General features: G+C 44.9%; 4 protein-coding genes and 1 long non-coding RNA gene across 10 annotated transcripts; 2 read left to right on the top strand and 3 right to left on the bottom strand.

The window, feature by feature from the left end:
* Positions 1 to 5065: 5065 nt before the first annotated feature.
* On the top strand, positions 5066 to 7339 carry LOC124488604 (E3 ubiquitin-protein ligase TRIM39-like). The gene is made up of 2 exons (XM_047051304.1): positions 5066 to 5182; positions 5506 to 7339. Exon 2 carries the CDS (start codon positions 5508 to 5510, stop codon positions 7203 to 7205), a length of 1698 nt encoding a protein of 565 aa, XP_046907260.1. The 5' UTR covers positions 5066 to 5182; positions 5506 to 5507; the 3' UTR covers positions 7206 to 7339.
* Positions 7340 to 13879: 6540 nt separating this feature from the next.
* Positions 13880 to 32620, top strand: LOC124488606 (neural Wiskott-Aldrich syndrome protein-like). 2 transcript variants are annotated; one of them, XM_047051306.1, is made up of 11 exons: positions 13880 to 14517; positions 20930 to 21064; positions 21208 to 21294; positions 21724 to 21820; positions 22794 to 22817; positions 26511 to 26694; positions 27122 to 27164; positions 28426 to 28579; positions 30356 to 30912; positions 31105 to 31213; positions 31306 to 32620. In XM_047051306.1, the coding sequence occupies exons 1-11, from the start codon at positions 14413 to 14415 to the stop codon at positions 31365 to 31367; spliced, it is 1557 nt and encodes a 518-aa protein (XP_046907262.1). In that variant the 5' UTR covers positions 13880 to 14412; the 3' UTR covers positions 31368 to 32620. The 2 variants fall into 2 exon arrangements, with proteins under 2 accessions (XP_046907262.1, XP_046907264.1); XM_047051308.1 differs by lacking the exon at positions 22794 to 22817.
* A 1483-nt stretch (positions 32621 to 34103) lies between these two features.
* Positions 34104 to 38796, bottom strand: LOC124488615 (leiomodin-2-like). The gene is made up of 4 exons (XM_047051314.1): positions 37924 to 38796; positions 36740 to 37447; positions 35848 to 36489; positions 34104 to 34415 (listed from the first exon to the last, which is right to left on the bottom strand). The coding sequence occupies exons 1-4, from the start codon at positions 38197 to 38199 to the stop codon at positions 34389 to 34391; spliced, it is 1653 nt and encodes a 550-aa protein (XP_046907270.1). The 5' UTR covers positions 38200 to 38796; the 3' UTR covers positions 34104 to 34388.
* Positions 38797 to 45755: 6959 nt separating this feature from the next.
* LOC124488588 (carcinoembryonic antigen-related cell adhesion molecule 5-like) lies at positions 45756 to 50282 on the bottom strand. Of its 5 annotated transcripts, none has more exons than XM_047051287.1 (8): positions 50077 to 50282; positions 49205 to 49552; positions 48654 to 48908; positions 48285 to 48399; positions 46779 to 46807; positions 46616 to 46698; positions 46480 to 46508; positions 45756 to 46303 (listed from the first exon to the last, which is right to left on the bottom strand). In XM_047051287.1, exons 1-7 carry the CDS (start codon positions 50123 to 50125, stop codon positions 46497 to 46499), a joined length of 891 nt encoding a protein of 296 aa, XP_046907243.1. In that variant the 5' UTR covers positions 50126 to 50282; the 3' UTR covers positions 45756 to 46303; positions 46480 to 46496. The 5 variants fall into 5 exon arrangements, 4 of the variants coding, with proteins under 4 accessions (XP_046907243.1, XP_046907244.1, XP_046907242.1 ...); XM_047051288.1 differs by having other exon boundaries at positions 46645 to 46698; XR_006958719.1 differs by having other exon boundaries at positions 46480 to 46698.
* A 39-nt stretch (positions 50283 to 50321) lies between these two features.
* LOC124488589 lies at positions 50322 to 51710 on the bottom strand. The gene is made up of 3 exons (XR_006958720.1): positions 51267 to 51710; positions 51131 to 51159; positions 50322 to 50965 (listed from the first exon to the last, which is right to left on the bottom strand). It is a non-coding gene; the product is annotated as an uncharacterized LOC124488589 (long non-coding RNA).
* Between the last annotated feature and the right edge of the window lie 4430 nt (positions 51711 to 56140).

Genomic DNA, 56140 nt, shown 5'->3' with positions numbered 1-56140 from the left:
TGTCTTGTCACAGGGGCTAACTGTAGTTCGCCTGCCAATCTGGAGCAGTCGAATCACCACAAGACCAACCAGGAGCCCCCTAGGAGTCCTTGTAAAGGAAGAATTCGAGTGGCACTGTGTCGATCTGAATAGTCAAGGGATATGGTTTTAATACAATTTATTAGACTATACAATTACATATGATTTAAACAAAGTACTTTGTGATCCGTCTTGGCGAAGGGTGTGATAGCCACAAATCGTTCGCAAGAGTGATGATCAGCCAGCACTCATGCACTGCCTTATATAAACTTAAGATCAAATGGCATTCTATATGGTCAATCAATCAATGAAACAAACTCTGTGATTGGCCAACTCAACTTGGTGACAGTTTGAAACAATACATCTCCCTAGCGATTGTTTCACTGTTCTTTGATGTCACAGCTCTCCCCAGAGCAGTAGATAATAAAGCCACAGGGGTTGACCAGTCAAATGGTCAACTGTCCTTTGTGTGACCATCTTCAAACAATACTTTTAATTAACACAAACAATGAAACAGGACACAGTCCTTCTAGCCAAAGTTCAGAGCAACTGTCTCATTGACCCCTTACAGTAACCAGAGGACAGAAGGCCATATAAAATGCTTCACCCATCCCCCAGGGCAAGCTGCCCACAGAGCCATCAGCACCTCACATTCCTTTGAACTCAACTTAATTACCTTCCCTTCCTGTCTCTTACCAATGAACATAGAAGATTATAGATTTCATACACATACATCTATGCATATGACCAACATTTCCACTACAGTCCTCTACACGTAAGAATGTTCCATGCGCTTCAAAAGTCCATCGCCTAGTCATTGAAGATGTCTGGGAGCCAGTTGGACGGCCAACTGATAAGTTTAAGGAGAGTGAGCTTCCATTTCCTTTCCCTTTCTGCATACTTTCCTTCCAATGGTTTGAGTTTCTGTCAGAAGATAATGAGTGCTCCTCGGGGTCAAATGACTGGGACAAGACTCGTCTAAGTCCAGACTCAGAGGTACAAACCTGGAGGTCTGGTGTGTCTGTGCCTCAGAGACTGGAAGGCTGGCTCCAGCTCTGACCACACCATTTTCTCTGGACTAACTGTTTTGGTGAGGTCCATCAGCAGAGCCGCTACAGAGGAAAACAAAGAGTTGAACCTTTGATGAAAGCCTGTGTAGCTAGCCTGCATACCTTGCCTGTTTTGATGAGCCCCATAATTACTGGCCAAACCGGCAAAACTTTGTAACATCGGACTTGGTTGTGGGGCAAGGCCAATTCTCCCCGACTTCTACTTTCTTACTCTGGGGCTTGGGGGGCCCATGGCCCGCAAAAAAGCCTAGGTATTGTACCCTTACTTTGACCACACAGCATTTCCTTGGATTTTCTACCAGGAAGCCTTCACACACACACTCATCCATCCTAAGGCGCCTGCCCATCCAGCAGCAACTTGGGGTCCCGTGTCTTGCTCAAGGACACATGGCCTGGAGGAGTTGGGAATCAAACTCTCTCTCTACCCTCCGAGTCACAGCCGCCCGTCCCGGCACCCGAAGCGCTTTACATTATGCCTCTTCTTCACCCGTTCACACACACTGTGGCAACCAAGGGGCGTAGCCAGGAGCGAACAGTACAGCACTACTCAGACCCAAACAAAACCCCCAAATTGTGTAAACTTAGATTCTTTCTCAGTCGAGGGAACGGTCTGGACTGGTCTTGTCTGGACCTCCCACTCCTCACTGAAAAAGCACACAGTAGGAGTTGGTTAGATCACGGTCGTATGTACTACGTGGTAGAGTCCAGTTCCTACTCACTTCTAGCGATCCCCCCTGCGGCAGGGCTGGCCCACCTTTTATGGTGTGGCCATCCTCCATTCCACTCATCAGCCCCACCTGTGTAGCTCGTTGTCTCCTGTGGGGGCGCACCCGGACTTACCTGACCCTGAGCTCACCTGACCCCGGGCTTGCCGGTGCCGCTGCCCAAGGTGCTGATCAGAGTGCCTGTGGTGTGGTTTCCTGCCTCTCTGTTCTTCTCCCCTGCAGGTCTCCTGGCCCACTTTCTCCCGGACAACATAAGGACGGTTGCCATGGAGCAAGAAATGTACTTTCAGCAGTAAGGACGAGGACTAATAGTTTCTCTTCTGGCTGGAACTTGCTGGGCTGAGTGTGGATATCAAGAGAAGACCATCACAGAGACTCACTACTGCCGGAACACTACTGTATCTGATCATTGTCAATAAACAAGTTATATTGCAGTTGGAGTGTAACGGACCTGTTTGTTTTCCTAACAAAGCTATAGCACAAGTAGGTGCGCATTGACTTAGAAAACGAAGGGTTCTAAGATTCTGAGATAGTTGTGTGTGTTGTGTTGTGGTTGGACACAATACTCTACAAAGGCAAAAGACCTTAACTCACCAGAGTGTAGAACTGTCACGAACGACTCATGTTTGGGATGTTTTTGTGTTGAATGCCAGCTATTAGACTAGGCTAATGCCCAAAAATCATCCTGTGGATTTACCTTCTCAGAGGATGTTGTTTGCAGTGGCTTAAAAAAAATTGTGTGACAAGAAAAGGCAGGCCATCAAGTTAGTTGTTTAGCTGCTGCTCAACAACGTGCAGTGACCTATGCACTTTTGTAAAACTCTTTTGGAAGTCGCTTTGGATAAAAGCATCTGCTAAATGTAAAAATGTAAAATGTATGAGATTTTTTGTTGTTGCTAGGTTACCTAGCAGTTAAAGTGAAACCGTAACTCAATTTGAACGTTCTTGAGTGCTGCAAAACAAAGGCAAAGTGATGTTACGGGATTCTGCCTTGGCTTCTCTAGGGCTTTTAGAAGAGGGCTTTTACAGTGAAGACAGACCCCTATTTTCTCCGAAAAACAACAACATTAATTCAAGACATTTGGCCACATGATAAAGCAAGCCTTAAATGTTCCAAAAATGACAAAAACTAATTTTCGACAAAATTGAAGTTACGGTCTTTTGCCTTTGCACGGCAGTATAGCCAAACGGTAAATTAAAAGACTGATATGCACATTCACCATAAGCAGATAGACACCAGGGTCATCATAGACGCTTTATTTCTTCATCATAATGAAGCTTGTGATAAAGGTACTCTTGAATGTCTGTCTAAGAAATGACTCACAAAAACAAGAAATCCCCTTTCTATTCCAAACAAGATATTCAGTGGGCTTTTCTTTTTCTACATTCCCTCACTTGTCCTCACGTGCAGGGCGATCCTTTCATCAAGAATAGGCCTGTCATAGCATGGTTGACAAATGACTTCGCCGCATTACAGTTTAATACAAAATACAACATGGCTGAAAGGGGTGTATTTATGTAAATGTCAACATTGCCTTAATATGTGTCACTTAATCAAATGTCATTTTGAATGATGGTTTTTCAAACCTAATAGGCTATAAGGTGACACCCCCTGAAGTACCGTGCAAGTTTCACTTTGATATGTGAAATATGACTGGATTACAGCTGTTTGAGTTTGGATCAAATCTGACAATGCTTGCCATAGGAGCAACATCTTATTTCATTATTCAGTTACTGAACATAGCAAAGCCCAGGTCTGGGAATGGCTTAATTGGCTGAGATGTTGTGCTGGTAAGCAAAGGGTTGTTAAGTTGAAAACCAGACAGGCACCTTTTTTAAATTTCTGACAGAACAGTTTCTAGTTTTCTGGTCAATCCTCCGGTTGTTAAACATAGCAATGAGTGTTTATTTGAGGAGGAATCTGCTATTGCTGCTTGCAGCTATATTTTCAAATGCATCAGATCACTCTGCACCATTGATTAACAATGTGAATCAATAACAGAAAAACTGAAGCAGAAAACTTTGCGAACACAACATTCATGTCACTGACAATACTTTTGACTTTGACTGTAAATATGCTGAACCTGTAGTTCTCAAACTTTTTAGACCAAGCACGACCTCATTTAAAACAAATTTGCCAAAGTTAGTGAGTGGACAAGCAGCTCCAGTATCAGGAGAGAGAGGAAGGAACTACACCTGCTGATGTGTCACCTCGTTGTGGTCCTCCATGACAGTCAGTATAGTATCAATGGTGCTGAGGATGACCAGGACCATGACAGTCTTGTCTCTCTTCATACTCCTCACTTTGATGCACACACACACACTAACACGGTGTAGACGTATCTCATATAATTTTTGTATACGAGTTACAGCCAGCACAATAATACCCACTGTCAACAGATACACTATGTACTTAAAATAACAACAGTAAAATGGCACTTGGGGTTGAACATTAGGGACCGCAGTTATACAAACACACACTCTGTCATGTACACACATTCAGTAGAAACATACTGAATGTGTCTTTCCAACTGGTTAGGAGTGTTATCAAAGAGGGTGGAGATGTGTCATGGCCATGGCCGTGCCCCCACTGTTTAGTTCTTGTGTCACTGCCCTCGTGTTCAGTGTCTCCCTGGGTGTGGTACCGGGCCTGGTCTAGTCTGTCTCTCCTGGCTCCCTGCACCTCCTGTGTCTCATGTCAATCACCCAACTGTTGTCAGTTGTCTAATCACCCGCCCTGTATATCTGTTTGCTCCCTGTGTCAGTCTTTGTCGTGTTCTCGTCATGGTGTAGGTACCGCTGTGTTGTCCCTGGTTTAAAATTAAACACCTTCGTTCCTGATCCTGCCTGTATTGGGTCCTACCCATGCACCCACATTGTGACACGTTGGGTAACAAAGAAGACATTCAAGGTTGTATGTTGTAAAGAGCATTAGTATTTGATGGCATGCGCGCTGCAGTGTTTTACCCCATTGGGTTAGCTCAATGAGTGGAATATTGACTATGTTAAAGAATGTCACAGGATCAGTATACACTACAGTACTGTCACAATACTGTATAATTGTCTGCTTAAAGACCTTAATTATTCAGCAGTATTTGTTTGAAGTTAGAGGGACCCGCTGTAATGTTTGATTTTCAGTAGCTTTAAAGTAATAAAACCCTTCCTGGTCAGCTGCTAGATATTATTCAGTGATGAAAAGGTTAACTTTGTTCAGGGCAGGGGACTGGGAGGGGAGGAGGCTCTTATGATCTCACTGAAATGAAACTAAAGAGATTCTAAACTCAGGAAAAACGTGCTACTTTAGTTTAAGTGTTTTGGTTATTTTATACACAAAGATTATAGAAAACAGCACAACATAAGTACCAACAGGTGAGAACAGAATCAATCAGTTGTATCCAATGATGATGTGACTAGTAAATACAGACGGTTGCTTGACTCTGACGTATGAAAGACTGTAGAACTAGGCTCTTCTGATCCTTGATATTCTGCTGTTAACTATTTGTACCTCGCTTTGGATCTGCTAAATGAATGAAATGTAAAATGTACAACAATGTTTCATGCAGTATTTGTACATTGAATTATTTCTGTAGGTTATTCCTTTGTTAAACTACAATTCAATATACCTTTTATACCGTTTTGTACCAGTTCATAGGTTGACAAGATTCACAATTTAACTTCTGGTCTTATTCTAGAAATGGCTTCCTGTAGCAGTCTTATGTCTGAAGAGCAGTTCCTGTGTTCTATCTGTCTGGATGTGTTTACTGATCCTGTCACCACTTCATGTGGACACAACTTCTGCAAGGCCTGTATCACCAAGTACTGGGACAACAGTGACCTGTGTCAATGTCCCATGTGTAAAATGACTTTTGATAAGAGACCAGATCTTTATGTCAATACTTTCATCTCTGAGATGGCTAGTCAGTTCAGGAAGTCAGAGCCACTGAAAGCTACCATCATTCCAGACCTGCGTCCTACTAAATCTGAAGTGTCATGTGACTACTGTACAGGTACCAAGCTCAAGGCCCTGAAGTCCTGTCTGGGGTGTCTGGCCTCTTACTGTGAGACTCACCTGGAGCCTCATCAGAGAGTTGCAGCTTTGAAGAAACACAAACTGATCAATCCTGTGGAGAACCTGGAGGACAGGATGTGTCAGAAGCATGACAAACTGTTAGAACTCTTCTGTAGGAAAGACCAAACGTGTGTTTGTGTCACCTGCATGAGAATAGATCACAAGACCCATGGCTTTATAACTTTAGAAGAGGCATATGAACACAGGAAGTTCAAACTGAGACAGGTTATGGTTGAGATGAAGCAGATGATGGAAGAGGGATTAAGGAAGGTTCAGGAGATCAAACTCTCAGTAGAGACCAGAAAGAGAGATGCAGAGAAAGAGATAACGGACAGTGTTCAGGTCTTTACTGCTCTTGTGCGCTCCATTGAGAGAAGCCAGGCTGAGCTTATTGTGGTCTTGGAGGAGAAGCAGAAAGCAGTAGAGAAACAGGCTGAAGGGTTGATTAAAGACCTGCAGCAGGAGATCACTGAGCTGAAGAGGAGAAGCACTGAGCTGGAGCAGCTCTCACACACTGAGGACCACCTCCACCTGCTCCAGAGCTTCCCATCCCTGAGCACCCCTCCACACACCAAGGACTGGTCAGAGATCAGTGTCCACAGTGGTCTGAGTGTGGCGGCAGTGAGGAGAGCTGTGTCTCAGCTGGAGGAGACACTCAATAAAGAGATGGAGAAGCTGTCTGACACTGAACTGAAGAGGATTCAGCAGTATGCAGTGGATGTGATTCTGGACCCTGATACAGCACATCCCCGTCTGATCCTCTCTGAGGATGGGAAACAAGTGAGCGATGGAAACATAAAGCAGGATCTTCCTGGCAACCCAGAGAGGTTTGATCATTGTTCCTGTGTGCTGGGAAAGCAGGGCTTCTCCTCAGGGAGGTTCTACTATGAGGTGCAGGTTGAGGGGAAGACTAAGTGGGATCTGGGAGTGGTCAGAGAGTCCATCAACAGGAAGGGAAAGATCACAGTGAGTCCTGAGGATGGATACTGGACTGTATGGCTGAGGAATGGAGATTTGTACGAAGCTAATGCTACCCCATTTTTACTTCTCTCCCTGAGACGGAAGCCCCAGAAGGTGGGGGTGTTTGTGGACTATGAGGAGGGTCTGGTCTCCTTTTATGATGTGGAGGCCAGGTCTCATATCTACTCTTTCACTGGTTGCATCTTCACTAAGAAACTATATCCATATTTCAGTCCCTGTGTGAATGATGGAGGTAAAAACTCTGCCCCTCTAATCATCACTGCAGTCACACACGGACAAAAAGCAATACAATTCACTGATTTTTTTAAAGACTATTGCAAGAGTTTAGGATCTCTACAGTGAATGCTATGACTAATGAACAAAAAAAAGAACAAACTTAAAGAAATTACCAAAAATGATAATGGTTATGAACAGATAATGGTCTGTTCACACGGACAAGGTGGTCAAAACGGCCCGTAAGCGCCTCTTCTTCCTGAGGAGACTGAAGAAGTTTGGTATGGACTCAGTCATCCTTACTAACTTTTACAGATGCACTATAGAAAGCATTCTGACTGGTTGTATCACAGTGTGGTATGGGAGCTGCACAGACCGGGACCGCAAGGCCCTACGAAGTGTGGTCCGTTCTGCTGAGTTCATCATCGGCAGGAAGCTCCCAGCCCTACAGGACACCTACCACACACGTTGCCTTAGGAAAGCCAGCAGGATTCTAAGAGACTGTTCCCACCCATCCTTCAGTCTCTTTACCCCGTTGCCTTCTGGCAGGCGTTACCGCAGCATCCGGTCGCGCACACGCAGACTGGACAACAGTTTCTACCCAAGGGTCATCAGGCTTCTCAATGGACACTGATATGGACATTTTTACTGCACACTAGTCACTTATACACTGTCACTTTCAGCTACTGGTTGCTCTTTCAGTAACATTGCACTACTGTACCTCGCCACCAGGCTCCTGTTTGGTCATTGACAAAGTCACTGATCTGTAAATTTGCACTACTGCACTGTACTCCATTTAGGTTAGATTAGTTTATAGGGTTGTAACAGGTTTTTTTTTTTTTTTTTTTTTTTTTGTGTATTAGGGTTAGTATAGCGTACTATTTATTGTTATCTGTAATTTAGGAAGTTTTAGTGTTAGGGTTAGTATAGTCGTTTATTTATTGCTATCTGTATATTTAGGAAGTTCACTTATCTAAGCTCAGCATAGATGTAAATTTGTTCTGTGTACTTATATGTTATGTTATGCCAAGTGCTTGCGTTGTCTTGTCTTAAGAATTTCAGTGCCCAGTCTAACCTTGTGTTGCTCTGTGCACCTGACAAATAAAAGACTTGAACTTGGTTTATATTGTGAATGAATGACAGATTTGTGAATGTTCATCTCTGATTTGGTACAGTAATCAATCATTAGATTACGTTAGTGTTGCCTTTGTACAACTATTTCTCTGCTTGTATAACACACCTCTTAAACTGGAATAGGTGTGTGTTCCCAACATCTGGTGGTGTCCTCCATTCTAGGTTCATGATAAGATCAGGGGTCAGCAAGGTCACTCCTGGCTCTACTGATCGTCCTCCTCTGTCCACCAGAGGGGACACATGTCAGGTGTTTGTTCTCAGTACCTCCATCTGGGTTGTCTCCTCATCTCTTCTTCCTCTTTCTTTTACCGTATACAGTGAAGATCAGAGAGTCTCGATAAGACACTCCTGACTCCTTTTGTTGTCATTCTAATCTTAAAGTCTGAAGTAAATGTTCTCTCCCTTGTTTAGCATTGCTTGTGGGCAGAGAGAGGCCACCCCCAACATGAACTCTAGGAAACACTAGGCTTAGGTAAACAGGAAAATCCTTATCTTATTGAAGCATGTCATTTACTTAGCCTAAGCAGGGTCACTTCAAGACTTAAACATGCACATGCGCGCGAGATCTATGTAAGGGAGACAGCCAATTAAAGAAGAGCCATGTGACAGTTGCATTTCTTTGTATGAATCAATGACTGTTGAGAGCGGAGTTGTCTAAATGGCAACAAACTTTGTACCACCATGGCTTTTTGTAACAGGCTTTTGGCTTTTTGCAGCCGGCCGCAAGTAATAAAACTTCCTTGACTTCAACGAACCTGTGCATTACTTGATAAAGATTCATTTATCTAACACAGACACACACACGCACACACGTCACAAGCTACATTAATATGGTACAATCAACACTTCCCTCCGGTGCTATTGCACAGATATAGCATAAAGCAATAGAATGTACTGTCGTGGCCAAAAGTATTGTAAGTAATTTCATTTGACTAGAACTCGCTGACACTTTCCCATGTGCTGATGATATAATTTATGAATCGTGTTAGCTGGTCATTTTATGCTAGGGCTCAAATAACTGAAATGCAGGTGTTTGTGATACCGATGTGCGTGTCAATGAAACTTTAAATTAAATTTTAAAATGCATCTGATCACTGCCCAACAATCGAGTCATAATGTGATTCAACACAACAACTGAAGCAACAAACTTTGCAAACACAAAACGTATGTCACTGTCAATAATTGGCTGACTGTAAGTATTATGAACCTGTAGTTCTCAAACTTTTCAGACCAAGTACAACTTATTTTCAAACAAAACTGTCCAAGTTTCACCTACAATCTACTCTAAGAAATGGACATTTACTTGGACCGTACTTGTGAGTTCTCATGCAGTCAAACACATCCTCCTCTTCCACCACCTCTCTACCACAAATAAGAAACATCAAGGTCGTTTTTGGGGGCCCTACAAAAACATAAAGATTCCCCTACCAACTTTCTCCAGTAGGTGTCACACTTGAGTTATAAAGATTTTCAGATTTTGTCTGCGTATCATTGCGTTTGCTATCTCAAAGCAATGAACACATGGAGAGTAACACAGGCCTTGGACTCCTTGTGCGATCAATTGCCAAATGGTGGAAACACATCACAAATTATTCCAACAGATGTTTAACGATGTTCACAGTTGATTCGGCCATTGTTTGGTCATCATATCCCCCCATACCTGATTGTCCCTTGATGAGAGTATACAGGGGGGAGGGTGGGTCAGAGGAGAGGATATGAACTGGAATGAGTGTTTCAGAAAGTTCTTCCCGGGATCCTCCTCTCATTATTCCTCAAGTTATTTATATATAATTCTCTGACTCTCCAAATAACATTCCCCTAAAGTGTATTTTGAGAATAGCATGGGGCCTAAATGATCCCTGGGTCCCATTTCCAAATCGTCATGGAGACTAGTTGTAAAGGCCCATTACAGTAAACTAGTATTTGCTGCCACATTGTGACAAGAGGGGGAAAACCGTCAATTGTAAACAATCCAAGAAGACAACTCATGAGCCCATGAATTTGCTGTGCCAGCTTCATGCCACTCTCATCAGCCTACAAAGATCTTCAGAATATTTGTCTGTCACGCAAGGATTGAAATACCTGTCTTTCGAATAGAAGCAAGAGCTTGAGATAGTTTGAGAAAGTGTGCTCATGGTCAGTACAGTCATGGGTGTTGGGCTTTACATGGTGAGCTAGTTATGGACATGAATAGGAATGATGTATTGGGTTTGTCTAGAAAATGCCATGCTCATATTTGTGAGTGGTTGTATCGGACATTTCTCCGAGCTCCCGCACTCTCTCTCTCTCCCTTACACATTCTTTCCCTCCTCCTTGTTTGATATTAGTCGGTTACATAATCAATTATTTCTGTTCTGTGGGCGTGTGAAGAATTGACCACTTTACTGCATTACTTCCCCCTCACTTCCCATCTCTGTATTTCTGTATTGCGTATGGGTATTTGTATGTGTGTATTTCTATATTGTGCACGTGTATTTCTACATAAAATATGTGTTTCTGTATTCTGTGTTGGTTTCTGTATTCTGTGTTGGTTTCTGTATCTGTGTATTTTATATACGTGTATTTGATACGTATGTGTGTGTGTGTGAATGGTCACGTGTCATACAATATGTGCTGTGTATTCCAAAAATGAAAAGTAATTCAATCTACATGATAAAGATGAAAAACGCAAAAATGTTGACATTTCCTTTTGAAAATTCTTTACAAAAAATGGTTGGTGAAACTACAATCATGCTCATTTGAATGTCATTGAAAAAGGATTTGGAGAAACATGTAACAGTGAGACATACCACTGATAACCTTTTCACACCTCCTGATCTAGTGAAATAGTTGCGCAACTTCTATTGAAATCAGTTTTAAGAGGCTTTGATGGCCCCAATTAGTGTTTTAACTCCTGAGTCGTACATCACTCCTACAACCAATTTTAGACTTTAGACAGAACGAGGGTTGTCGGCGAAGAATGAGGACAAGCTAACCTTGGGCAATAAAGGCTATGTGAAGGTTCATAGGTCAGCAAGAGGTCAGGGATTTTAGGAGTAATATGTAGCTTGACAAAAGTAAGATGAAAGGGTCTTTTTGGAATTTTCTGTCTGTCTCTTGCTCTCTCAAGAGTCATCTTTCGCTTTGTCTGTTTCTCAGTGTATATCTCTACTTGTAGCTCTTATAATCTGTATCCATATCTATTGACCTATTTTCTTGTTTCTTCTCTTTTATATAAATACTGCTATAGGTGATTGCTTTCACATCATCCTTAGAGTGTGTAGACAGAGGCAGAAGAATGCAGATCCTCAACTAACAACATGCATTGTGGGATCTCCAAAATACAACATTCAGCAGAGCTGGTGTTGATCACGTGATCAATTATTCATATGCTCACTCAGGGGGATGCCTCTGTCTTCCGGCCCTTTGTTTTGATTTACTCTCTTGAATGAGTTATTATTTAAAACTGGGTAAAAGCACATTGTCCTCATTTAAATGGTTTGAAGTAATGTTATTTCACTGGGGAAAACTTGTGCACACAAACCTGACAAGAGCAGCATTACTGAAGCTAAGCTAATGCTAAGTTAAACCCAAGAAATCACACCTTAGACAGATACTTAACAGTGTCCCACCAGGAGCCACCTGGCTGCCCCCAGACTCCATATGGTCTTCCTAAGTTCCCAAACATCACAAGTGTCAACACTTCTAAGTCTTTTGAGAAACCATTCAGTCCAGCCTAACCTTGGGACAAACAGAGTGAGATCTTAAGGCGTCTTGCCAGAATTCAGTGCTTGACTAATTTGAAAGCTACGGGGTTTGAGAGATGGATGATGTAATGGGGTTTGAGGAACTGGCAGGACACTAGGAACTGTGTGCCATCTGTCCTAACCCTCAGACCAGACAGACTGACAGGGAAACAAACAGCCAAGCAGGGGGCAGCGCTACAAACAGACAGACAGACAGACTGACTGACCAAATAGTGTGAATAGTGTGTAAATGTTCATAACTTCCCCACTCAGACCACCTGACATTGTCCATAATTTGATACAGATGTAATTGGTGAGAGCTACATACCAAGAGGGTGAGTTATTGGTGGGGATGCCAGTAAACACATAACACGTAAACATTACACTGAATGCAGACTTTGTTTTTAGCTCTCAACCCAGTCACAGGATGACATGTAGGCATAGAATTGAGAATGTTCTGGAACCTAAAACAGTAGGTGGTGTTGCATATGATGACTTTTAAACAGGAAAAGCCACCACTATGTTGTGCATTCTGGTTACCATGTCATATTTGTCATCATTATCTTCATCATCGCACCCAATCCTACTTCTTCTTCTTAGGCTCTCCTAACGTACTCTCTCGCCTTTATCTGAACCTTCCATTTCCTCTTCATCCTTCACTTTCCTCACTACTTTCACCTCCTCATCGTCATTAGTAACGTACATAAATGATCACAGAACACTGGTTGCCCTAACACTGTGTTAGTGTGTGATGGAAAGAGAGAAAGAGTGACTGCGGAGGATCGCTGTTTGCTAGTCTGTATTGTTGTTCATGTCCCACAGAAATGCACGAAGCCTGTTAGGTTATATAGCCTACAAGAATGAAAGTAGGTAAACATAAACTGAAATATGATACAAAGTAAAAATGGAAAACAAAGCATTGTAACTGTACTTCCTTTATTGGGAAAGCGCTCTGACAGTCAGAAAAATGTATACGGCCTTTTGTCAGATTGCTTTACCATCTATCAATCAAGGAGGTGTCCAATGTGTGTGTGTGTCTGTCTCTTTGTACGTGTGACTCTTGTGTTATGGTCAGAGGATAAGAATATTATCTTAGTGATACAAGATGGCAATTCACCTGTTAACCTTTAATAGCAACTACTCATGAATGTCAAACCAGTTAGCATGAAATATATACATGCCTCAGATTCAATCAAAAGAAGTATATTTTTAGTCAGCCTGTGAGGCTTTGACAAGTCTTACTGTTCTGAATTAGTCAGTGTTAGTCAGTCTGGCCAAGGCCTAGTGGGGGAGTCAGAAAGAACATATTGGATGCATGTAAACCCCCCCCCCCCCCCCCCCCCCCCCCCCCCCAGGCTTTACGATAAAATATGCAGCAAGGCTACTATCTTCCTACACTTGTTCTGCTGACCCAGGTGGCCGCCCTGGGTGAGGTGTTAGGGACAGTTGTGGTAAACATTGATTTCTTAATTTTTTCCAGAGCTGTATATACAAATTGTGAAATTGTGAGAAGTGACTCGTGTCTGAGCAGTAGTAATTCCAACCACGTCTCATGCACACGCACCATAAGCACCCCAAGGCTATGTGTAGTAACTGGAGCACGTTCAAATTGTAGAATTTTAATTATTTAATAACGGTTTTGCTACAATGAAAGAACACAATTTCAGTGTCACACAACAGATAGTGTGCATGACTTGCTGGAAAATATTACGGTATTTCACTTTTTTTTCAATACCTTGCGGCCATTAATAATTCAAGTGACTACGAATGTCCATATTTATTTCACTATCAGCTGCTGCAATATTGTTTTTTTCAAGTTAATACCTTCATTAACAACTACACCGTTCAAACAAAGCTAATGACACAGCATCATAATCGTAACCTGCGCGTTTTATGCCCTCCCCATTCTACTGTAGCCTCCTCGCTTGTTATGAAAGCTATGGGCGGACAGGACTGTACCATTCCAACGTTGACGTGCTGCTTTATTAGGATTATTAACGAAACACTTAAGTACAATTTATAGTATTTATGTACATCATACGCGCTCTATTACTGTTTATAAATACGATCTTAGTGCTGCTTAATGTTCTTAGTAAGATCTATTCAGAGCATTTTGGAAGTGTCCACTCCCGCTGCAACTAGGTTGGATTCTTCCTTATACAGCCATGTTGGATGGAGCTGCTTATTGACTGAACTCTCTCGCTGGAGTTCCGATGAAAGTTTAGACCTTGCGATTAGTCTTCTAGACGTCGCAAGAATTTTGACCTATTAAACTGTCAATGGAAATGCATTAAGTAGCGTTTCTAAACGACCGTCACGTTTATATACTTTCCAATAATATACCAGAAAGGCACCTGCACCGGTGTGAGGGTTTGGTAGCAGGCCACGGGACAATGATCACTGTTTGACTTTATTTTCTATCCTGGATTGAATAGAACGAGTTAGAATCATAGCACACGTTTTGTTGATTATACACAATGAGCAGTCATCAGCCCCAACGGCGGCCAACAAATGCTGGATCTATCGTGCTCACGCCGCAAGAAAACGATTGCCTTTTCAACTACCTTGGCAGGAAATGTATTGTAAGTTTATCGATTTGTTTCTTTAAAAGAGCGAACATGTTGTCTTCTGCCCTAGAATTTAACGCTTAACGCTATGTTGGTGTTGGGTCTTTACTTGGAGGTTTTCATGGTTGTTGAGAACAAGGGAATGACTCTCCAAGGTATTTTGGCCTTGGAGCAAGAGGGTAGGGAGTGTTTACATCCCGGGACAGTGTTTTACTGGCGGTTGAAACTTTTAGCCAAGCCTCGAGGCCTGGACGGTGCTTGACACACCTGAGAAGGAACGAAACTGGAGTCTTGTCAGACACTACATTACCGCAATGTACGGAGTGAAATGCATCTGTTTAAGCCATTAGCTGTAAAACGACTTGGTTTATGCTGACATTACATAATGTCCTTGGCAGGTTTCAGAACTAAGACTGTTTTCGAACAATGTATCTAACAGACCTGGCCGAGTTTTGTCATGAAAGCGCCTATAATTTAATTGATGCCTGTCTCGTTTTTGGGGGGATTCAGGAAGAAGCCTGTGTGCCGCCAAGTAGTGGTGATGATGCATGACAGAGTAGTTTTGCCAGTGCTACACTGTAGCAAAATGGCATGAGACGTGAATTTCATTTTATCTAAGGGCTTGAAATTGATAGTTAGTTTCGAGTCTGTCATACAAAATATTTCACATCATCATTTTTATGATTTTATGTTTACGTAGTCATGTTGAACATTATCATGTCTCATTTATGACTTGAACCTTCATTGCTGAACTAAAGTGGCGTGGTCTATCTCTCTTTTGTCCTCGAACTTTTAATTGACAATCAGTGTTTTCTAATGGCATTTTCTATCTCATTTAATGTCAGTGTTTGAAAGAATGCACACCAATACCTTTCTTACTCTGGTTAAGACAGATTTCTCAAGAAGTGAGGACATCATATTGAGTGTTTATTCATAGAAGTACAGCCTAATCTGATCACAGGAATATGGGTCAGTCACAGTACCTTGCATAATATATTTTGACTATGTTTGGCTCCTTAGTGATTTTCAAGCCAGGGCAGTCAAGTAATGTAGGCCTACTGCATGGGCCCTTTAATAGTTTCCCTTGAGTTGAGTTAGTTTTTGAGGTTCATGTTGTTTTAATTTGTAACTTGTATAACTGCATGCTCTTATGGGTCTTCCCTTTGGCACTTTTTTCGTTTTTCACAATGTATGCTTCATGTTTTGGCTGCTTGCAATGTTTGGGACTACCTCGTTGTTATGATCAGTGACCTATGCTCTTTTGTAAAGCTCTCTCTTGGAAGTCGCTTTGGATAAAAGCGTCTGCTAAATGCGTAAATGTTACTGTTTCTCCTTAGGAATTACTTTATTTACCACTCCCTGTGCGACTTCCTCATGTGACCTACCTAGTTTTCAACCTTGTCAGGTTATCTATCTCTCCTTCACCGAGGTAAGGTAGAGAAAGTAAAAATGTCACAAAGTTTTTCTTGGTGGGCACACAAGATGAAGCCCCACCTCAGTGTCAATCCTACAGCCTTACCTGTTTCTCCGGAACCACTCAAGGCTGTTCTCCCTCCCCCACACCTGGATAAACCTGTAAAAAACAGCCAATGACATGAGGACTCAGACCTTGCCATGTGACACAGGCATGGTGAGGAACATTCCCTTCATGCGTCTGTGTGCGTACATGTCTGGTTCTTTCACTTGGAGAAAAATTGAACGAGAACGTCCATGAGGGAGTGAGTGCACATTACGTAATGGCCTCATAATTTAAGGAATGGCAGCGATGGCTAAGTAATCATTGTCGCTTTAGTTTCTCCAGCAGCAAAAACTCCCACAACCTACTTTATCTATGTGCCACTACTTGTAAAATTTGAATTCCACTTGTGAAAGGTCTTCTCTGCCAATATCTACCGCAAGTTAGGTCAGGCTACTAACAGCTATAACCTTATCATAGGACAATTACTGATGTACTAGCTGTGTGAAAGCAACCCCCTCTAGCCTCAACCCTGAGCATAATCACACTTCAGTGCACCCCAACCTGCGGGTTTCACTCAGTCAGTCATTGGTATTCACTAGTGGAGTTTTTGCCATCAGCAGCAAGCAGCGACGGGTGAGAGAGATGGAAAGCTGCCCAAATCTCACTGAGTGTGTGTGCGACAGAGTGTGTCAGCATAGCAATGCACGCACGAGCACACACACACACGCCCACGAATGCACACACACACACACACACACACACAGAGACTGCCTGATCAGCAGTCCTCGCCTACAGGAAGTGCAGTGGTCGACCTCCTCCGATGTTTTGTGCTGGGGCTGCGGAACATGCTCCTGTTACCCTCCCTCCCTCCTTCTTTCCCTTTCCCCCCCTTCATCCCTTTTCAGTGTCTTTCCCTCCTTCTCTCCTCCCCCCCTTATCCCTTTTCAGTGGCTCTCCCTCCCTCTCTTTCCCTTCTCCGCCTATCATCCCTTCTCTGTGTCTCCCACCCCCCCCACAATTCTGGACCTCAACTGTCTCTCCACTACATTCCTGTTCCTGTAATGTTAGGAGTGGCACAGTGCTGGCCTCTCTGCCTAAACTGACAGTCGCCAATCCGGATCCTATACCTATTGGAACCCTGCATATTGGTGTTTCACCAACCATTTACCACATTTGATCTCTGCTCTTTGCTGCAAAGTTGTGTTCAGCCTCTGGTCTGCACCTCTCTGTGTCACCGACTGTCTCTGGAGGAGGGGATCCCTAACTGAATCGCTCCTCCCAATGTTTCTTCAAATGTTTTTCTCAAAGATTTTTTTCTGGGAGTTTTCCTTGTCATCCTTGAGGGTTTAGTTTGGTTCATGTGCAGTTCTATGGGCATATGTAAAGCCCTCTGTGGCATTGCCTGTGAAAAGGGCTGCACACGGCCAGTCTTTCTCCCCTCAATCCTGTTTAGCCTACCTCCGCTACTCTTTTCTCCCATCCCTGCCTTCACCCCCCTTTCCAGTGTCTGCCTCTCCTCCTGTTTCAGGTCAACTTCACTTATAGGGGAAGTGGCATTCTCCCTCCAACCTTTTGAACACCCTAACCCCCCCCCCCCCCCCCCCCCCAGACGGTCAGCTCGACCGTCTGGTTGTAGTAGATCTGCTTACATTTTTGAGAGCGGTTAGAGTGAGTGAATAAGTGCCCAGGAGTCTGGAAGCCTAACAACCCTCTATATCAGGGGTGGGCAATACATTTTCCTGAAGGGCCACATGAGAAATTGGGACCGTTGTGGCGGGCCGAACCAACTTCTGCTCAATATAAATGTTCTTAGTCTGGAAGCCTAACAATGTGCAGGATCCCTAGCCTGTCTATAATGTCCCCAGTGGCCTGGCCTCATGGTAACATAGGGGAGGATGCGGCCTCCCGATCAATAAAGCCTTTCCTGTTTGCGCCGACCTTCGTGAATGAGGACAGATGTGCTGACGTGCGTTTGCGCGAGCGTACAAGGCAGGTGCCGCGCTCCGGAACTGAATCGCAACCTCGTCCCGGACCCAGGCTCAGTTTACTTTACACCCGAGTCGCAGCCTCATGAATAATGCCGAGATACAACTGATTGGGGAGCAGTGCTCCCCCCTCCCTACCAGCAAGTCAGCGGCCCCCAGTCATCTGTGTGCAGTTAGGCCTGGCTTGTTCCAGGGGTCCACTTTTTTTTTTTTTTTACTGCTGTCTGCTCCAGCCTTTCATCTGGGACCGTAATGGGTCTGGGGGGGCCCTACGGCAGCCTATAAACCTGGAGAAGGTGTGTGTGTGCGTGCGGGGGATCTGTCCGGTTGGAGCTTCTCGGAAGGACCGCCCCCCCCCCCCTCCCCTCTTGCTGGGGGTCTCTTAGCCTGATGCTTGGTTCCATAGCTCATCATAGCAATGCGGAGGTGCTCACCAGTCCCTTCCTCTCACACTCACAGCTAGCTAGCACAATGGCTTCAGGGAAGAGTCTTTCTCTCAGGTTCCAGAAGAAATTCTTCACATTGCTGCAAGCAGAGTCACTAGGTAACCACCACCCCTCATATATATGTTCCTTAATAGTTGTGCACATAGACCGGGCTACTGCAGCATGCAAGTACTTCAGAGTTTGTCCGAGCACGGCTAGGACACAGAGATGGCCCTAGTACCTGTAGAACCCAGAGATGGCCTAGCACCCGTTAGAACACTGAGGTAGCCATAGCACCTGTGGAACCCATACTGTAGGTGTCCCTAGTACCTTTAGAACACAGGTATCCCTCGTACCTTAAGCACACACGTATCACAAGTACCTTTTTAGAACACAGAATTAGCCATAGTACCTTCCGAACACAGAGGTAACCCTAGTGCTTCTGGAAAAGAGACAGGGTGTGGGAAGGACCCAGAGGCCAGGGAGTGGGTCTCTGCAGTAAACGGCGTGGCCCAGTGCCAGGCAGGAACGGAGATGACGGCGCTATCATGACAGCGCTCACCGCCCTCCTCCCCTCTGTCTCTCGTTATGTGAAGTGAGCCAGTGTCCGCTCTCCCCTCAGAGCCAGTGGCAGCTTGGCCAGACTCCCTGGACTGCGTGAGTAGACTGCTAAGATGTAGCCTAGCGTCCCAGTGTGCTCTGTTGGTGGATATAGCCCGTCATTGGGGGGGGGGGGGGGGGGGGGGGGGGGGGAGCTGTTACGGGTGTAATTTAGGGAAACGCAACAAGCATGCCAAAGGGTCCATTTGTTAAATGGAAGTCCACTGGTTGGCGAAAGCTAGATTTGATGCACTTGAGACTGGGATATGGCTTGGCCAACCGTGTGTGTGTGTGTGTGCTCACTGAAAGGACAATATTCTTTTGCCCGGGCTGTGTGTGAGTGATGACCAGCTGTGCAGTGTGTCCCCCCCAGCCAGTCTCCTTCTCTCTGCCTACCTCTTCGACCTCTCTCTCCAACTCGCTCACCCTCTTCCTTTCCAGTCTTTTCTCTTTCTCTCAAACCCTCCCCGGCTACCCACCTGTCTGCTTCAACCTTCCTCTCAAGTTCTATCCCAAGCGATAACATTTCTCCCCATCTCTCTCTCTATCTCCGTCTACCCTCCCTCTATATCAGGGGTGGGCAATACATTTTCCTGAAGGGCCACATGAGAAATTGGGACCGTTGTGGCGGGCCGAACCAACTTCTGCTCAATATAAATGTTCTTAGTCTGGAAGCCTAACAATGTGCAGGATCCCTAGCCTGTCTATAATGTCCCCAGTGGCCTGGCCTCATGGTAACATAGGGGAGGATGCGGCCTCCCGATCAATAAAGCCTTTCCTGTTTGCGCCGACCTTCGTGAATGAGGGCAGATGTGCTGACGTGCGTTTGCGCGAGCGTACAAGGCAGGTGCCACGCTCTGGAACTGAATCGCAACCTCGTCCCGGACCTAGGCTCAGTTTACTTTACACCCGAGTCGCAGCCTCGGTCACTGAAAGGACAATATTCTTTTGCCCGGGCTGTGTGTGAGTGATGACCAGCTCTGCAGTGTGTGTCCCCCAGCCAGTCTCCTTCTCTCTGCCTACCTCTTCGACCTCTCTCTCCAACTCGCTCACCCTCTTCCTTCCCACTCTTTTCTCTTTCTCTCAAACCCTCCCCGGCTATCCACCTGTCTGCTTCAACCTTCCTCTCAAGCTCTATCCCAAGCGATAACCTTTCTCCCCATCTCTCTCTCCATCTCTGTCTACTTTATAACAAAAAAACTGTAAATTATATGGTTTTGAGCTGCTACTGGTCATACATGTTACAATAAGGCTATGAAAATGTCAATGTTTTATTTATTTATATACCTTTAAACCTTCACAAAAATACTTAAGATGTATGTTAAAGACCAGCAATTGATTAACTTTATAGCAATGCCACTTCCCCTATAAGTGAAGTTGACCTGAAACAGGAGGAGAGGCAGACACTGAAGCAATAAGTGCTTTTGATGTTTTCCATTTTAGTCCCGTTTTTCTTACTCAGTGAGAAAAATCCAGTCTGCCTTGGGCTTGAACAAGTGCATTGAAGTCTGGTTGAATGTCTGAGGTAGATATGCAAAGGACAGCTGACAGGTGATCATCAAGGTCTGCAGCTTAACTAGCAAATCATCAGCGACCGCTGCCCACTCTGCATCAGTCAAGTTCTTGTATTTGTCTGCGTGTGTAGGTATTTACTGGAAGGAAGCACCCTTCCCTCCCTCCCTCCTCTCCTTCTCCAGTAATAAAACCAGTATTATCTCTGGGGGTTTCCAGTCAATGGCGTGCAATATGGCCAAAACCTGGCCCATACCCATGTCTGATGTCACCTCAGGTAACCGGGGTGGCACTAAGGGCTGACAATCTATTTTTATTTTCAGTTACAATCAGTTATTTTGCCCCCCCCCCCCCCCTCTCCCCCCCTGAGTACAAGAGTTCAAAAGTAACCACTGCTTGTCTTGTGTGTGTGTGTGTGTGTGCGTGTGTTTGTGTGTCCCCTCCAGTCGCTGTGCTCGGCGGTGGTGCAGGTGTACTCTGCCGAGAGGAACTCTGGCTGGACCAAGAGCTGTTGCGGTGTGGCCTGTCTGGTCAAAGACAATCCACAGAGGTCCTACTTCATCCGGGTCTTCGACATCAAGGTGTGTGTGTGTTCGCTGATTAGAAAGATGGCAGATATGTGTTTTGTTTAGAGATGATGACGAGTCATCATTGTTTCTCTCTCTCTCTCTCTGTCTCTGTCTCTCTCTCTCTCTCTCTCTCGCTCTCATTTTCTTTTGTACAGGATGGCAGAATCATGTTTGAGCAAGAGCTATACAACAATTTCACAACCCACAACTCCAAATCGTACTTTATTACTTTTGCCGGAGACGTGAGTGCCCCCCCCCCCCCCCTCCCAACACACACACACACTCACACACACTTTTCCTCTATAATTCCGTTCACATGATGCATGGGTGCTGGATGTTTACATAGCAAACAGCTTGGCAGTGCGGTGCAGGGAGAAACAACAGAAGGGTATGTGGTAGGACAGGGACAGTATGAGATAAGGTTTAAAGAACCCGTTCTGCATCTGAGGAGACTACAGCGCCCCTAGTGGTTAAATACCACCAAGCACTGGGCGCAGGTGCAACACCTAAATATGTAAATAAATGTATTTTTATACAGTACCAGTCAAAAGTTCAATTTCAATTTCCAATTCAATTGAATGGAAAATGTGTCCAAACTTTTGACTGGTACTGTATATACAGTATATTTGGCTATAACAGTATTTTAAGATTGTGTGTGTGTGTTTGTGCAGACATGCCAGGTGGGTCTCAACTTTGCCAGCGAGGAAGAGGCCAAACGTTTTCGGAACGCGTTGGCGGACTTGCTTGGGAGAAGACAACGGAAATCTGGTACCTTACCCCACCCAGTCCATAATTTTGAATCATGTCTCTCTCTCTCTCTCTCTCTCTCTCTCTCTCTCTCTCTCTCTCTCTCTCTCTCTCTCTCTCTCTCTCGAAACACTCCATTACCTCTGCTCTGTTTTCCTCCTCTCTGCCTCTTCTGCTACGATCTATCAACCACTCTGTTCGTTCTCCATCTGCCTCTCTTTCCTTGCTAAGACTCTTACTTGGTGGGCAGAGTGCAATCTCGAAAACACACTCCTGCAGCCAAATTGGACTTCTCTTGCGATTGGTGATACAATCATCTGTCCACGACACACATGCAGATCTCCGTTTCCGGTTTGTATCTCCAACCCCCACGTCTGTTTCCTCTCCTTTTCCCTCCGCTTCCTCTCTCTTCATTCCGAGTCTGGTAGTTCCGGGGTTTTCTCCCGCTGTCCCTGTGAATGGGCGGCGCCACTCTTTCGCTGCTACCGTCCGTCCTCGCTCCTCAGCTCGCCGGCTCCGTCCGAAACCTCTTTGTCCCCTGACAGAGCAGAATGCTCGCATTTACAGGCTTTGTTGTTCAAATATATATATATTTTCTTCTTTCCAACCTCCGTGCAGCACCACAGCCTAGCGTCTCAACCCAGTGGGCTGCCCAGTCACTGTTGCCGGTGCTGGGGAGAGGTGTGCGGTTTTAGGATTGTGGTCGTCTTTGTGTGTTCTCTGCTCCTGTGTTCCTCTTTTTGCAATGTAGCTGAGATGTGTGTGTGTGTGTGTGTGTGCTCTGCCTACATACTAACATGAGTCTGCCTAACCCCTTCAAACCCCCTGCTTGAGTAATCAGCGACCTCTCAACTCGATCCCCTTCTGTCTCACTTTCACCTCTTCCCCCCCCCCCCCCCCCTCCCACTCCCCTAACGCCTAGCTGACCGCTCGAAACACACAGTAGAAAGACATACGATCGAATCTCACAATCTCCCATCTTGTTGTTTTGCAGAGAAAAGGCGTGACTCTCCGAATGGTAGGTTTATGTTACCCGTTTCCCCTTTAGTCTTGTTCTTTATTCAATTTTGATTTGAGATGATACTCAATCGACGCTTATTTGAGATCAACACCTTGGTCAGCCAATCAAAAGTTGTGATAAACCCACAGAGTTGTGATACACATTCGTTTACGGGAAGCTAAAATCTGTGTCTACCTATTTATCCATATTAGCAAAGACAAAGGAACAGTCAGTCACTCAAGGTGGGCTCCATGTCTCTCAGTTTAAGCCAGCGAGAAGGAGAGAGGGATAGAGAGAGAGCAAGGTGTCTGTACCACATGTAATCCAGCTGTGTCGATCCCCTAATGAATACCACCCCCCCCCTTCTAAGACCCTAACCACATAAAATGTAGAGGATCTGGTGACCTCCTTGACCCAGCTGATATACACACCTTCCCCACAAAGAGCATTAGACACTTGCCAGTAGATAGAGAGGAAACAGACTTGCGTGCACACACACACGAACAGCCCCTGCCTTGAGCCGTTTTTTCCCCATGCCTATGGCTGGAACACATTCACACACATGCTGTGCTCGACAACACACACGTACACCAGCCAGTGGGACAGCCAGTGGGACAGGATTATTTGACCAGCTTCCTTGCAGTCATCCTAAAACGACCCTAAAACACTGCATCTGAGCGCTGCTTTTGTGTGTGTGTTTGTGTGTGAGAGAGAGGGAGACAGAGGGAGACAGAGAGGGAGACAGAGAGGGAGACAGAGAGGGAGACAGAGAGGGAGACAGAGAGGGAGAGAGAGAGGGGGAGAGAGAGAGGGAGAGAGAGAGGGAGAGAGAGGCAGACAGAGAGGCAGACAGAGAGGCAGACAGAGAGGCAGACAGAGAGGCAGACAGAGAGGCAGACAGAGAGGGAGACAGACAGAGAGAGGCGTTCCACATTGAAGAAATGTCACTTACTGCCACTGGTGTCCTACCAGAGAAACTGCAGCCAGGGGCTCCTGAGAGATGATCTGGGATCAAGTGGATTGGCCCTCAACCTACGGCTTTGCCCCCCTCCCCCTCCCCCCTTGTTGCACATGTTGTGTAATGTATTGAACCCTGGTCGAGTGTTACGTTGTGCACTCCAGGATGGATCCGATGAAGTACTTTCCAAATCAAATCTGTCCAAGTACACCCGCCTGAATTTCTCTCAGCCCTGCTGTGTGCGTGCGCAGCGTGTGTTCGGACAAACGGACACGCAAAGCACTGTTGTGTTTCTTTGGGTCCATATGCTTTACTGTTTTGCGTGACATGAGACAGGCCTCCACTTCCCCTGCCATCCCAGTTATGATACCCATCACCATGGTGATCTGAGAGGATTGGAACACGTGTGCTAATGTATCCAAACAGAAGCACAGCAGTGACAGCCATCCAACTTGTAGGCCCCTGGCTCTGCATGAGGCAACGAGAGGAGGAAAGGATAGAGGCCGCCTCTCTTTCTCCTCTTGCTCCTGTCTTGCTCTGCCCTCTTTCTTCTTCCCTCCCCTATTTCTCCCTCCCTCTTTCTCTCGTTCGCGGTCATTCAGCCCTCTCCCCTTTCTCTTTTTTTTCGTCGCCCTCTCTGTCTGACTTTCTCACCCTTCTTGACGACCTCCCTCCTTTTTTCTGACTTTCTCACTCTATCTATCTCTCTTTCTGTCTTTTCCATTTTTCTTCCCATTGTCATTTTTTTTCTTCTCTGTCTCTCATTTTCTTTCTCTCTATCCCTCCGTCTTTCTCATTCTCTTCTACATTTGTGTCTCCCCTTAACCTCCCCCCCCCCAGTGTAGCTGCCAAATGTCCCCCCCCCCCCCATACACACTCATCATGTTTAAGAACTGTCGGATTAGGTTGGATTAAAGTGGACAGGCTTTAATGGTTATGTAAAAAATCCAGCAGCGGCGTAATTTACCCGGCTTAGAACGGGCGCTGCATGGGCGGAGTTTGGTTCTGGAGTTGAGTGAGAAAGAGGGAAGGGAGGGCGGGCGGGATGGTGTGCGAATGATGCCCTGTATGTGTTCCCTGCGGGGGAAAGGAGAGATGAGAGGCGGCTTCAGGGATGGATTGGAGGTGGAGCCAACTGGAGAGAAAAAGCAAGCTTTTGCCCAGCCCTGGTCAGCACGCATCGCTTAGAGCACCAGTGTGTGTCTACCGCTAGTTCCTGTATTGGATTTGCTCTCTCTCTCCTGCCTCAAAATGCCCGACTACCCTGCTTTGCCCCTTGTAACCAGGAGCTCTCGCTGGACCTACGCAGCCCAATCTTAAGCAGCTGATGGGATCTGTAGTCTTTAAATAGGCTTTTTCCAACATTGTTCTCTGGTCGTGTGCCTCAGTTTCGGCTCCGGTGTCTTCTTGTTCTTCGCTAATCAGGAGGCCGGTGCCTGACTCAGGCAGGATCGCCTGCCCCCCCCGCCCACTCAACCCTCTCCTCATCCCCACTTCTTCTTCCTGGGTCTTTTGGTCCCCCAGTCAGACAGAAGGAGACGGGAGCTGTAGTCTCTCGCCAGGCTCTCCTCTCGTGCGTCTCGTGTCGAGGCGGCGTGCCCATGCCGGCACGGCGCGCGCCGGTGATGATGTTCTGCACCACCTTCCTGTCCGCCCCCTCAGAGGAGCCGGGGGGGGACGGCGGGGGCGACGGCGGGGGAGGGGTGACCCCCGGGGGCTGCCTCTCCACCCTCCACTGCCTGGTCCTCCCCCAGGAGGATCTGTACGCACCCCTGCCATCCTCCTCCCCTGGCTCCTCCGCCTCCCGTTTCTCCCTGTGCCGCGGCCAGCGGGCCTGTGGCATGGTGGGCAAGATGTTGCTGGACGTCAACATGGTGGCGTGCGGCGGGCGGGCGGTGGGGGAGCGGGGCAGGAGGCGCCGAAGCCGCTCGGCTTCGCCCCCGCCCAGGAAAAGCCCTAGTAGGGACGCTCACAAAGGTAGGCCCTGTCCCCCCCGTCCCCCTACCAATAGCCCAAAATAGGCATTCGCAGGACACCTCAGGTCCAGTGCCTAACTAGGATTGTTTTACTGGGGGGGGGGGGGGGGCTTTCCTTAGTGTACTTTATCGGGTGATTGTGCGTCTGTGCTCTGGTTATTGGGGCGGCTGAGAAGCAGGAGGAGCCTGGGAGGAATCCACTTTGGTTTAAGTTGCCATCTGCTGGATCTGTTATCTTTTTGAAGTGGTTCTAGTTTGTTTGTGTTTAAGAGAGAACCAGGGGGGAATTCCAGAAAGCAGGTTATGCGACCTAACGGGTAAGTTAACTCTCCAGCTGACACACAATGTTGCAGCAACTGACTGGCAATGTTGCTACAACGCTATGCGTCAGCTGGGGAGTTAATTTACCGCCCTGGCCATGGAGTTTGAAGAGTGTGTTTGCAGGTATTTGGATGCCACAGTTCGGTTTTATGAGTCCAATCACAGTGTCATAGAGGGCTTTACAGAGAGGAGAGATGGTTTTCATACGCTGCGTCCATCTGATAGCAAAGTGCTTGCTGACCCTCTGATCCCAAAACCGAAACTCTTCCTCACTTCCTGTTTCCTGCTCACACTAGATCTAAGAACGCTGCCTGAAAGGGTTCACTGTATGGTGAACCATATCGGTCAGATATGGTGGGCTGAAAATTCCATCGGCCCACCCTCTGTATATCTTTAACCCCTTGCCGTCCTGGGACTTGTAGTTCTGAACCCCCCTCTCTGTTCCCCCCGCCCCAGGTCCTGCCCTCCCCATGGCGACCGTGGACATCAAGAACCCAGAGATCAACAACGCGCCACGCTTCCACAACAACACCCAGGTCAACAACATTGTGCACTCGTCCTTCGCCAGGAAGGAGAAGAAGGTGAAGGGCAAGAAGAAGAGATTGACCAAGGCTGACATCGGCACGCCCAGCAACTTCCAGTGAGTAGGGGGGGGGGCGGGGGTGCAGGAGGCTGTTGTCATTCAGAGGACTGCTGCGGTGGTCTCACCACATTAGCACTGCACAACCTACCTAATCGGCAGTGTGTATCGCGTCCCGTTGAGAAACTGGTTAGGGGCATGTCATATATCATCAAAGCCATAATCTGATGTAAGGCATGTATGTTTCATGTGTAATAGGGATGAATTGATGATGGGAGGATAATCTGGACAGGATGTTTCAGGAACAGGTTCGCTGCGTAGAAAACGAGGGGATGGGGCTTGTTTTATAGTCCTGCAATATTTACCCCCACGGTTTGTACATGCCTACACATATCAGTGGTGGAACATGGCTCTGTTGGTAGGCGACTGGTCCAGGTTTCTCTTGGCGTCGTGTTAAGGCCTCTCTCCCTCTTGTGTTTCCCTCCAGGCACATTGGACATGTAGGCTGGGACCCCAACACAGGCTTTGATGTGAGTATGGCTTATTATGGTCTGTATAAACAATCGTCAAGGGAGCTGCGTGTCGTCTTCTGAGCCAGGCTCTCGTCAGGGTCTGATGTCGGGAGGGCATCATAGTTTTCTCCTCCGAAAAGCTTACATTTCAAATACAATTTCCCCGAGAAATTAAACTGGGCTGCCAAAGTCGTCAGCAGAGTTACACAAGGCGATTTAGAGAAATAAACCTGTACCTCTTATAATCCCCCTGCCCCCATGATATAACAAAAATTGGGTTGCTACCATGGATTTCATTTCGTACACAAGATATTACGATGAGTTTTCATTGTTCTAAATAAATAAATCCATTAAAATTGGATATATTTTCAAACGGCTTTGATAGAATTCTACCCCCACTCCCCCCGCTTAATTAGGCCTTTAATTAAAGCATTTCTTCTCACAGCACATATAGGACCTAAAGATTTTCCAATCAACTGAGGTTTTTGCTATGCCTCAGTCTCCCTGTGCTGATTGGAGAAGTCCATTCACTACAACAGAACAAACAGACCCTGCTCTGACCTCCGGCTTTCTGCCAAGAGGTGGCATTTTAACGGAGCAGAACATTTGGGTAATCTGGCACGGTTGGCAGGCCACTAGTTCAAGCAAGCCTAATCTCAGTGTTCTGTTCTTCAGATTGGGCACTAGGCAGTTAGCCTGACGTTGTCATACTCATAATTATAGTCAGAATATGAGTCTGAAACCGCTCCGTTGGGCTGTGAGTATGGGGCGTGTTTCATCCGAACCCGGAAAAAAATGTCTCTGCTAAACTGGATAGACGTTCAACCAATCAGGGCAACGTAATATGTTGTTTGTTGAAAACAAATTCAACCCAAGCGTTCTTTGGTGACGTGGTTGATTACGTTACTGTTGATCATCTGTCCATCGTATAAAGCCCGGCCCTGACAATTTGATTGGTCTGAACAGCTCCTGTTCGGACATACTTTTTCCCAAAACTAGCGACCCCAGACCCAACTTCCTGACCAAATTGTTTTGTGGGCGGGGCTAAATTGAGCTAGCAGCAAGGCTACTTGGCAGTGCTTACCTGACAACACCAGCACCACACCATGAGGTGGCGATACAGGGGCAGGCTAAAGCATTGTGTTTATACATAGAATACTAGGAGACTCAATAATTTCCTTTAACCTTCCAGATCCTGCTGAAGGAAAGTTGTAACCCCGTCAAGTTCTTACAGATGATCTGATCCAGGCTCTAACCCATTTACTTCTCTCCCTGACAGTTGAACAACCTGGACCCAGAGTTGAAGAACCTGTTTGACATGTGTGGCATCTCGGAGGCCCAGCTGAAGGACAAGGAGACATCTAAGGTCATCTACGACTTCATTGAGAAGAAGGGAGGAGTGGAGGCCGTCAAGAATGAGCTCCGGAGACAAGGTCAGAATCTCCAGTGAGGACCAGAGAGGGTGTGTGTGTGTTCAGAGGATGTGTGTTCAGAGGATGATGGCAGGATGTAAACCACATAGCAAACAAGGGTAATGTTATGAGTAGCACCATGGTTCAATATGGAATAATTCTGTCAAACCATTAGACCTCCCGCAACTAGTGTACAGATGTATATTTGGTCATGTGGCATTTGTTTCAAAGCCAGTACCTCCATATCTATCAACATCAATCTACTGTTAACATGTGTGGTTTAGTCTAAGTCTGTTGTAAACCTGTGAGGGCTAGTGTAGGTCTGTTGTTAACCTTTGAGGGCTACTGTAGGTCTACTGTTAACCTTTGAGGGCTACTGTAGGTCTGTTAACCTATGAGGACTAGTGTAGTTCTACTGTTAACCTGTGAGGGCTAGTGTAGGTCTACTGTTAACCTGTGAGGGCCAGTATAGGTCTACTGTTAACCTGTGAGGGCTAGTGAAGGTCTACTGTTAACCTGTGAGGGCTAGTGTAGTTCTACTGTTAACCTGTGTGGGCTAGTGAAGGTCTACTGTTAACCTGTGAGGGCTAGTGTAGGTCTACTGTTAACCTGTGAGGGCTAGTGTAGGTCTTTTAACCTGTGAGGGCTAGTGTAGGTCTGTTGTTAATCTTTGAGGGCTACTGTAGGTCTACTGTTAACCTTTGAGGGCTACTGTAGGTCTGTTAACCTATGAGGGCTAGTGTAGTTCTACTGTTAACCTGTGAGGGCTAGTGTAGGTCTACTGTTAACCTGTGAGGGCCAGTATAGGTCTACTGTTAACCTGTGAGGGCTAGTGAAGGTCTACTGTTAACCTGTGAGGGCTAGTGTAGTTCTACTGTTAACCTGTGTGGGCTAGTGAAGGTCTACTGTTAACCTGTGAGGGCTAGTGTAGGTCTACTGTTAACCTGTGAGGGCTAGTAGTGTAGGTCTACTGTTAACCTGTGTGGGCTAGTGAAGGTCCACTGTTAACCTGTGAGAGCTAGTAGTGTAGATCTACTGTTAACCTGTGAGGGCTAGTGAAGGTCTACTGGTAACCTGTGAGGGCTAATGTAGGTCTACTGTTAACCTGTGAGGGCTAGTAGTGTCGGTCTACCTTTAACCTGTGAGGGCTAGTGTAGGTCTACCTGTAAGGGCTCGTCTAGTCTACTGTTAACCTGTGTAATTGTGTTCCTCAGGTCCCCCCAGATGGAGTGGTAGGTCTGTCTGCATGGTTTTGCCGTGTGAGCAATTGATTATTGTAATCAATGACAATCAATTATAATGACCTTCCATGAAAATACAGTGTTGCTATAGGTTGATAATCATACGTAAAGTGAAGCTTGTTCTGGTCTTGATTTACATGTTGTAAGATGACATGCATGGATTGAGTTAGGTAGTATGTTGTGGTATTGTGGTGATCCATCTTTATTTGTCTTGCCGTTCTGTGTTGCCTTGCTGTGATAAGATGCACAGCAAGACATTTTAGTGTTATTTCTTAGGATTTAGGCTAAGAGTTGCTGGATTCAGTCAATCCCAAACAGCATAATCCCTATCCCAGTACACAGTCAGTCAGACTTTTAAGGTCTCTGCAAATTGCTGCGTCAGGGTTGGTAAGTCGTGTGACATGGAGGTTATGCCCCTAGTGGCCTGCTTTTTGAACTGCATGGTTAGATAAATGATATGAACAGCTCTTAAGGCCGTTTTGAAGCACAATGTGAAGAAAGTGTGATGTTTGCTTGATGTACTGAACCAAGCTCCTCCTCTTCTCATGTTCTCCAGCCCCCCCACCCCCACCCTCCAGAGGTGGTCCTCCCCCCCCCGCGCCCCCCCACCACGGCTCAGCCCCCCCTCCGCCTCCCCCTGCCAGGGGCCGAGGAGCTCCTCCGCCCCCTCCCCCGACTCGGGCCCCGACGTCCGCCCCCCCACCACCTCCGCCCTCCCGGCCGGGCATGGGTGCCCCGCCTCCGCCGCCTCCCCCCAGCCGGGGGCCCCTCCCCCCTCCACCGCAACCCTCCCACGCCAGCATCGCCCCCCAGGCACCACCTCCCTCGCCCCCCTCCTCCGCCCCAGCAGGCATCGGCTCCGGAGCGCCTCCGCCGCCGCCTCCCCCTCCGCCCCCGGGCCCCCCGCCCCCAGGGCCCCCACCACTGCCGGAGGCTAACGGTGGAGATGGGGGTGTGCCCTCACCCCTGGGCGGGGGTAAGAATGCCCTGCTGAGCCAGATCCGGGAGGGAGCCAACCTGAAGAAGGTGGAGCAGAAGGAGCGTCCCGTCTCCACCAACACCGGCAGAGACGCCCTGCTGGACCAGATCAGACAGGGCACCAAACTGAAAAACGTGAGGGGACTCTGATCCTGTGTGACCCCCCCTCCCAACACACAGACACGCACATACAGTGCTCACACAGAACCAGACGCCCCATCATACTCCCTAACATTCCACAATTGACCTTTTTTCTTCATTGTTTGAATTTTTAGATATGAACACCAGATATGCCTACTAAAGACAATGTTTGTGTGCGTTTTGCAGGTGCCAGACACTGTCGATTCGGGCCCCCCCACCTCAGCCCCATCGGCCGGCATTGTAGGGGCTCTTATGGAGGTGATGCAGAAGAGGAGCAAAGCCATCCACTCCTCAGGTACACATACACACAATGCTATCCACAAATGCAGACACTACGCTGTTGTTGGTTACATATTCCAAATTGTCTCGCTCTCCCCATCTTCATAGATGACGATGAGGATGATGATGAAGATGAGGACTTTGAGGATGATGATGAGTGGGAGGACTAGCTTACCCCCCCCCAGCGGAAGATTACCACACAATATTGTTTCTTGTCTTTCTGAATCTTATTCAAATTCTAATGTAAATGTTCTATCGATTTGCTGTATATTTTTGTTGCCTTTGAGCTTCTCTTTTTTTTTTATCTGTGCAATACCTCATGTAATCTGTAAAGGTTTGTCATGTATCTTTTTGTAAAGTATTCTCTCTCCCTCCCTGATGAACATGTGCAATTTTACATCGAGGTTGTCTCGACACGTGGAGTTGAATGTTTCTTTTTGTGTGCTTTTGTCAGCAATTGGTATGGAGAGAGATCTATTGAACAAATTGACAGAAACACATAAATGTAATTCATTGTCAGTACAAATCGAGAACACTATTTTCATACCCTGCCCTTAATAACTTTTATTTTTGTGTACTCAAAGAATCCTAATTTAGCTCTCCTATTTTCCTAAAGAATCCCCTCTTTTTTGGGATATATTTATCCCCAACTGCTGTCTATTGTAAATTTGTCTCAGAGGTTTTTTTTGGAGCCTGTTATATTTTTGCACGAATCGAGAGGAAGGGAAGGGGGGCTTACTACTTGAGTACAGAGTCAACTTCCTGTCTTCATCTGAACCTGCTGGGTTACGCTTTAAAGGCTATGATGTAAAGTTCAGTTCAACATCCAGCACTCTACACTACACTTTGACCAAGGCTATACACAAACATATACTGTATACACACAAAAGACCTGCAACATGGTTTGTTTTATGGAGCTCAAAAGGTTCTCACTACAACATCCACCGTTCAGTTTTTCTGTTTTTATCTTTCTTTGTATTCCTTAGTTTTGTCTGTCTCTTTACAGTAGCATTCAGACGTATTTGTTTGAATCAGGTGAGCTTTTGTGCAGTATAAAAAGCTTGAGAGTAAAAGAAACACTTTTGAAATCTACAAAGCTGCTGTTTACCACTGTGTAACTTGGGGTCGTGATACTAAAACACGCCGTGGGAGGAATCGCAGAACGAGACAAGATTCAAGCCCCCTTGACACTAACCCATCCCCCAAGCAGAGTAATACTGCATATTTAAACAGGCAGCCTCGTCTATGACAGCGCTGACTGAATGTCTCGAACCGGCTGTTATCACCTGTTTATCTCTTCCCCATTCAGCAGTTAGTGACTGTACTCAGTCAATAGGCCACGGACATCAACACCCGTGAGATTAGGTTGGAAAAATAACAGACTATTAAATTGTACACTATAATAAATGTTAATATTTCCATAGCTTTGTTCCTGTGTTTTTTTTTAATGGTGGCCAAATTGGGCGACTGAAAATGTGGGGTGGTACACTAAAAACCAAAGCCATAAATTATATTATACTGTTGTACTATATAACCTACTAGAAAATGTATGTTAATATGAAAGTTAAAGAGTTGCATACTTATTTTACAGTTAATGCAGCGATTGTATGAGTGTGCCCCCCCGCTTGGGGTTGCCACTGTGCCAAGCTTGATGTTAGTGGAGCATGGTTTGGCATCCTCATGAAGCTGGTATTTCTTCACCTGAGGTACAGACAGCATGACTGATCAGGAAACAGCTGTGTGTGTGTGTGTGTGTGTGTGTGTTTGTCCTTGCTGTGGACAGTATTGAAGGGGATAACATATGGTACTTTCCACACTTCCAAGGTCAAATCCAAACCAACAAACACAGATCACAGTAGGTCACAGTATTAATCGCAGCCCCCCCCCTCCCCCTTCATATACAGTGTTTGTAATACTGTATATTATACAGTTGCATTATTCTGCAGGACTATATCTGCTATTTATACAAATGCATTAGGTCATATTCAGTTCATATGACTCTCACTGACTTTGGTGTATCAGAGATAAACGTATTTATTAGAGAGCGGGATTAAAGTTACATAAGCACAGTGTTTCGCTAGGCCAAGGGTTTTGGCCTACATTGGTGACTCAGCATTCTCATGACCTTGGGATGTTTACTGCAAGGCGCATCTTGTCTTTCATGAGTCAGGAGTCTTATGATGGAGCATCTGTACATCAACAATGTTAATATAGAAATGTAAAAGGCCAAAAGCAACATTCCTTCTCAAATTCGGTGTGCATGCCTGCACGCTCGTTCATATTTATAAAGTACTCTCAGTAGACTGCGTTATAGTGAGTAGCCTACAAGTCTTTAGTCACTTTTACAGAGAACAAAAGCATGATACAAACTACTGGAGCAACAGTTGTCAACTAAATTGTGGCGCTTTTCGGGGGCTTGATGTGAACAGCCGCGCAATTCTAATGAGTCCGGAGTTCTATCCAGCATCATCCGAAACCGTATACGCTTGATCCTTTTGTTGGAGAAATTGAAGATGTAACAAAACTTGTCGGGTGTACAGCGGGTCAAGAGATTACCTTTACCCATCCAAGCCTTAAACCCAGATAAGTTATTATCTGATTGTTGTAGCTTGTTACCGCCGTGCGCAGCTCATAATCTAAATGTGTTTGTGTGTCTTGGAAAAATTTCCTGTAGGAGCATGTTCTGGGTTGAGTGTATTTGGCAAGTGTCCGGACAGTGGTTAGCTGTGTGTTAGAGGTTAACAGTTGCCTAACCTGTATGACTGTGTTACTCTTATTGAATATATACATTTTTCCTCACGCACAGTATCAACACCATTGAGGATGTTCAAACTGGACAGGATTGTCATTGCCTTATTATTTTTAATTAGTTGCCAAAACCTACCATTAACTAAATAAACGTAAAATCACACGTAAACTCACTTTTATGTTTCATAATATAGGCTACTGTATAACCTCGCCCTCCAACAGCAGAGTATTTACATTTATACATTAAACATTTCAAATGATAAAATATGAATTCAGTAAACACATTATACAAGTACAGTAACTTATTTGTAAAAAAATAAAATAAAAATCCTCCAAATGTATAGTAAAGGTAACAGTAACTATGCACATTTCCAGTTTATTGTTGTAGAAATGTCTGATTTGTTTCTTCTTGGTGGCTCCTGGTGGAATAATCACGATCTTCATTATATAAGAACGTTTGGAACCTCGACCTGCAATGGACAAAGACCGTTTGTCAGATCCTCCAGGTTCATGACCATGTGTGAGTATACTTCAAATACTCTTCACACTGTCCAGAACATACCGAGCAACCATTAAGTCAGGAAAGGTTTCAAGATTGCTATTTGACAGGTATGTCAGCTCATTTAATGTTTTTTTTGTAATACAATCTTTTATTGCACACTGTGTATGCTTCAAAATCGAAGTATGGTCACAATGCATTACCTTGATCGCTGTCCATCAACAAGTGTATAGCTTTACAGTTGTCTGGCTCGTTGATACAGTGTGTGCTGTGTTTTGAATACAAGGGAGGCAACTCTTATCCAAGGTCCAGTTAAATGGTTCTATTTATATCTGCATTAAGTGGCAGGGATTCACAGCCAAGTGACCTTGGCATCTGAGGGCAAGACTGATTTTTCCATTGTGGCCAACAACATAACTAGCTGAACCATCGTACAGAAATACCGTCTATACTGACTATAACAACATTGTTTTACTCTGTGTGGTACGTCTTCTGATGACCATTTGTGTGTTTCTCTCTCTCTCTCTCTCTCTCTCTCTCTCTCTCTCTCTCTCTCTCTCTCTCTCTCTCTCTCTCTCTCTCTCTCTCTCTCTCTCTCTCTCTCTCTCTCTCTCTCTCTCTCTCTCTCTCTCTCTCTCTCTCTCTCTCTGTCTCTCTCTAACTATCTCGGTCTTTCTCTCTCTGTGTCTCTCTCTCACTTTCTCTCTGTCTCTCTAGAATTCGAACAGTCCAGTCAACCACCGAGCCTTCCAGGTTGAGGCAATTATGTCACCTCAGAAATCTAAAGCACGTATACCAGGGAGTCAGGTGGCTGAGCGGTTAGGGAATCGGGCTAGCAGTCAAAAGGTTGTTGGTTCGAATCCCTGATCCGATTGACATTGTGTCCTTGGGCAAGGCACTTCGACCTACTTGCCTTGGGGGAATGTCCCTGTACTTACTGTAAGTCGCTCTGGATAAGAGCGACTGCTAAATGATTAAATGTAAATACCCTTTCGACAGTTTGACTACGCGCTAAGGTACCCAGGAATCCCTTTATTTCCTTTCAACCAGCCTCTTAGTCGGCAGATTCACTAGCTTTTATCATTTTTTCCCCCTCAATGACATAGCGTCTGCTTGCTTTCCTATATCCTGTTTCACAAATTCCCTAAATGGAGCGATGTTGGTTGTTTCCAGTGTTATGTGAGGCTGGTGGTGAAGTATTAATGCAGAATGTGCTGACCACATTCCCCTATAATGTGTGTGTGTGTGTAACTGGTAAACCCCTCTAAGGTTAGGTCTGCTAGGATCTGTTTCCTGGCGTTTCTTAATGAGGCATTACGTGGCAAAAACGTATCTTTCCTTTATGTTGGATGATGACTGGAGGACACACACACCAGACAACCACACACACACACACCACTCACCCGTCGGAGGGAGTGGATGCTGCTGTTGCGGATGGACTCCATGAGCTGGTCACGGGAGGAGCGTAGCGGTGTGGACGGCCGGCTGGACTCCTCTCCCCGCTTCTCCACCACGGGCCTCAGGGCGTTCTTCAGCTCTTTTAGGATGCTGCTGGTCTCCTTCTCTTTCCCTCCAGCCTTCTTCCCCTTCTTCGCCTTCCCTTTCCCCTGCTTCCTGCTGGACTCCTCGTGCAGCTTGATCACCTCGGCAATCTTCCGGGTCGGCTTTCTCTTCTCGGCTGGAGGTAGGCAGGGAGGCGGGGGCGGGGGAGGTGGCGGCGGGGGGGGAGGAGGTGGTGGTGTCAGGGGCACAGCCGGGTGCTGCCTCTTGGGCGGGGGCTTGGGGGAGGACCAGGGCGAGGTGCGGGGCGAGACGGCCGGCGTGGCCCTCTGCAGTGCACTGGTGCGGGGGTTGAGTGGCCCCGTGGCTGGGCCGTCCCCCTGCTGTGTCTGCCGCTGCTCTTGGAGGCGCCGCTGGCGCTGGCGGTCCTGGTTACGGGTCAGGATGCCCGTCATGCTCATCCTGGGGCCGGGTAAGAGGAACTGATAACCCAGTTTGATCAGGGTGTGGTTCTCTCTCAGGAGCTTCACCATGTCCATCTCCACCTGGGATACAGGGGGAGAGAAGAGGGAGGGTAGATAAGGGAGGGAGGCTGAGGGTGTGAGGAAGGAGGAAGAGTGCAGAGAAAGATGTGATGGGAGGAAAGTTTGTTTTGGAATTGTCTTCACATTGTCTTCACAGGGCGGATAATAACTATAATAATGAACACAATAAGACTTAGAATGTATTATAATATGACATGCTAGGAATACATCAGGCTAGACTCCGTTTTAGTGTGAATGTGCGGAGACTGACCTGTCCTCCACACATGTGCCTCTGGTTGTGGAAGCGTAGCTCTGTAAGGGTGCTGTTCTCTGTCAGGGCCTGAACCAGCGCCAGGACCCCTTTCCCCGTCACAAAGTTGGACTCGATGTTCAGGCTGACGATGGAGCTGTTCGCTCGCAGCATCTTGGCGATGGCGAGCGCCACCGTGTCGTCAGCGTGCGTGTTGGCGAGGCTGAAGACGCGCACGTGGGTGTTGGAGCTCAGCGCCTCGGCGAAGCGGACCAGCGTCTCCTGGGCGACGTCGTCGATGTTGTTGAGGTTGACCTCGGTGAGCTCGGGGTCGTCGGCGAGGACGCGCTCCAGGGCGTCGTCCACGACGGTGGGGTTTCCGGGGCTGGCGTTGGGGTCGTTAGGGGGAGGAGGGGGCGGGGTTAGTCGCATAGGCTCCGCCCTCTGGGGTTTCAGAAGGTTAGGAGGAGTGTGCTGGTGTGGAGTAGGACCAGAATCCTTTGGAAGCTCCACTTTGGGTTCCTCTACCGCCTGCTCTTCGTCGTCCTCTTCCTCCGTTACTGCTTCCTCCTCTTCCTCGCTCTCCTCCTCACCCTCACTCTCCCCCCCTTCCTCTTCTTCCTCTTCATCTTCGCACCCTTTCTTGTCTTTCTCATTCTCTCCATCCTTGTCCTCTGCTTCGCTGTCGCTCTCCGTCACACACTCTTCTTCACTCTTCTCCTCTTCATCCTACATTCAGACACAGTGGAAGCCTGTTCATTCACAAACTGGTACTCACCACCTGATATGCCTCTAAGCTTATCAGCCTATCCTTATCGCCCCCCACCACATATTTCCTCCTGCCCAACCCAACTGGCAGTCAGGGACATGGAAAACGTCAATTGACTCAAATGACAAACGTTGGAAAGTTGCTTAGTTGATCCTGCCTATGTGTAAGGTCAGCTAAACTACTGTTAGATACATTAAACGGCTGGAAAAAGCTGGAATGATCACATCTCTTTTGTACAAGGAGACCATGTATTCTTCCTGTCTCTGACACTGTCTGCTGTGTCCTCTACTTTGTGTGTCCCGATAGGGAGATGTTTATAAATAGCTCATGTATTGTCCACTGTTTTTTTAGGGTTAGGGTTAGAACATGCTATATACAATGCAGACTAGTATTCATCAGAACAGTCTCCAAGTGAACCATCTGTTTAGTGGCTGACCTGCTTGGGGCTGCCCCCCTCCCTCTCGTCCTCCATAAGTTTCCTCGTCTCGTTCTCCCAGTACTGGAGCAGCGCGTCGCGGTCGAACGTCCCGGTGGGGGTCTTGTCCGTCTGGTCCCTCTGCCTCAGCCCGATGGGCACGTTGGCGTCGGGGTCGATGTCCGCCAGCTCCTTCTCCAACTCGGCCAGCTCCTCTGGGCTGAGGGAGGCCAGGAGCTCGTCCTCGTCCATGTCCTCATACTTGCTCAGCTCCCTCCGGTAACCAAAGCAGCTCATGGTTCCGGGTTCTGCTATGTCAAGGTGTTCAGACTACTGGTGGAGGGTTGGGAGGGGGCTCTGTTAGGGGTTAGGAGCCTGGCCTCGGTGCGGTCTCCCTGGGGTTGAAGTCCAGTCAGAGCAGGGTGGTCCCTCCTGGTTGGAGTCCAGACGAAGGGTCCGACCAGCCGATTGTGGGGAACGGTCACAGTGTAGAGTAAAGGGGACGTCTGGTTAGTGCAAGTGTGTGTGTGTGTCCCTCTCCTCTCTCCTTCCTAATCTCTCCAGCTGCCGCCTGGGCCTTAAAAGAGGGATCATCCAGGGGGGAGTGTAGGGAGGTGCGGGCCATGATGCATGGGCTTTTTTGGGAGGCGGTGGTCAGAGAGGATAGAAGCCATGAAAAGCATGTGAGCTCAGAGAGAGAAAAATGGGTGGGGGGATAGAGAGAGTAAGGGAGGTACAGAGAGAGAGAGACTAACTCGGCCCACTGGGAGGGACAGCCTGTTGTCTGTGCATCCTGAGTGATTTGTTCAAAGCCAAAAAAAGCCAGACTGGACATGAGAGCGATTGAGTCTAAGAGGAAGGGAGACTGACTTTGAAAGACAGTGGACCGCTTGGGCAACATTGTTTAATCTGAACATTCATGCCAATAAAGCATGTTGAATTGAATTGAAAGAGAGAGGGAGAGATAGAGACAAAGAGGAAGAGAAAAGGTGAGAGAGAGAGAGAGAGAGAGAGAGAGAGAGAGAGAGAGAGAGAGAGAGAGAGAGAGAGAGAGAGAGAGAGAGAGAGGAGAGAGTGATAGTGAGACTCAGAGAGAGAGACACAGTGACAAAGAGAGGGCAGAGAATTTGTGTCAGAGAAAATTTGAACATAAACGAGAAACACACATGATAGGAACATGTCATCACAGACCAGACACAAAAACACAACCACACTGAAGCTGTGTACAAAGACAGAAGTGACGTCCATTTTGGTTTGGTACTTCTTAAGTGCCTTTATCAGCATTCACTCAACATTGTTGTGACTGACCATAGCCCTCCAAAAGATTAGTCTCAATATTTTACATACACAATAACACAATCCGGAAAATAATTTGATATCTTCATGTCCTCTGGTGGGATTTCATATTTTTAGACAATTTGAACAGCTTAAATCCTCAGAATAACTATTGTGGCGTACGTCAGCTGATGACGTTTGAAAAGAGGGTAAGAGATGAGCAGCTTCCAGACTGGGCTGGCAGGGGATGCATGGCCTGGTCGGCATTTTCTCTGTTCTCTGTAAGCAGAGACACTGGGGGGTTTCAGACAGGTGTGCGTCCATCACATCACTCATATTCTGGGCCTGGTGTTCATGATCAAGTTTGGTCCAGTTGGTGACCTCATTGTGGACCTTTGAATGACTTTTTAGCACACAATCTTTTTTTTTTCCATTGCCATCTTTTGCGCCTTGGTTTTGTTGTGTTGTGTACTGTGTATAGCTGTATGTGTTGTGTTGATCCACCGTAGCTGGGATCTTGAATTAGAACACAGTGTCTAGAATCTAGCACTTTAGTATTTGTTGTGTTGTAGAGTACAATGTCTCGTGTGTGTGTATATGTGTGTGTGTGCCAAAGAGGTTGGGTTCCTGTTGACAGGTCAGGAATGTTTAGATACCGTTGGTGAGAGAGACAACACTCTTTCCACATAACTCTACTGGGAAAAACTGTTGCTAACCTTCGCTAGGACATTGCCTTTAGTAGTGGGCATAGCGTGACCACAACAAAAACCTAATTAAACAAATTAACACTTCTGAGGCGACGCACACTTGACTAAAATAACATACAGAGTAAAGGATCATTGTTTAATAAAATAAGAACTATACATCAGTGTTTTGCAAAGAGACAGATGGGACAATGCATCCACAGCTGGGTTTGGCAGCTTGAAGTGCTAAACATTATTAGTTTCATTGAGTGAGCAAATAAACATTTCAAATGTCTTAAAAGCAGCTTATTGACTACTGAAGCCGCAAACATGTCACTTGCACTACACCATCTAGGTGTCCTAATGTTCTCTTGGCATCATGTTAAGCTTCTTGACATTTCTGTTGGCTTGCTTTTTTGTAATGTGACCCAAGTGTGCAGTTTAGAGTGGTTTACAATATGCTTTCAACGGGGACATCTTCACTCCATCTGTAAACATTCAAAACTGTACACATACTAAACATTTGCTATTGGACACCCTAGTTTTGAGGCCTTCTCTGCCCCCTTGTGGCTAGTTACATTAACTGTAGAACTGTAGACTGTAATCATACATTTTATTTAATGTTTACCCTGTTCTAACCTGACTGTATAAGCTAAACAGTATAAGAAGGGTTGTAGTTTCAAGGGTACCAATATAGTCAGATCCAGAGGATTACAATGAGGAGAGGCAGCATTACAGTGAGAAGAGATCAGTATCACAGTGAGGAGAGACCAGTATCACAGTGAGGAGAGACCAGTATCACAGTGTGAAGAGACCAGTATCAGAGTAAGGAGAGACAGTATCACAGTGAGGAGAGACCAGTATCACAGTGAGGAGAGACCAGTATCACAGGGAGGAGAGACTTTTATCACAACGACGAGAGATCAGTCTTCTAATGTGGAGAGACCAGACTATTATGGTGAGGACACACCAGCATTACCCATATTCAGTTTAGCATCTGCAAAACAAACAGATGAGGTTTACAAGTAGGTCAAGGTTTTCTGCTGCTGACACAACCCTGACAGTCCACAGAGTGGGTCCAAATCTTTTCATTTTTGTGATATATCTTTAGCAGGGTTTTCTCATTGTAGAATAGAAATACGTTCTGTTTTGAATGCTCGGAATAAACAATGTTTGAACTTTACCCTGTTATGTTAACTCATGGGGACATGGAACGTCAAGTCCATTTTTAGGAGTCCTATCTAAAAACCTAAACAAAAGCTATCTAGCATGCGGTGTCCTTTTTGTGTGCTTGCGAAGGCTATGCTAATAGTCACCCATCCTCCCATATTGTGATACCATTCAACTCCCTTGATTTCCTGTATTCACTGTCCAGTCTTCTGAGATGCTCAACTTGAGTGTATCAGACACCTGCACCTCATAGGTCTATGACATATACGTTGATTTTGTCTTGAACCTGCCCTTAATTCACTTCATTGACTTGGTACTTTAACAGCAATTGGGTAGGCTACTTACACGTCTTAATTTGGCGAGCGATGCCAGGAGTGCAACATCCGCGGTTGGTGATTTCCCATCAAATTCCTCAAAGCCCGCCTAGTTGTAGCTACGCACCATACCAAAAAAGGTAAGCGCTTTTTTGGAGCTTGTGGATAGAACCTGTTGATTTGGAATACTGTTGAAGAAGGGCTGAGGGGAAAGAAGATGGGGAAGTCCTGCTGTGGTGATGCACCACAAACTAGAGTTTTCTGGTTCTGATTTGTGCCGGGTCAATGTAAGGTTGTAAAAGGCAGATCATTATTTCAGATGATACTGTGTTGAGGATACATGGTCATTGTGATTCTGCACTAAGCTTTGCGGGTTACATTCTGAGACTGCAGATGTGTTAGACTGTACTGTGCTATAAGCATGGAGTGTTAAAATACAATAGTCAAGAACTGTCATAGAGACAGATTGATCAGAATCCTGAGTGTGATCCAGGTAGAAAGAGGATTTGTATACTAACAAGAGCTTATTCTGATACAGGGTGGCGAATTAGTTTATTCAACAACAAGAGGAGATCTCTAAAGCTATGTCAACAAGCAAAGTTAAGATGATAGCGCAAACAACTCCTTTGGAATTTATGCAAACTACTCTTCCATTTATAGAAGTCAAGAAAAAGTTACAACAAACTAGTCTAAAGTGGGCTGAGTGGACCAGAAGTGAACCCTGCCCCTGGCCAAAGGATGGGTCATTTGAGAGAGAGAAACTAGCAGCCTTGGGAGCGTACTTAGATAAGCGAGGAACAGATAGTTTGAAAACAAAGAAAAATTCCCGGGAGCAAAGCAAGTGCCTGTATCGCAGGATGGATAAGTGCCTGGATCGCATGGATGACTGAAATCTGCAGCCAGGCAACCCAGTGCAGAGAGGCTATGGAAGAGATAGAGGCTAGCCCCCATACTATTACTACGCAACCTGGTACCCTTTTAACCCTGCAACCCACAATAGGTGGCACGTCTTATGTCACAGTCTGCAGCACTCTGAAAATCAGAGAAGCAGGAATAACCACAGCCCATTCTGATGCTTGTGGACAGGCCTCAAGTATCACGCCTGACCCCATCCATGGTACCAACCCTTTCACCATGTTAGCGACTCCTATATCCCAAGATAAACCCGGTACAGCAGAGAAACCTAATTTCCTGACACCACCCCCACAGTACCCCCCAATAGAAAAGGGAGGGTTTCCATCCTATGTGTACAGTAAACAACCCCACCAGTATCAGTGGCAGTAGGCACAGGCACTTCTGCTTGAACCGTATACCCCGGGGGCTGCTAGATCCTTGAGAGTGATTGACAGAATGGAACAGAATCAGACAATAGATGAGTATAAGAACAGAGAGAGTAGAGGCAGGATACCACTCCCCCCAGCACTGCCAAGAGCTCCCCAATTCACTGCCTATAGTCTGCCTTCCAACCCACACGGAGCCTCGAGAACTACACAGCCTAGGTCTGCCCCAACTACACAGAGACGACTGACACCTACGAGGGGTAGTCATGGTAGAGCTATCACTAGAAGCAGGAGTAGGAGGGATGACTCAAGACATATTCAAGGAGAATATAGTGCTGGGATATATCCGACAGTGAATAATGCAGACACAAATAGTGTAGGATACGTAACCTGGACATTTCAAGACCCGGACACCTTTGCATCGAATCTACCAAACCTACAGAAAGGGGCGGATAAATGGATAAGAGAAGTAGAGTCAATGACCCAACACCTAGCTTTATCTATAGGAGACATGACAGCTCTTTTAAACAAAGTACTGGGCCCCAAGGCCAACGCTATCCTTTACAACCCTAAATGCGGATTAGGGATCCAAATTGCTCAACCTCAACAAGCTTTTTATGAGATACGACCTGCCATGTATAAAGCACTAAGAGAGGCCTATCCAACAAAAGCAGATCTAAGACGCTTGTGCAAGTTCCCCATAAAGAAAGGAGAGGATTTTGAGGACTGGTTGACTAAAAGTGAGGGCATCTGGTTTGAGGAGACCCAGACTCACCCAGATACAGATGATATGCACGGCAATTTTTTCATGCATGCTATGATTCGAGGACTCCCTGGCAAGGTTGCTATTAAACTGGAGGAGACGGTTGACTTTGATGGTTTGGAATATGGAAGAAAGATTTCACACATGACACACCACTACGATACACATTTAAAACAGATAGAGAAAGAGGAGGAGAACATGATTAAAACCAACTCCCAGCTAGTCAACAAAAAACTTGCCACTATGTGTGCAGCCACAGCAACACCAAACCCATCTTCAACAGGGCCAAATCCCAATTGGGCAAACACTCCAAACCACCAGCACCACAGCCTACTGGACACCCCTATGGACCAACGCCAGCATACTATAAGGGACAGGCCCACTACCCACAAGGAGGAGGGAGAGGCTCATGGAGGGGCAGAGGAAGAGGGAAGGGAGGTTATCAGAAAGTTTATCACTGTTTTGGATGCGGCCAGGTTGGGCATTTTAGGGATGGTTGCCCCACAAACCCATACTAGGTGCAGTATGAACATCAGAAAAACCCTGCATAGTAGCCAAGTATGGAACACAGCCAATGTACTCCCCCCCCCCCCCCCAAGTAGCCTCCCAGTGTCTTAGTTATGTGTCCAGCCCCCCCTATGGAACCCCTTTAGTAACTCTATATAGGGGGAAACCCGTTGAATCTTTGGTTGACACTGGGGCTACATAATCATGCTACCACTCTCACAGGATACTGTGTCAGCTACTGGATTCTCTGGGAAACTTCAGACATTACCTTTCACAAAACCTTTACAACAAAGGAATAAAAAGTCCTTTATATATTCCCCCGTCACCTTTGAACCTTATGGGGAGGGACCTACTTTGCAAATTGAACACGACACTGCCCCTGTGAAAACATTGGGATCATTGTGGATTTTCCTGGGATACACAAATCCCACCTAATGAGCATGGTGGCACAAAATGGGCAAGCAACTGTGTAATGGTTACAGGTAGAAGACCCGAATTGGTTGCTGGACTGTTGCAGAAGCATGAAACAGGATTATCACTAAGAATATATTCCAGGAATAATGAACCTGGAAGACGTTCACTGTACCATGAACTATGATCCACAGATCTCGAGTGGGGCATTGAGTGGGATGAGTACTTTGATGGTCGACACCCCAGCATTCAGCTGTCAACATTGTGCATCAGCAAGGAGGGGGGTGCCTTTTTGATGGATTTACCTGACTCTTTGAAACCGGTTCACATGCTAGAGGACATTTCAAATCCACATGTTTCTATGTGGGTGAACACTCTTCTTGAACAAAAGGACTTGGGGCCCATGGTAAGACGAATCAGATCACCTAGCTCCCTTTAACCAACAGGGGGAACTACCACAGCCCAGAGAGACCCAAAGAGATGTGACTTTTGCAATTCACTACTGCGAATGAGAAGCACTGTAAATAGAGGAACAGGAACAGAACTGATCCTGCCCCAGTTCCAGCCCCTGCCACTGTTCCTGATTCTGCCCCTGTTCCTGATCCTGCCCCTGTTCCTGATCCTGCCCCTGTTCCTGATCCTGCCCCTGTTCCTGATCCTGCCCCTGTTCCTGATCCTTCCCCTGTTCCTGAGGCCACCCCCACCATGAATCCCTGTGGCCCCAATGTTTGAACTTTACCCTGTTATATTAGCTTATGATGACATGGAACGTTGAGTCCATTTCTAGGAGCCTTATCTAAAACCTAAACAAAAGCTATCTAGCATGCAGTGTCCTTTTTGTGTGCTTGCAAAGGCTATGCTAATCATCAATCATCCTCCCATATTGTGATACCATTTAACTCCCTTGATTTCCTGTATTAATTGTCTAGTCTTCTGAAATGCTCAACTTGAGTCTATCAGACACCTGCACTTTATAGATCTATACACACATCCGCCCAAATATTCAAATCTGGTCAAAATGTCCCCCCCAATATGTTGATATAAAAATATAAATGTGCTACGCTAGGACAGGCAACCACGCACACTGTCTGAAATTATCATAAAAAAAAATATTTTGTCCCCCCCAATGTTGACTCCATGGCTACGGCCTTGATAAAATGTAATGATTTGTGTAGTCCTATACTGTATAATTCGAACAAGCAGTATAAACATTATCTTAAGTATTTAAGCTGCAAACAAGATTGTTCATATTACCCAAACGCATACCTATCAACAGTTTAAAAAACCAGAGAAACATTGCTTTTGCCGTGCTCTCTTATAAAGCTGATATATTTAATATATTTTTGGTGCTGTTAATTACATATTTTCTTTCTTTTTTATTAGGGTTAGAATATATTATTAAAATGTTTTGTTCATACAAAATACAAGATATAGCCTCAACACTTACCAATTTATGTAATAACAGTTTATTATCAAATGTTGTTGAAAGTAGTAGTCCCCAAAACACTTCAAAAAGCGCAAAAGAGTTTTATTATTAAATATCATTTGAATGGTCTTCATGCACTGGTGATGAAAGACTTGAGAATACAGCATCTGATTTATGAGGATGGCTCAGATTTCTCAAACCACAAGATTTTCCATGAGGTCCTCACACATACGCAAGTCACAGGTTCAGTGTATCATGGGCGGAGCCATGGTCCATCTAAATCAGGTGTCATGATTTTTACAGAAGAAAAACCCAAATGCAGAGTTAATTAAGAGAACTCCAGAATATGGTACAAAAGGGAATTCCAAGGGATAGTCAAAACAGGCAGGGTTTGTAGGGTTAAGTAGTACATTCTGAAATAAGGAGTGTAACATTATTAAATTAACTACATATAGTAGGTACATGTTCAGGATGAGGGGTTCAGAGGGGTCCCAAACCCCCTATTAGAGAGAAGAGGTGCTGTCCAAAACCAACCGTGAGGATGGGGTGGGAACACGCCGGGCTGGTATTAACTGGGTGAAAGGGGTGAGGACAATGACAGAGAGAGACACAGAGAAAGTGAGAGAGAGAGAAAGGTGCAAGGGCAGTATGCAGTACAGGAACTAGGTACAGTAATTCAGTCTCCAGGTTCATTCCGGTATGTCAAGAGTTATCTCTGTTGCTATGCGAGAGAAATCTGGTAACCTACCTGGACATCTCAGTGTCCTATTCAGACTCCTGGCAAGGACGTGAAACCATAAAGAAGATGGAAACAAGAGTTTGAGTCAGGCAGTGATTATTATTTATTCCACAAGCCGGATGCAGGAGGGGACAGTATAACTCACTCTACGGGGGGCAGGAGGAGCTTCTATACCTCTTGTTGTTGGACCTGGAACGTTTGCGTAGGTCTGATCACCATTTCTAGAATCTGTGTGTAAAAAACAAAACAATTTCCCTCCCGGGATCAATCAAACAAACCAACCTGTCTGTCTGTCTGCCAGATCTTACCTGCGCCTAAGGAGCCTTTTGTCGTGTTCCTGAACAACATAAAGAGTATGATTAAATCATCAATACACCAAGCTGCATTGTCAAGCTTACAACAGTGTTTCCCACTGATTAGAAAGCAATTTGTAGGGGTCGGTCGGCCCGTGTCTGACCGGAGGGGGGGGGGGGTTAAATAATTCCTTTGTTAATAATTTGTTACACAGAACTTTATTATATTAAAAATTATTCAAAAACGATTCACACCTTCACAGGAGTTCCCTTGTCCTGAGACCTGCTTTCTTACCTGCCTGTTTCTACATATGTTTGTCCACGTCACCTGTTGCTTCAGCTGGCTCTCACAGCAGCATGTTGAATGCTGTCCTCCTCTCCCACTCTTTCTTCAATGCCTAACGAATCTATCTATTTCTCTCTCTGACCCTGTCTTTCTGCTTGAGCAGCACTGTTCAAAGCCTTAAAATATTGTAAACAATTTCTGCATATATGCAGGTAGCAACTAGCCTGACGTTGTCATACTCATAATTCTAGTCAGAATATGAGTCTGAAAACTCTCCGTTGAGCTGTGACTACGGGGCGTGTTTTAACCGAACTCGTAAAACAAATGCCTCTTCGCTCAATTGGATAGACCTACAATCAATCAGAGCAACGTAATATGTTGTTTGTTGAAAACGAATTCAACCCAAGCGCTCTTTCGTGACATTGTTGATTACGTTACTGTTGATCATCTATCCATCATCGTATAAAGCCCGCCCTGGCAATTTCATTGGTCTGTCCCGATTCTGGTTTTCTGTAGTTGTTCCCCAATACGACACCCTCCAGACCCAACTTCCCGAACACATTTTTTTGTGGGCGGGGAGAAGTTGGGCAGGCAGCCAGGCTAGGTAGCAACATTAGTGCTAAATAACTATTTAGCTGGTCGGCTCCATGACACCGCGTAAGTAGGGCTCGTGAGACTGCTCACCAAAAGAACGAAGGAGAGCAGGGAAAGGAAATATGAATATGCTGCGTGTTTTAAACAGCATTACAAAATGTTTTATAACGAAGCGCAATATGTGGCGGCCAGTGTTGATTCTGAGGCGCACCGCCACAAATTAGTCTATGTGTGGGAAACACTGTACAATCTTAGTGTTGCAGTACTTGAATGTTAATTGTAAAGTTATCGTGTGAAATTAACAGAGCTTTCTTAACAAAAAAATGCTGTCACTGACTGAAGTGTCAGATACAAAAGTAATTGTCTCTCTGTCACAATCTATTTTTGTCTAACTTCAAACTTGCCCGAATCTCAAGCCCCCATTCCCAGCTCCTCAGCTTGAAGCAAAGGCCCCGATGGATCCAGGGGGTTTTGCATTTCTTTTTTTGGCATGATGATGGTGATTTTACTCCATTAACTCAACTATCTCGCCAGGTTTGTCTTCTCGTCCCAAACCACAGTCAATTTGGACTCCATTTAGTTTTAAACAATCACATCCCAAACAAAGTAAGTTAACGTGATGAGCGTAAGTGTAGACTTACAGATGGTAGGTCAGGCCACAGTAGAGGACCACAACTAAGGCCACTACAACCAGCGTCACAGCTACAGCAATGCCAGCTGCTGCTCCTGGGCTCAACGCTGGGCTTGAGGGCCTATCTGTAAAACACACAGACAAACACACATACATACAGATGCACACACCAATGCACAAACAAACACATTCACACAGACGCACACCCAAAGCATTTACAGATACACACACACATGCAAAAACACAAACATATACACACACTTGATCAAGCAAAGTCTTTAGCCAACAGTATTTTGAAGATGAATAATTCAGATAGCAGTAGTCCTGCTATTTCGGGTGTGGTTGTGATAAAAAATAAAATAAAAAGCTTGCAAACTACCTTCTATTGTCAGAGTGTGGGTCAAACTCTGAGTGTGGCCGGTCACGTCATTAGAGGCAATGCAGGTGTAGTCCCCACTGTCACTGTGACTGCTCTCATCAATGACATATGCAGCTTCATGGACGCCTGTTTCTACCCCTTTGAAGAGCCAGGTGAGTTTGGCAGGTGGCACCGACCTGACGTAGCAGTATAGGAGAGTGGTGGCGCTAACCTCAGCTATCTCTGGTGCCAGTATGGTCATGGTCTCAGGTCCGACTGACAACACAGGGAGAACAGAAAATCAAAGTAGAGCATCAGTCTGCATTGTGATAAACTGCACACAGATTCAGGCAATCCATGGAAATCAGTTCAATGCAGAGACTCAGTCAAACAGCAGCACTAGAGAGTTAAGCTCTTCCATTAGGAATATGAAGCAGTACCAAGATCATACTGTAAAAATTAGGGTATTATAGCATGTCACCCTCAACACACAGGTACTTGTAGTACTACAGTAATAATAGTACTAACACTATTACTAGTAGTACTGTGATAGTATAGAAGTACTCATTTACCCTGTACAGTGAGGTAGGATGTTTCTTTAAAGGATCCGTCTGGGTATACAGTCATTAGACATGTGTACCTTCCCTCATCAGACTTCCTCACATCACTTATAGTCATGGAGAATCCCTTCATCAAATTATCAGTGAACTTCACCCTCCCTGTCAAGACTGATTGAGCAATGTAAAGTCCATGTTGAGGGTCTAAGACCCCCAGAGATGTGCCGTTCTCTTCGGATGATCCTAGCAGCCAGTGTCCCAGGGTAAGACTAGAATTACCCTGGAAGGTACATGGCAGAGTGACGTTATGGCCCAGGTATCCTGTCACCTGCGGGTAAACCAGGACCTTCGGGGCCTCCAGCACTGGAGAGAGGGGAGAGACAGATTGTTTTTAAAACGAACTGAGCAGGGCAGATGAAAACAATGATTATTGTTCAATTACACAAATGAAGCTGAGGCAAACGGAACAGTCTTCGAAAATACGAGGAAGCACATTGATAGTTGACGGCAGACATTTCACGAACAATTTGTACTGTGTAGCCAAGATATTGTTAAAGTAGCTTTTAGGGCTAACCCAAATTACCCATAAATATTAGGGAAGCAAACACGCTAGACATTTTTAAAAGACAGCTTAAAACCTACCTTTTTACCGAAGCATTTAAGTAATTTTATCTCAGAAGGGTTTTACTACTTTTATTAGTTATATTATTGTTGCTATTTTAATTATTACTTTTATCACTTGTATTATTGTTTTTATTGATTTTATGTAAAGCACCTTGAGTTACAATTCTTGTATGAAATGTGCTATATAAATAAAGTCTTACTTACTAAAGTCTTACTTTTAGCTTTTAAAAAAGCAATAAAAGATCCCAAACATTGTATCGTACCTGAGAAGAAACTGAAAGTCAGCATCAATGTTTGGAACAAGCGATCCATCTATGCAGTGTTCCTGAAAGTTGAATATTTAGGAATGCCTGATCTTTTAAACTGGCAGAGTTCAATCTTTCTGTCAACTGTAGATATACAATGTACAGAAGTTCCTCAAATGGGTTGAGGCAGTTTAAGTTCCCCCTCTGCTTTAAATATTTGTTTGTGGTAAAAAAAAAGATGGTATGCAGCCTCACACACATTGCATGATGTCATGATGTCATGGGCCCAAAAAAGACCCCAGTACAGTAGGTGTTGAATAGTGGCCACCTAGTCACAGCGTTGCCTCAACATTTTCACAGCACCAGTCTACACACACTTGTTCTTAACCAGCCACAATGAGCACCTCTGGTCAAATCCATGATCCAAACCTGAGTACATGACATGTACATCCGTTATAGTACCGTGTTAGAATACATTATTAAAATGTTTTGTTGATACAAAATATTGCCTCAACATTTACCAATTTATGTATTAGTATCAAATGTTGTTGAAAGTAGGTACCAAAAAACTTTCAAAAAGCACAAAAGAGTTTTATTATTAAATAGCATTTGAATGATCTTCATTCATTGGTGATAAAAGACTAGAGAATACAGCATCTGATTTATGAGGATGGCTCAGATTTCTCAAATCACAATATTTCCCAAGAGGTCCTCACACATGCAAGTCACAGGTCCAATGTATCATGGGCAGAGCCAGGGTCCGTCTAAATCAGGTGTCATGATTTTTACAGAAGAAAACCCCCCAAACCCCTAATAGAGAGAAGAGGTTACTCAGGCGACCAAAACCATGGGTGCTGTCCAAAACCAACCATGAGGATGGGGTGGGAACACGCCGGGCTGGTATTAACTGGGTGAAAGGGATGAGGACAATGACAGACAGAGACACAGAGAGAGGGAGAGGTGCAAGGGCAGTATGCAGTAGAGGAACTAGGTACAATAATTCAGTCTCCAGGTTCATTCCGGTATGTCAGAGTTATCTCTGTTGCTATGCGAGAGAAATCTGGTAACCTACCTGGGCATCTCAGTGTCCTATTCAGACTCCTGGCAAGGACGTAAAACCATAAAGAAGATGGAAACAAGAGTTTGAGTCAGGCAGGGATTATTATTTATTCCACAAGCCGGATGCAGGAGGGGACAGTATAACTTACTCTACGGGGGGCAGAAGGAGCTTCTCTATAACTCTTGTTGTCGGACCTGGAACGTTTCGTAGCCTCTGTATTGACACAAGGCAGGATGGTGGACCCAAATGCGGACAGGAAGCGGGGTAGTTTGCGGTAGAAGAGTTTAATTCACAACGCAATCTTGTAGTCCAGGGCAAGCAAGGGTCGGCAACAAAGTATCAATGCAGAGGTACGCTGGGGCAGGCAGGCTCGTTGGTCGGTGGGCGGTCGTATCGGGCCGAATGGCAGAGGTACACTGGGAGCAGGCAGGTCCGTGGTCGGGAGATAAAACAGGTAGCGATCAAACAGAGAACACTGACGAGAAACAAACTGGTATGACTGTGAAGCACAAGACGATCTGGCTACAGACAGAACAGAGAACAGAGGTTAAATACAGACGACAATAGGGAACACCTGGTGAGGGGTGTAGACAAACCAACAGGTGAAATGGATCACGGTGTGACATGTATGACAGTTAAAAACTGTTTGCATCAAATTTATAAAAAACTGCCTGCATAGGATGTGGTTAGAAAACGTGTCAATCTTGCATAGAGAAACCACAGGGAGCTCTAGGTTTCTTAGAAAACAGGATATGTTAGAGACTGACTGCATAGAAGTATACGTGACAGTTGTCTAAATGCTTTATTAGTGATGGGAAGTTCGGATCACATTACTGACTCGGTTCTTTGAATCTCGTTCAGTAAAATGATCATAAATATGTCAACTGCAAACGTTTAGCATATTCTCATGTAGGCCTATGGGCCTTATTTTGACGATCTGAAACGCAAGTATCAAAATGCAAAGCGCAAGTAACTTTGTGGGCGTGACTCCAGCTTGGTTGTTATTTTGCCGGCGGGATAAATGACTTTGCACCTGGCGCAAATCTAAAAAGGGTTGGTCTGAAGTAGTTACATTACTAATGGGTGTGGTTTGGGCGTAACGTGCAATAAACCAATCAGAGCATGATCTCACATTCCCTTTAAAAGCAGCGCTTGTTCCATGGCGAATGGAACAGATAACGGCAGATTTTCCAGGCTCACGCCAGCGGTTCACAGCTGAAGAGACCGACGTTCTCGTCAGGGCCGTAAATGATAGAGATGTGACATTGTATGGGAAAGGCAGAGCAGTTTTCTCATTGCACTATGTTGCCCACTCTTGCTGCTCATTCAAATTATTATTATATATTTTACATATATTTTATTTTTTTCATTGTTATATATTTTTTAAATTGTTTAGTTCTTAGAATTAGTTTAACTAATGTACTTTTGGACTTAATTTATACCCGTATATTTTTTATTGTTTGCACCTTCCTGCCACAATAAATCGCATATTTGTGTAACATAGGCTACTATGGAGCTAGAAAGCTGACAAAAGTATCTGAATGTTAATATGAAAGATCTGAAATATTTGTGTGTCGAATTTCATAAAACTTAAATATTTTGCTGTTGAATATATAATATCAGAATTATTTGTATGCCGAATTTAATAAAACTGAATTATTTTGATCCAAAAATACAAATGTCTAAAATTCAGATTGCAGGAATTCAGATTCTTGAAATTCAGATTGCAGGAATTCAGATTCTTGAAATTCAGATTGATGAAATCTAGATATTCTCTGACCGAATTTTACCCCAGAACAAAAGCTAAGAGTTGCTCGTTGGAGGAAGAGTATGGAGCAAGTGCATATGAAACTTGTAAAAACTTGTGTCTTCTCCTCTGCCAAAATCGGCAGTTACTGTTACCAAGTGAGTCGAAAGTCAGAAGGCGGCGGAGACCGATGGAAGACGCGGAACAACTGGCAAAGCTATAGCCTTTATATTTATGTTCCGTTGTTCTCTTTTCTGTGTTGGAGTTCTTTTAAGAGCTTGATGGCATCAACATCCAGTCTGATATAAAATCATGAACTTCAATTGTGTCTCTTAATTATAATACCCACACAGAAAATCCAGGTTGAATCAAGTCACGCTAGCTAGTTACTGTATTACTAATTTTAGCCAATTTTGGATGGTCAAGCATATTTTTCATTGTCTCCTTATTCCTATCAAAGTCAATGTTCAGCCTAGGCTATGTTCATTTCCTAAGTGACATTTCAAATCGGTTATGGATAGTGAAATATTTGCTGTCTGAGAGATCGGACATAGTATTTAACAGCATAGATATAAGGAGTTATGGTTAACAGGATATATCTGTAGTGCGGCCGGGTGTGATTGGATTCATCGTCCACACGTCGTCAGGAAGTCAGTTTTGATCAAATGCCAACGATCTCCATACTAGATCTTGCCGACGTATCTTCTACACATCGGGACGTATGTGTGCTATCCCAGATACGTATGTGTGATTTGGGTATTCCTCCAACTAGCAACTCAGTTTGTTCTGAGGTAAAGTTTGGTCGTTCTGAAATCGTCAACTTTTTCCTGTGAAAGCAAGCTGTTTCACCTTTGGCCTAGTTCAGACAAAATCTGAGTCTGAATTTCCGCAATCTGAATTTCAGCAATCTGAATTTCAAGAATCTGAATTTCAGCAGTTTGAATTTCAAGAATCTGAATTCCTGCAATCTGAATTTTAGAAATTTGTATTTTTGGATCAAAATAATTCTGTTTTATTAAATTCGACATACAAATAATTCAGATATTATATATTCAACAGCAAAATATTTCAGTTTTATGAAATTCGACACACAAATATTTCAGATCTTTCATATTCAAATTCAGATACTTTTGTCAGCTTTCTATGGAACGCAGAGTTAGTCAAAATTAAATAAATAAATAGGTAAATAAATATATAAATACATACATAAATATGTCTATGGAATAAATTATGAAATACAAAAAAGATGGCAATAAATATATAAATATAGCATTATATAATTACATAGCTGAATCCATTTAGCGACATCAATAAATAAATACATTTATTTATTTATTGATGACAATTTTGTAAAGACAACATTTATTTATTTCATGGGACTTTTATTTTCTAATGCCACATTTATTTATTTTTTGAGACTTTTACACGCCACATTTATTTCCACAATACATTTATTTCTGTGCTTTATTTATTTCAGATCTCACATGCAAACGAGAGGGGCGTGGTTATCGTCAGACCAACACAGCAGATAGCTATGCTACCTGTATGTAAAAGCATGACTTGTCAGGATATATTATTTTGGCAAAGATAGTAGATTTTGTCGAGGTACTTAGGTGGATAAGTGCTCTACAGAACATAGATATTGAAGTCTTAAATAGTTTGAGACTTATCGAGCACTGTTCGTGGGCAAGATGTACAGGTAGTGGGTGGTGATAAGTGCCAGGTAATGTTAGCTAACACAGCTAGCAACAAAGAAGACAATCACTGCCACCACCGCTACATCGCTCTGCTATTATGTGGATAGCTAGGTCGGTAAGGCACCTGATTATAACTATCTAGCCTCACCATTATGCCATGTATTACCATTTAGTGAGACGAGACCTGAAATGAAGCCAGACCATTCCAGACATTCCCCATACCTTTGAATTTACAGTAGGCTACTGCTTCAAATTGAAGTTAAGTTTCTTAACGCTTTGTTATTATTGGCAATTTAAAGTTGCAACTAACCAAGACGTGTCAAGACCAAGACCCATTCAACACGGTACACAATAACCAAACCCAGATATTATAATTTATGGATTTATTCAATATTAAATCAAACCACTACCACTTGACTCGTTTTAATGACCATTCAGTGACAAAACGGGTTTGGCTGGTCAGGTATGTGCCAATACAGCACAACACTACTAGCTCTACAGTAGCTCGCTCTAGCTGAAATGGCCACACTGATGTCGTCCTTTTATTATTTTGTCAGCTAGCTAGCCGGATAGCCAGCCACTTGGCCTAAAGTTGCCGACCTCGAGACCGGTGATAGCCAACATACCACCTGTTGGCAGTGATTGTTAGCTTTGCAAACGAGTTACACGTCACACGAGCGAAAGCAATGTTTACAAAGGTAACTTCAGCGCTACCTCATAGCTATCAAAGATCAAGTCCCCACACGAAGGCTACTAGGTCACCGCCATCACTCCCATGGGAACCAATGATAAAAAGGCAGAGACGACACAGACATTATAGGCAAAGCTTGTCTACATTGTATGCTTTTCGGCAGTGCGATGCCACTGTCACCCCCATACAGGTAGCATAGCTATCTGCTGCGTTGGTCTGACGATAACCACGCCCCTCTCGTTTGCATGTGAGATCTGAAATAAATACAGTACAGAAATAAATGCGGTGTGGAAATAAATGTGGTGTGGAAATACACGTGGAAATAAATGTGGTGCGTAAAAGTCTCATAAAATAAATAAATGTGGCATTAGGAAATAAAAGTCCCATGAAATAAATAAATGTTGTCTTTACAAAAACGTCATTTTGAAATAGATACATTTTATATTTATTTATGTATTTATTTATTGATGTCGGTAAATGGATTCAGCTATGGAATTATATAATGTTATATTTATATATTTATTACCATCTTTTTTTATTTCAGAGTTTATTTCATAGCCGTATTTATTTATGTATTTATTTATCTATTCATTTACCTATTCATTTATTTATTTAATTTTGACTAACTCGGCGTTCCATAGCTTTCTAGCTTCATAGGCTACATGGCAAATAAACCGAATTCAGATTCTGATGGGCATGGGAGAAGAAACCTAACCAAATTAGCTTGGGTTAAACAGTCATGGGAGGATATTGCCACAGTTGTTACAAATCAAGTTCACATACATTTCTTATGAAAATCTTTTTATAATCATTGAAGAAATGTAACACGCCATAAATCAAAACAATGTAACTTAGCTTCGCAGAAAGAAGACCCTGGCCTCGCCAGC

This window comes from Hypomesus transpacificus, unplaced genomic scaffold (genome assembly GCF_021917145.1).
Source record: "Hypomesus transpacificus isolate Combined female unplaced genomic scaffold, fHypTra1 scaffold_146, whole genome shotgun sequence".
Lineage (NCBI taxonomy): Eukaryota > Metazoa > Chordata > Actinopteri > Osmeriformes > Osmeridae > Hypomesus > Hypomesus transpacificus.
The sequence above is the reverse complement of the archived record's forward strand: the minus strand, read 5'-3'. Positions and strand labels throughout refer to the sequence as shown.

Coding starts and splice junctions, on each gene's coding strand:
- LOC124488606 (XM_047051306.1), top strand. CDS start 14,413: ATGAGCAGTCATCAGCCCCAACGGCGGCCAACAAATGCTGGATCTATC. Junction 21,065..21,207: donor TCCGGGTCTTCGACATCAAG/GTGTGTGTGTGT, acceptor TCTTTTGTACAG/GATGGCAGAATCATGTTTGA. Junction 27,165..28,425: donor ACCCCAACACAGGCTTTGAT/GTGAGTATGGCT, acceptor TCTCCCTGACAG/TTGAACAACCTGGACCCAGA.
- LOC124488615 (XM_047051314.1), bottom strand. CDS start 38,199: ATGAGCTGCTTTGGTTACCGGAGGGAGCTGAGCAAGTATGAGGACATG. Junction 37,448..37,923: donor AGGGGGGCAGCCCCAAGCAG/GTCAGCCACTAA, acceptor GTCTGAATGTAG/GATGAAGAGGAGAAGAGTGA. Junction 34,416..35,847: donor GCATCCACTCCCTCCGACGG/GTGAGTGGTGTG, acceptor TGTCCATTGCAG/GTCGAGGTTCCAAACGTTCT.
- LOC124488604 (XM_047051304.1), top strand. CDS start 5,508: ATGGCTTCCTGTAGCAGTCTTATGTCTGAAGAGCAGTTCCTGTGTTCT.
- LOC124488588 (XM_047051285.1), bottom strand. CDS start 50,125: ATGGATCGCTTGTTCCAAACATTGATGCTGACTTTCAGTTTCTTCTCA. Junction 49,553..50,076: donor GACTTTCAGTTTCTTCTCAG/GTACGATACAAT, acceptor CCCTCTCTCCAG/TGCTGGAGGCCCCGAAGGTC. Junction 46,808..48,284: donor TGTGGCCTGACCTACCATCT/GTAAGTCTACAC, acceptor TATGTTGTTCAG/GAACACGACAAAAGGCTCCT.